Source organism: Rutidosis leptorrhynchoides, chromosome 1 (genome assembly GCF_046630445.1).
Source record: "Rutidosis leptorrhynchoides isolate AG116_Rl617_1_P2 chromosome 1, CSIRO_AGI_Rlap_v1, whole genome shotgun sequence".
NCBI lineage: Eukaryota > Viridiplantae > Streptophyta > Magnoliopsida > Asterales > Asteraceae > Rutidosis > Rutidosis leptorrhynchoides.
The window spans coordinates 118,831,587-118,903,675 of record NC_092333.1 but is presented as its reverse complement, the minus strand read 5'-3'; the positions used below and the strand labels follow the sequence as shown (position 1 = coordinate 118,903,675).

General features: G+C 33.6%; 3 protein-coding genes and 1 pseudogene across 3 annotated transcripts; 2 read left to right on the top strand and 2 right to left on the bottom strand.

The window, feature by feature from the left end:
• Positions 1–27,585: 27,585 nt before the first annotated feature.
• LOC139888605 (carotenoid cleavage dioxygenase 8 homolog B, chloroplastic-like) lies at positions 27,586–31,383 on the top strand. The gene is made up of 6 exons (XM_071871607.1): positions 27,586–27,873; positions 29,464–30,207; positions 30,381–30,574; positions 30,775–30,964; positions 31,049–31,151; positions 31,238–31,383. The coding sequence occupies exons 1-6, from the start codon at positions 27,586–27,588 to the stop codon at positions 31,381–31,383; spliced, it is 1,665 nt and encodes a 554-aa protein (XP_071727708.1).
• Positions 31,384–31,862: 479 nt separating this feature from the next.
• Positions 31,863–36,296, bottom strand: LOC139864565 (probable transcriptional regulatory protein At2g25830). The gene is made up of 7 exons (XM_071853149.1): positions 36,172–36,296; positions 35,832–35,998; positions 35,410–35,471; positions 34,772–34,928; positions 33,924–34,201; positions 32,474–32,594; positions 31,863–32,069 (listed from the first exon to the last, which is right to left on the bottom strand). The coding sequence occupies exons 1-7, from the start codon at positions 36,260–36,262 to the stop codon at positions 31,977–31,979; spliced, it is 969 nt and encodes a 322-aa protein (XP_071709250.1). The 5' UTR covers positions 36,263–36,296; the 3' UTR covers positions 31,863–31,976.
• A 1,575-nt stretch (positions 36,297–37,871) lies between these two features.
• LOC139888598 (uncharacterized) lies at positions 37,872–41,387 on the top strand (annotated as a pseudogene).
• Positions 41,388–60,246: 18,859 nt separating this feature from the next.
• Positions 60,247–66,552, bottom strand: LOC139864559 (nuclear pore complex protein NUP85). The gene is made up of 18 exons (XM_071853142.1): positions 66,095–66,552; positions 64,704–64,806; positions 64,481–64,591; positions 64,291–64,374; positions 64,109–64,180; positions 63,956–64,012; positions 63,761–63,880; positions 63,482–63,682; positions 63,269–63,379; positions 63,156–63,193; positions 62,893–63,049; positions 62,659–62,817; positions 62,432–62,578; positions 62,281–62,351; positions 62,093–62,180; positions 61,947–62,003; positions 61,639–61,856; positions 60,247–60,505 (listed from the first exon to the last, which is right to left on the bottom strand). The coding sequence occupies exons 1-17, from the start codon at positions 66,487–66,489 to the stop codon at positions 61,662–61,664; spliced, it is 2,166 nt and encodes a 721-aa protein (XP_071709243.1). The 5' UTR covers positions 66,490–66,552; the 3' UTR covers positions 60,247–60,505; positions 61,639–61,661.
• Between the last annotated feature and the right edge of the window lie 5,537 nt (positions 66,553–72,089).

Here is a 72,089-nt window from a genome sequence, read left to right as displayed (position 1 = left end):
TTTCATCAAACATTTATAAAAGCGCATGTATTCTCAGTCCCAAAAATATAAAGGGTAAAAAGACAAATGAAACTTACCATACTGTATTTCGTAGTAAAAATACATATAACGTCATTGAACAAGTGCAAGGTTGGCCTCGGATTCACGAACCTAAATTAATTATATATATTTATGTGTTGGTCAATATTTGTCTAACAAATTAGGTCAAGTCATAGTGTACCACAATCCTAATGCTCGAGACTAATATGCAAAAGTCAACAAAAGTAAATTTGACTCAAAATAATTTCCAAAAATCTATACATGATTAATATATAGTTTAAATATCGTCGTTTTATATTTTTAAATATTTTTAAAAGATTTATTAGAGTAAATAATATAATTTGTTTATTAATAAATAAAATTTTATATTAAATTTATATAATAAAAAATACTTTTATATATATTAAGTAATAAAATTTATAGGGTTCATTTAATATCATAAAGATAATATGATAGGTATTATTAAAGTAAGTTATTACACGTAGTAAAATATGTTTGTATCACATATTTATTTGATAAAATAATATCTATAATGATAGTAAGTAAAAGTTGTATTATTTTGTAATAATAATTATTATTATAAAAATATCAATATTTATAATTACTAAGATGACATTATGATAAAACGATAATTCTAATTATGATAACTTTAATATTTACGATAATTTTTAATATTATCTTTAAAATAATAATTCTATTTAAAATAATAATAATAATGATATTTTATAGTAACAATGACATTTATATTAAAATGATAATTTTTGTTAAAATGATAGTTTTAATACTAACGATACTTTTAATAATAATAGTAATGATAAAAATAATAAGAACGATAATTTTATCTAAATCAATATCTTATAATATTTTAATTTCATCATGATACTCTTACTCATTATTTCCTAATCGTTTTGTTTAATAGCTTTTAATCGTCTTTTATATCGTGTTCATAATAATGATAATAATAGTAATCAAAATAATTAGGTGTTACAAATATTTGTGTTAATTACACTAATATTAATAATGATAGTTACTATAACATTATTAACGATAATACTAATAATTATCTTAATGATAATATAGTAATAATAATAATAACAATAACAATAACTATTTTTAAATAATGATATATATATTAATAATGATATATATATATTAATAATGATAATAATAATAATAATAATAATACTAATAATAATAATTGGATAATAATAATAATACTAATTATAACTTTAACGATAATAACGATAGTAATAATAAAAAAACAATTTTTAATGATAAATCCCTTTTATTGATAAAGATAATAATAATGATAATAATAAGATAAAACTAGAACGACGATAATAATAATCATTTTTAATAAAAATATCGAAAATTCAATTGATTATAACTTCTAATCCGTTCATCGAAACCATTCGATATCTAAAGGAAAAGTTCTTAATTTTTCGCTAGCTTTCCAAGGACATGCATATCTTATACCTTAACTCAACCGCAAGTGTAACTAATTCAAGATTCAACCTAACCTGTCTAAGGGCAATATCAAAAGTACAAGCATGCATAATCCTAAATACTCGAGCACTAGTCAGGGATACACTATTAGTATGTAAAAGTTAAATTATGAGTACTCACGTATCAATATTGAGATTCAATATTGCAGGAAAGGTACGTAGACGCAACGGAAATGATAAACACTATATTGACCTCACGAGCATACCCATGAACCATACTCAATCACCTCCATAGCTATAAACCATAATTTCCTTAATCCTATCCTACTCGAAAAACAATTTCGAAATCACTCGGACAGCACTCCGTCGTAATATTTTATGTATACTAATAATATCTTGAAATAATACGGAGTAAATATATATATGTAAATCGATTGAGAGAGTTTAGAGAAAAATATTTTCAAGTTTCTATGAAATAATGAAACCTATTGAATTCTATTTATAATAGATTTTTGAATTATTAAAGTGAATTATTAAAGTATGAATTATTAAAGTGAATTATTAAAGTATGAATTATTAAAGTATGAATTATTAAAGTGAATTATTAAAGTTAAAGTAAAGTAAAAATAAAGTAAAGGTAAAGTTTAAGTATAGTAAAAGTATAAAACTATGTACGTATAATACGCGTATAAATATATATAATATTAATTTATATCGTTATATATATTTAATAAAATAAAATATAAATATCGTTATCTTTATCATACTAGTTAAGTAATGAGTTGTCAAAAGTGGTTCTAGATATTTATAAAAGTTATATACGTTTTAATAATAAAGTTCTTTTTAAACTGAAAACGTTTTTGTACGTTTGAAACTAAATAGATCAATCGAGTCTTTATGAGATTCAATCTTCCACTATCCTTTGTCTAGTTCTCAATGATTGACAATTTATTCTTATTTATAAATTACTTTACCATTTTCCGAATATTGTTAAAATGGAAAGATTTCTCTAATCAACGTGGGCCTTTCAACAGAGACTTGTAATCATAATTCAATATATCTGATAATTCAATCATTTGATCTTATCTTCTAATCCCATTGATAAACATTTTGAAACAGATACAATCATATAAAGTATTTAATCTAATATTTTGTTTACGTTTCAAGTTATAATATATATACACATATACATATATAATCATATTCGTTTAATGGTTCGTGAATCGTTGGAACTTGGTCGAGGTTGAATGAATGTATGAACATAGTTTAAAATTATTGAAATTTAACTTAACAAATATTGCTTATCGTGTCGAAAACATATAAAGATTAAAGTTTAAATTTGGTTGGAAATTTTCGGGTTGTCACAGTACCTACCCGTTAAAGAAATTTCGTCTCGAAATTTGAGTGAAAAGGTCGTGAATGATAATAAGTATGTTTTCATGATGCATACGGGCTGAAAATTAGAATTTTATCATCAGCGAATAATTTGGATAAACAATCCATTTATATGAAGAGTACAAATGAAGCTAACATAGAAGAGTGAAATGAGTAAGTGTAGATTCATCTTATCATTTGACGTAGATATGATTGATTCCCAGATTTCAAGGGATTTGAAGAAAATCTTCTTAATAAGATTTGACTCTCCGGTAATTAAGGGAATTAGGATCCGCTTTAAATGGAATCGTCCATTTTAATTGTTCTGTTGGAGATTTTCTTATAAATTCACCTCCTTCGTTTCCTCACAACTCACACCTTCTGTTGATGCATTTTATGCAAGTCCCTAGACATCTACCCACGTCCCTTGCAGGTACAACAGTTTACAGGCCACCATGATTGCTCGTTATTATCCTATCCGTGTTTGTATGTGGTTACAGGAACTGCAGGAACGAGATTTAGATGTTTGACTATGTTAGACTTAGTCAGACGTACAAGTGAAGCCTCACTAGTACGGCTGACAGGCTCATACGCACGGTTGATGTTGAGCTAAGTCACAATTACAACCTAAATGAGAAGACACGAGTGAGTGATCACCCTTGCGGCTGATGAAGACAACTCGTACGTGTGATGGATGAATCGTACGGGTGAGTCAACAGCAGGGGTATATAAAGTATTATGTTTTTCATTTTAGGTTAAGCCTCTCATTTATTACACACACTCAGATCTGGTGAGCTCCTCCTATTTACTCTCAGTCTAAATCACCCAGCTGGTGAATAATAGCTCTAGGTGTTGATCTAATCACACTTGATTTAGTTGTGGTTTGACTAAATTAATCAAAAAAAAAAAAAAACTTACCCTATTCACTAGAGGGTTTGATTCACTTATTCCGCCATTGTGTGAGTTAAATCTATTGATTTCTAAGTTCCTAGTCATGTTTCATCACCTCCTATTCTTTCCCCCTCAACTCATATTTTAAAGTATTCATCAATATGCTCCATCCAGTTCTGATTTTCGATATACTTCTAACTTTCATATCGATCATTCTTCTTTTTCATCTACCGCCGGAAGAATCTATTTTCTTCTACTATACTCTTGGGTTTATAGTGTTTCTAGTTCTCTCGTGTCTTTATATTGCTATATGCATCGATATATATGGTTTATAATTTCTGGTTTGTCGTTGGGCTTTATATGTTCCCTTATATTTCAAAGTCTCTGCTTCTGTCTTCTATAATCATTATCATTCACAGTTAATGCTCCCTTTTATTTGCTGCAATTTATACCCCAATTTCTATTTCGGAGTTTTGTCCTTTCGTTTCTTCTTCTTGCGATTAAGCACCGCTTGTAATGGTCCAGAATTCACAGATATGAATTTCGGAATGAACATTGTTAATGTTCTAGGAAGGAAATTGTGATGGCACGATCTTGACTTGTCAAATTACTAGAATACCTTGGAAAAGGCCGAATCATCAAGAAATATTTTCTTGATATTTTAGAGGTTAAATAGAATACAAGAGTCGTATAACATGGCACATGATGATGTTATGATCTGTGAATCATCACGTTCCATTTAGAAACTCAGCATGACTTATTGTAATATAATCACATTGATCAAGTGTCATTATATTATACTAATTCATGCTTCAGTTCCCAACACTACTTCAAAATATTCCTTTTTTAAACTTGAATGTTTCATAATTTAGAAACTAAAATAGTTTCTTTTATGATGTAATACAGATAGCGCGAAGAGGTAAATGATTTCAAATAAGAAAAATTAAGAAAATATCTTCAGAAATATGGAGGATATTTATAATGAAAGATATGATGATATTTTAGAATTTCTAATATTAGAGGATGATGAAGAATATTGTCCGCAGGGGTTTAGAGTCAGGAGCAAGGTATTCGTTAATGACTTCAGCAGGTACTGAATCATTTGGATCCTTTGAAGTCAGGTTTCGTCTTTGTAATTTGTCCACAGCCTCCTTTCTACTTTGCTCAATCCATTTTCCAGTTCCAAAACTTCTCTTTTTCTGCGCTTTGCCAGCACACTTCATCATTATCATCCAGCTTTTACCGTTTAAAGTCGTTTATAGTTTTTGCTGCTTCATCAGCATTTTTTTCCATTTTCGGAGAACCAATTCGTAGTTCGGAGTGTTTTTCAGAAACTTCACATTCAAATTAAGTCCAGAAGATAGACGTTATATATACACATATAACTGTTGGCGTAGACATGCTGCGAGATTTCAAAATACTGATTGCTAATTCCCAATGATTCGTATGGCAATTCTCATTACAAGATGCGAATGAGTAAATGATGGAGTTTCAATGAATAATTATAATGACTTTTTGGAGAGGCTAAAGTTAAAGGGTAATGAAGTTGTTGGTACATCTGCTAATAATGTGGTGGAATGTAAAAGGTTCCCTGGTAACGATGGTGTATATCTCAAGGTTATAATAAGGTTAGTCTGACTGAAAAGTCGAAGTTGACTTGCTGGAGCTGTGAAAAACTGGCTACTTTGAATAGGAGTCGCAAAGTTATTTTTGCTAATAAATGCCAAAGAATCTGACGCGGATACATTGTTTAAACTTTTACTTTGGTTTCAAGAGTTTTTCGGGTACATAATGTGGGTAACATGTGGTTGGATCATCATCTCGATTGCTCATCATTCGAATTGTCTTCAGAAATTTTCGAAGGGTTTGAACACAGATTGTAATCGTTAACATACATTTGATATTCTAACACAGTTTTGAAGTCAAAATATAGCTTGTGAAAGATGTAAGCATCTAAGAGTGATGATTTTGGTCATATCTCAAGTTGAATTTTGAGATTTCAAAATCAGAATATGTAATTAAATTTTGAATGAGTATGGTTGTTTTGATTTCTATAAAAGAATGTATATTGTTGTGAAAGTAGGGAGTATAATGGATGATTTGCTGAATCAGATTCGAAGAATGTAACATATTAATTGTGAATTTATATATCTCTCGGGTATTACCTACCCGTTAAAAAAAAATTCACAATTAATATTTTGTACAAAAGAATTTTATTACAGTCTTTATGAAAATATATATATGTATATTTTCTTCAGATGTAACATAGATTTAATGAGTTAATGTTAAATTAAACTTATTTGATTTACGGTTGAAACTAGAATTGAATATTCCCTAAAGGCTTTAAAAAGTACATAACTTTTACGCAGTATTTCTTTAATGATATTGAAATTATGAATCAATACTTCTTTATTTGTTGATGTATGATGTTCGGTTCTTGGAATTCTTGTGAATTTTGCAAAGTACGAATGATGTTATCTGAAAAGTTTCGGGTACATCGATGATGAAAGTGTAAAATCAAATATATACTTGATTTATTATGAATTGGAATTTGTTGAATTGCGACAGAGATTGTAGTTAACGCTGGTTAAGTTGCGGCCGAAGGACGTACATTATTGCATATTTGTAATATGAATTAACCGAGTAGTTAAGATTCACACATAATAGCTTAGCACGGAAATATTTATTTCAATATATATATATATATATATATATATATATATATATATATATATATATATATATATATATATATATATATATATTATATATATATATATACATATATAATATACATATAATTTCTTCGGAGGGAATGAGTTAATTCTTCATAACTCGTTGATACAATATACACGTTATTGATTCGTAATGATGTCCACAGTGATTCTTGAACTGACGGAGTTTGTGATGTTATCGGTGTTGTTGATTCGGATGTTGACTGTACTGACGATGCTGGTAACGCTGACGGTACTGTTGATGCTGTTGGTAAAGCAAGTTTAGCTTGTTAATCACACACCATTTTTGTCAGGGTTTCTACTCTTCCTTCTATCATTTTGGTTCGCTTAACTGATTTATGGTTAGGGCTAGATTAGATAATCTCTAAGACTTTAGAGATTACATAATCGCCGCGGAATGTTTCTCCAATGTAGTTATGAATTAATACTTCGTCAGTTATTGTTGTTGGTACTCCTTGGTATCTATGGTGCGTATGACGTTGATGCTCGTGGGACAGATTGTGAAGTTGAGGTTTACGACGCGGTTGTGGTTGGAGGTGGTAATGGTACTGTTGGCATTGATGATGGTGGTACTGGTTATGCTGCTGATGCTGCTGCTGGTGTTTGTAATCTCTGCACCATATTCTCTAAAGCCACTACCCGAGCGCGAAGCTCGTTGACTTCTTCTATTACACCGGGGTGATTGTCGGTTCGGACGAGTGGATAAATAAAATCTAAAATTTGATGTAATATATAATCGTGATGAGATACTCTGGAAATGAGCGAGAAAATGGTGTTTTGGACATGTTCGCCGGTAAGTGCTTCAGGTTCTTCGTCAAGAGGGCAATGTGGTGGATGGAAGGGATCACCTTCTTCTTGTCTCCAATGATTGAGGAGGCTACAAACTCATCCCCAATTCATCCAGAATAGGTGATGACTGATTGGTTGATCTATTCTGGTCACACTGCATTCGGAGCTTGAATGGGATTCCATTTCGGAATTTGAGTGACTTGAACTGATGACGAATTCCATTTCGTACGATTGAATAAAGGATTTTTTTTTCCCGATATGAAATGATTTTGGCTAACGGATGGTATTCTAATTACATAGAATATATATATATATATATATATATATATATATATATATATATATATATATATATATATATATATATATATATATATATATATATATATATATATATATATATATATATATATATAGATCAAAAGATTTCGTAGATTACGGAGGACTTTGCGGGATATGTCAGGCAAAGTTTAAAGTAACAGAAACGATAAGATATGATTTAGCAGATATGCTAAGATATGAATTTTTGTCTATACTGTAGTGACCCGAACTTTTCCATGTTTATATATATTAATTGAGATTGATGTTTACATGATTAAATGTTTCCAACATGTTAAGCAATCAAACTTGTTAAGACTTGATTAATTGAAATAGGTTTCATATAGACAATTGACCACCCAAGTTGACCGGTGATTCACGAACGTTAAAACTTGTAAAAAAACTATATGATGACATATATATGGTTATATATATAGTTAACATGATATTATGATAAGTAAACATATCATTAATTATATTAACAATGAACTACATATGTAAAAACAAGACTACTAACTTAATGATTTTGAAACGAGACATATATGTAACGTTTATCGTTGTAACGACATTTAATGTATATATATCATATTAAGAGATATTCGTACATCATAATATCATGATAATATAATAATTTAAAATCTCTTTTGATATTATAAACATTGGGTTAACAACATTTAACAAGATCGTTAACCTAAAGGTTTCAAAACAACACTTACATGTAACGACTAACGATGACTTAACGACTCAGTTAAAATGTATATACATGTAGTGTTTTAATATGTATTTATACACTTTTGAAAGACTTCAATACACTTATCAAAATACTTCTACTTAACAAAAATGCTTACAATTACATTCTCGTTCAGTTTCATCAACAATTCTACTCGTATGCACCCGTATTCGTACTCGTACAATACACAGCTTTTAGATGTATGTACTATTGGTATATACACTCCAATGATCAGCTCTTAGCAGCCCATGTGAGTCACCTAACACATGTGGGAACCATCATTTGGCAACTAGCATGAAATATCTCATAAGATTACAAAAATATGAGTAATCATTCATGACTTATTTACATGAAAACAAAATTACATATCCTTTATATCTAATCCATACACCAACGACCAAAAACACCTACAAACACTTTCATTCTTCAATTTTCTTCATCTAATTGAACTCTCTCAAGTTCTATCTTCAAGTTCTAAGTGTTCTTCATAAATTCCAAAAGTTCTAGTTTCATAAAATCAAGAATACTTTCAAGTTTGCTAGCTCACTTCCAATCTTGTAAGGTGATCATCCAACCTCAAGAAATCTTTGTTTCTTACAGTAGGTTATCATTCTAATACAAGGTAATATTCATATTCAAACTTTGGTTCAATTTCTATAACTATAACAATCTTATTGCAAGTGATGATCTTACTTGAACTTGTTTTCGTGTCATGATTTTGCTTCAAGAACTTTGAGCCATCCAAGGATCCATTGAAGCTAGATCCATTTTTCTCTTTTCCAGTAGGTTCATCCAAGGAACTTAAGGTAGTAATGATGTTCATAACATCATTCGATTCATACATATAAAGCTATCTTATTCGAAGGTTTAAACTTGTAATCACTAGAACATAGTTTAGTTAATTCTAAACTTGTTCGCAAATAAAAGTTAATCCTTCTAACTTGACTTTTAAAATCAACTAAACACATGTTCTATATCTATATGATATGCTAACTTAATGATTTAAAACCTGGAAACACGAAAAACACCGTAAAACCGGATTTACGCCGTCGTAGTAACACCGCGGGCTGTTTTGGGTTAGTTAATTAAAAACTATGATAAACTTTGATTTAAAAGTTGTTATTCTGAGAAAACGATTTTTATTATGAACATGAAACTATATCCAAAAATTATGGTTAAACTCAAAGTGGAAGTATGTTTTCTAAAATGGTCATCTAGACGTCGTTCTTTCGACTGAAATGACTACCTTTACAAAAACGACTTGTAACTTATTTTTCTGACTAGAAACCTATACTTTTTTTGTTTAGATTCATAAAATAGAGTTCAATATGAAACCATAGCAATTTGATTCACTCAAAACGGATTTAAAATGAAGAAGTTATGGGTAAAACAAGATTGGATAATTTTTCTCATTTTAGCTACGTGAAAATTGGTAACAAATCTATTCCAACCATAACTTAATCAACTTGTATTATATATTATGTAATCTTGAGATACCATAGACACGTATACAATGTTTCGACCTATCATGTCGACACATCTATATATATTTCGGAACAACCATAGACACTCTATATGTGAATGTTGGAGTTAGCTATACAGGGTTGAGGTTGATTCCAAAATATATATAGTTTGAGTTGTGATCAATACTGAGATACGTATACACTGGGTCGTGGATTGATTCAAGATAATATTTATCGATTTATTTCTGTACATCTAACTGTGGAGAACTAGTTGTAGGTTACTAACGAGGACAGCTGACTTAATAAACTTAAAACATCAAAATATATTAAAAGTGTTGTAAATATATTTTGAACATACTTTGATATATATGTATATATTGTTATAGGTTCGTGAATCAACCAGTGGCCAAGTCTTACTTCCCGACGAAGTAAAAATCTGTGAAAGTGAGTTATAGTCCCACTTTTAAAATCTAATATTTTTGGGATGAGAATACATGCAGGTTTTATAAATGATTTACAAAATAGACACAAGTACGTGAAACTACATTCTATGGTTGAATTATCGAAATCGAATATGCCCCTTTTTATTAAGTCTGGTAATCTAAGAATTAGGGAACAGACACCCTAATTGACGCGAATCCTAAAGATAGATCTATTGGGCCTAACAAACCCCATCCAAAGTACCGGATGCTTTAGTACTTCGAAATTTATATCATATCCGAAGGGTGTCCCGGAATGATGGGGATATTCTTATATATGCATCTTGTTATTGTCGGTTACCAGGTGTTCACCATATGAATGATTTTTATCTCTATGTATGGGATGTGTATTGAAATATGAAATCTTGTGGTCTATTGTTACGATTTGATATATATAGGTTAAACCTATAACTCACCAACATTTTGTTGACGTTTTAAGCATGTTTATTCTCAGGTGATTATTAAGAGCTTCCGCTGTCGCATACTTAAATAAGGACAAGATTTGGAGTCCATGCTTGTATGATATTGTGTAAAAACTGCATTCAAGAAACTTATTTTGTTGTAACATATTTGTATTGTAAACCATTATGTAATGGTCGTGTGTAAACAGGATATTTTAGATTATCATTATTTGATAATCTACGTAAAGCTTTTTAAACCTTTATTGATGAAAAAAAGGTTATGGTTTGTTTAAAAATGAATGCAGTCTTTGAAAAACGTCTCATATAGAGGTCAAAACCTCGCAACGAAATCAATTAATATGGAACGTTTTTAACCAATAAGAACGGGACATTTCAGTTGGTATCAGAGCGTTGGTCTTAGAGAACCAGAAAATTTGCATTAGTGTGTCTTATCGAGTTTGTTAGGATGCATTAGTGAGTCTGGACTTCGACCGTGTTTTCTTTAAAAATGATTGCTTAACATTTTTGTTGGAAACTATATATTTTTAACATATGAATATTATGTGATATATTAATCTCTTAACGTGTTTGATATTATGTGATAGATGTCTACCTCTAGAACAAGTCCCATTGACTCACCTAATAATAATGAAGAGTCAAATGTAAATTGGAATGATTTGTGGACTGATTCACAAGTTCCCGAAGAGGAACCGGAAGAAGAGTCGGAACCGGAAGAAGAATCGGAACCGGAAGAAGAATCGGAACCGGATGAAGAAATAGAACCGGTGGGGGAAATAATAAAACGGTTAAGATCCTCAACCAACCGACCAAAGTTAATTATGGTCAATGGTGTTTCCGCCAAGGAAGCAAAATATTGGGAGGATTACCAATTCTCCGATGAATCGGATTCCGACGAGAATTCCGATGATGTTATAGAAATTACCCCAACTGAATTTAAAAAGGCAAAAGAAAATAATAAGGGAAAGGGCATAAAAATAGAGAAATCTAATTCCAACCCCGATGAACTTTATATGTATCGTCAACCCCCGAAGTCCTTAAGTTGTAACAATGACCCGGGAACCTCTAAACCACCAGGTTTTTCTAAACCAATGTGGACAACGACGGCTCGTATTAGGGGAACATCATATATCCCTAGAAACTTGGCAAAACGAACCAAAACCGAAGAAGAAGAAACGAGCGAGTCGGAATAAGATAGTTGTATTCGTGTGGTGTAATATATGGAATATAGTGTTCTTATGTTTTATGATATATGTAAAAATTGCTTGTATTAATAAGTATTTTTTTTATGAATCTAACTCTTGTCTATTTTACAGTTTAAAAACACAAAATGGATAGACAACCCAATATTTTAAGAGACCTACCCGGAGACATGATTGATGAAATCTTGTCTAGAGTCGGCCAGAATTCTTCGGCACAACTATTTAAGGCGAGATCAGTTTGTAAGACATTCGAAGAACGTTCCAAGAATGTCTTGGTTTATAAGAGACTTTCGTTTGAAAGATGGGGGATATCACATTGGGAAACCCATAAGTTACGATGTGTTTACTTTGACGCATATATTGCGGGGAACCCAAATGCTATTTTACGCAACGGGTTAAGAAATTATTTTGACTCAATATATCCGAATATTGGACTTCGTGATTTAGAAAAAGCGGCTAACATGCAACATAAAGAAGCATGTTATGCTTACGGATTAGTAATGTTCGCTTCTCACCAAAGTGAGAACAAGAACATCGGGCTACAACTATTAAACAAAACGTTTCCACAAGTGACGGAGTCGGTAATTGGGGTAAGAAATGAGGTTTTTAGATTATTACGGGACTGTTGGACATTACGTAACCCTCGTCCCTTTGATGACGTTACAACACGCTGTCTTATCAACGGCCATAACGGTTATGTTGCACAAGACCAAGGATGGGAAGTAGTCCTAGTAAAACCAGAATGCATGACTTGTTTCTGGACGTATGAATTACGTGTCTTTATTGCCTTTGCTGAACGACTTGTGTACTAGCTAGAATTGTCTTCACAACTATCTTGTATCAAAGTTATTGTGTGCTATATTTCATGCTTTATGTAAAATAAGCGGTATTGTAAGTTTGTAAAATAATGTATAAAAGTTTGAACGCGAAATATTATTATAATCAGTTTTTCATATAGAATTGTAGTAGTTGAATTGTATATTAGCTACTAAGTATGAACTTAACGGGTAGGTACTACCCGAATTTAAACTTATAAAACGCTAATATGAAGAAAAAGCTTTTATAAATGAGTTCATATTATGCTACGAAATACTATTAACTACTCTTAATATTCTGTATGATTAACTTGTTCCATTTAACTATTTTGAAGGAAATGGCACCGACTACTCGACACACCGTGAATATGAATGAAGAGGAATTCCGTACTTTTCTAGCTTCAAACATAGCCGCAGTACAGGCTGCGCTACATACCAACAATAACCTTGGATCTAGCAGTACAGGAAATCGTGTAGGATGCACCTACAAAGAATTCACTGCCTGCAAACCTTTGGAATTTGATGGAACCGAAGGACCGATCGGATTGAAACGGTGGACCGAGAAGGTTGAATCGGTGTTTGCCATAAGTAAGTGTACTGAAGAGGACAAAGTGAAGTACGCTACGCATACCTTCACAGGTTCTGCGTTAACATGGTGGAATACCTATCTAGAGCAAGTGGGACAAGATGATGCGTACGCACTACCGTGGTCAGCATTCAAGCACTTGATGAACGAGAAGTACCGTCCCAGAACCGAGGTCAATAAGCTCAAGACAGAACTTAGAGGGTTACGAACCCAAGGATTTGATATTACCACGTACGAAAGACGATTCACAGAATTGTGCCTATTGTGTCCGGGAGCATTCGAAGATGAGGAAGAGAAGATCGACGCGTTTGTGAAAGGATTACCGGAAAGAATCCAAGAAGATATAAGTTCACACGAGCCCGCCTCCATACAACAGGCATGTAGAATGGCTCACAAACTAGTGAACCAGATTGAAGAAAGAATTAAAGAACAGACTGCTGAAGAGGCCAATGTGAAGCAAGTCAAAAGAAAGTGGGAGGAAAACGGTGATAAGAATCACCAATACAACAACAACAGCAATTACAACAATAATCGCAACAATTATCCCAACAATCGCAACTACAACAAACGGCCCAACAACAACAACAACAACAACAACAACAGCAACTACAACAATCATCCCAACAACAATAATAACCGCAACAACAACAACAATCAGAAGCAACTATGCCAAAGGTGTGAAAAGAATCACTCGGGGTTCTGCACCAAATTTTGCAACAAGTGTAAAAGAAATGGTCATAGCGCGGCGAAGTGTGAGGTCTACGGACCAGGGGTTAATAGAACGAAAGGAACAAATGGTGTCGGAACGAGTAATGGCGGAGCAAGTAGTGTCGGAGCAAGTTATGCCAATGTAGTTTGTTATAAATGTGGAAAACCAGGCCACATTATTAGAAATTGCCCGAACCAGGAGAACACGAATGGACAAGGCCGTGGAAGAGTTTTCAATATTAATGCGGTAGAGGCACAGGAAGACCCGGAGCTTGTTACGGGTACGTTTCTTATTGACAATAAATCTGCTTACGTTTTATTTGATTCGGGTGCGGATAGAAGCTATATGAGTAGAGATTTTTGTGCTAAATTAAGTTGTCCATTGACGCCTTTGGATAGTAAATTTTTACTCGAATTAGCAAATGGTAAATTAATTTCAGCAGATAATATATGTCGGAATCGAGAAATTAAACTGGTTAGCGAAACATTTAAGATTGATTTGATACCAGTAGAGTTAGGGAGTTTTGATGTGATAATCGGTATGGACTGGTTGAAAGAAGTGAAAGCGGAGATCGTTTGTTACAAAAATGCAATTCGCATTATACGAGAAAAAGGAAAACCCTTAATGGTGTACGGAGAAAAGGGCAACACGAAGCTACATCTTATTAGTAATTTGAAGGCACAAAAACTAATAAGAAAAGGTTGCTATGCTGTTCTAGCACACGTCGAGAAAGTACAAACTGAAGAAAAGAGCATCAATGATGTTCCCATTGCAAAAGAATTTCCCGATGTATTTCCGAAAGAATTACCGGGATTACCCCCACATCGATCCGTTGAATTTCAAATAGATCTTGTACCAGGAGCTGCACCAATAGCTCGTGCTCCTTACAGACTCGCACCCAGCGAGATGAAAGAACTGCAAAGCCAATTACAAGAACTTTTAGAGCGTGGTTTCATTCGACCAAGCACATCACCGTGGGGAGCTCCTGTTTTGTTTGTCAAGAAGAAAGATGGTACATTCAGGTTGTGTATCGACTACCGAGAGTTGAACAAACTTACCATCAAGAACCGCTACCCACTACCGAGAATCGACGACTTATTTGATCAACTACAAGGCTCGTCTGTTTATTCAAAGATTGACTTACGTTCCGGGTATCATCAAATGCGGGTGAAAGAAGATGATATTCCAAAGACTGCTTTCAGAACACGTTACGGTCATTACGAGTCTATGGTCATGCCGTTTGGTTTAACTAATGCACCAGCTGTGTTCATGGACCTTATGAACCGAGTGTGTGGACCATACCTTGACAAGTTTGTCATTGTTTTCATTGATGACATACTTATTTACTCAAAGAATGACCAAGAACACGGTGAACATTTGAGAAAGGTGTTAGAAGTATTGAGGAATGAAGAATTGTACGCTAAGTTTTCAAAGTGTGCATTTTGGTTGGAAGAAGTTCAATTCCTCGGTCACATAGTGAACAAAGAAGGTATTAAGGTGGATCCGGCAAAGATAGAAACTGTTGAAAAGTGGGAAACCCCGAAAACTCCGAAACACATACGCCAGTTTTTAGGACTAGCTGGTTACTACAGAAGGTTCATCCAAGACTTTTCCAGAATAGCAAAACCCTTGACTGCATTAACGCATAAAGGGAAGAAATTTGAATGGAATGATGAACAAGAGAAAGCGTTTCAGTTATTGAAGAAAAAGCTAACTACGGCACCTATATTGTCATTTCCTGAAGGGAATGATGATTTTATGATTTATTGTGACGCATCAAAGCAAGGTCTCGGTTGTGTATTAATGCAACGAACGAAGGTGATTGCTTATGCGTCTAGACAATTGAAGATTCACGAACAAAATTATACGACGCATGATTTGGAATTAGGCGCGGTTGTTTTTGCATTAAAGACTTGGAGGCACTACTTATATGGGGTCAAAAGTATTATATATACCGACCACAAAAGTCTTCAACACATATTTAATCAGAAACAACTGAATATGAGGCAGCGTAGGTGGATTGAATTATTGAATGATTACGATTTTGAGATTCGTTACCACCCGGGGAAGGCAAATGTGGTAGCCGATGCCTTGAGCAGGAAGGATAGAGAACCCATTCGAGTAAAATCTATGAATATAATGATTCATAATAACATTACTACTCAAATAAAGGAGGCGCAACAAGGAGTTTTAAAAGAGGGAAATTTAAAGGATGAAATACCCAAAGGATCGGAGAAGCATCTTAATATTCGGGAAGACGGAACCCGGTATAGGGCTGAAAGGATTTGGGTACCAAAATTTGGAGATATGAGAGAAATGGTACTTAGAGAAGCTCATAAAACCAGATACTCAATACATCCTGGAACGGGGAAGATGTACAAGGATCTCAAGAAACATTTTTGGTGGCCGGGTATGAAAGCCGATGTTGCTAAATACGTAGGAGAATGTTTGACGTGTTCTAAGGTCAAAACTGAGCATCAGAAACCATCAGGTCTACTTCAACAACCCGAAATCCCGGAATGGAAATGGGAAAACATTACCATGGATTTCATCACTAAATTGCCAAGGACTGCAAGTGGTTTTGATACTATTTGGGTAATAGTTGATCGTCTCACCAAATCAGCACACTTCCTACCAATAAGAGAAGATGACAAGATGGAGAAGTTAGCACGACTGTATTTGAAGGAAGTCGTCTCCAGACATGGAATACCAATCTCTATTATCTCTGATAGGGATGGCAGATTTATTTCAAGATTCTGGCAGACATTACAGCAAGCATTAGGAACTCGTCTAGACATGAGTACTGCCTATCATCCACAAACTGATGGGCAGAGCGAAAGGACGATACAAACGCTTGAAGACATGCTACGAGCATGTGTTATTGATTTCGGAAACAGTTGGGATCGACATCTACCGTTAGCAGAATTTTCCTACAACAACAGCTACCATTCAAGCATTGAGATGGCGCCGTTTGAAGCACTTTATGGTAGAAAGTGCAGGTCTCCGATTTGTTGGAGTGAGGTGGGGGATAGACAGATTACGGGTCCGGAGATTATACAAGAAACTACCGAGAAGATCATCCAAATTCAACAACGGTTGAAAACCGCCCAAAGTCGACAAAAGAGCTACGCTGACATTAAAAGAAAAGATATAGAATTTGAAATTGGAGAGATGGTCATGCTTAAAGTTTCACCTTGGAAAGGCGTTGTTCGATTTGGTAAACGAGGGAAATTAAATCCAAGGTATATTGGACCATTCAAGATTATTGATCGTGTCGGACCAGTAGCTTACCGACTTGAGTTACCTCAACAACTCGCGGCTGTACATAACACTTTCCACGTCTCGAATTTGAAGAAATGTTTTGCTAAAGAAGATCTCACTATTCCGTTAGATGAAATCCAAATCAACGAAAAACTCCAATTCATCGAAGAACCCGTCGAAATAATGGATCGTGAGGTTAAAAGACTTAAGCAAAACAAGATACCAATTGTTAAGGTTCGATGGAATGCTCGTAGAGGACCCGAGTTCACCTGGGAGCGTGAAGATCAGATGAAGAAGAAATACCCGCATCTATTTCCAGAAGATTCGTCAACACCTTCAACAGCTTAAAATTTCGGGACGAAATTTATTTAACGGGTAGGTACTGTAGTGACCCGAACTTTTCCATGTTTATATATATTAATTGAGATTGATGTTTACATGATTAAATGTTTCCAACATGTTAAGCAATCAAACTTGTTAAGACTTGATTAATTGAAATAGGTTTCATATAGACAATTGACCACCCAAGTTGACCGGTGATTCACGAACGTTAAAACTTGTAAAAAAACTATATGATGACATATATATGGTTATATATATAGTTAACATGATATTATGATAAGTAAACATATCATTAATTATATTAACAATGAACTACATATGTAAAAACAAGACTACTAACTTAATGATTTTGAAACGAGACATATATGTAACGTTTATCGTTGTAACGACATTTAATGTATATATATCATATTAAGAGATATTCGTACATCATAATATCATGATAATATAATAATTTAAAATCTCTTTTGATATTATAAACATTGGGTTAACAACATTTAACAAGATCGTTAACCTAAAGGTTTCAAAACAACACTTACATGTAACGACTAACGATGACTTAACGACTCAGTTAAAATGTATATACATGTAGTGTTTTAATATGTATTTATACACTTTTGAAAGACTTCAATACACTTATCAAAATACTTCTACTTAACAAAAATGCTTACAATTACATTCTCGTTCAGTTTCATCAACAATTCTACTCGTATGCACCCGTATTCGTACTCGTACAATACACAGCTTTTAGATGTATGTACTATTGGTATATACACTCCAATGATCAGCTCTTAGCAGCCCATGTGAGTCACCTAACACATGTGGGAACCATCATTTGGCAACTAGCATGAAATATCTCATAAGATTACAAAAATATGAGTAATCATTCATGACTTATTTACATGAAAACAAAATTACATATCCTTTATATCTAATCCATACACCAACGACCAAAAACACCTACAAACACTTTCATTCTTCAATTTTCTTCATCTAATTGAACTCTCTCAAGTTCTATCTTCAAGTTCTAAGTGTTCTTCATAAATTCCAAAAGTTCTAGTTTCATAAAATCAAGAATACTTTCAAGTTTGCTAGCTCACTTCCAATCTTGTAAGGTGATCATCCAACCTCAAGAAATCTTTGTTTCTTACAGTAGGTTATCATTCTAATACAAGGTAATATTCATATTCAAACTTTGGTTCAATTTCTATAACTATAACAATCTTATTGCAAGTGATGATCTTACTTGAACTTGTTTTCGTGTCATGATTTTGCTTCAAGAACTTTGAGCCATCCAAGGATCCATTGAAGCTAGATCCATTTTTCTCTTTTCCAGTAGGTTCATCCAAGGAACTTAAGGTAGTAATGATGTTCATAACATCATTCGATTCATACATATAAAGCTATCTTATTCGAAGGTTTAAACTTGTAATCACTAGAACATAGTTTAGTTAATTCTAAACTTGTTCGCAAATAAAAGTTAATCCTTCTAACTTGACTTTTAAAATCAACTAAACACATGTTCTATATCTATATGATATGCTAACTTAATGATTTAAAACCTGGAAACACGAAAAACACCGTAAAACCGGATTTACGCCGTCGTAGTAACACCGCGGGCTGTTTTGGGTTAGTTAATTAAAAACTATGATAAACTTTGATTTAAAAGTTGTTATTCTGAGAAAACGATTTTTATTATGAACATGAAACTATATCCAAAAATTATGGTTAAACTCAAAGTGGAAGTATGTTTTCTAAAATGGTCATCTAGACGTCGTTCTTTCGACTGAAATGACTACCTTTACAAAAACGACTTGTAACTTATTTTTCTGACTAGAAACCTATACTTTTTTTGTTTAGATTCATAAAATAGAGTTCAATATGAAACCATAGCAATTTGATTCACTCAAAACGGATTTAAAATGAAGAAGTTATGGGTAAAACAAGATTGGATAATTTTTCTCATTTTAGCTACGTGAAAATTGGTAACAAATCTATTCCAACCATAACTTAATCAACTTGTATTATATATTATGTAATCTTGAGATACCATAGACACGTATACAATGTTTCGACCTATCATGTCGACACATCTATATATATTTCGGAACAACCATAGACACTCTATATGTGAATGTTGGAGTTAGCTATACAGGGTTGAGGTTGATTCCAAAATATATATAGTCTGAGTTGTGATCAATACTGAGATACGTATACACTGGGTCGTGGATTGATTCAAGATAATATTTATCGATTTATTTCTGTACATCTAACTGTGGAGAACTAGTTGTAGGTTACTAACGAGGACAGCTGACTTAATAAACTTAAAACATCAAAATATATTAAAAGTGTTGTAAATATATTTTGAACATACTTTGATATATATGTATATATTGTTATAGGTTCGTGAATCAACCAGTGGCCAAGTCTTACTTCCCGACGAAGTAAAAATCTGTGAAAGTGAGTTATAGTCCCACTTTTAAAATCTAATATTTTTGGGATGAGAATACATGCAGGTTTTATAAATGATTTACAAAATAGACACAAGTACGTGAAACTACATTCTATGGTTGAATTATCGAAATCGAATATGCCCCTTTTTATTAAGTCTGGTAATCTAAGAATTAGGGAACAGACACCCTAATTGACGCGAATCCTAAAGATAGATCTATTGGGCCTAACAAACCCCATCCAAAGTACCGGATGCTTTAGTACTTCGAAATTTATATCATATCCGAAGGGTGTCCCGGAATGATGGGGATATTCTTATATATGCATCTTGTTATTGTCGGTTACCAGGTGTTCACCATATGAATGATTTTTATCTCTATGTATGGGATGTGTATTGAAATATGAAATCTTGTGGTCTATTGTTACGATTTGATATATATAGGTTAAACCTATAACTCACCAACATTTTGTTGACGTTTTAAGCATGTTTATTCTGAGGTGATTATTAAGAGCTTCCGCTGTCGCATACTTAAATAAGGACAAGATTTGGAGTCCATGCTTGTATGATATTGTGTAAAAACTGCATTCAAGAAACTTATTTTGTTGTAACATATTTGTATTGTAAACCATTATGTAATGGTCGTGTGTAAACAGGATATTTTAGATTATCATTATTTGATAATCTACGTAAAGCTTTTTAAACCTTTATTGATGAAAAAAAGGTTATGGTTTGTTTAAAAATGAATGCAGTCTTTGAAAAACGTCTCATATAGAGGTCAAAACCTCGCAACGAAATCAATTAATATGGAACGTTTTTAACCAATAAGAACGGGACATTTCATATACACTATTCATGCAATCAATGCAGCAAGGCGTGTCTTAGACTAAAAATGATAAGCAAGTAATTTCCTGAGGATGATAAGTAGTTAATTTTCGACACAAAATGATAAGCAAAACTTTTGACATGCAGACACGGTCGAAGTCCAGACTCACTAATGCATCCTATCGACTTATCAGTTAGACACACTAATGCAGACCTGGTTCGCTAAGACCACCGCTCTGATACCAACTGAAAGGACCCGTTCATATACATTATAAACGATTCACAATAGTTGATTACATTGCGAGGTATTTGACCTCTATATGATACATTTTACAAACATTGCATTCGTTTTTAAAAGACAAACTTTCTTTACATCGAAAATTGACAGGCATGCATACCATTTCATAATAACCACTATCCAACTATAAATTGATTTAATAATAATCTTTGATGAACTCAATGACTCGAATGCAACGTTCTTCGAAATATGCTATGAAAGACTCCAAGTAATATCTTTAAAATGAGCAAATGCACAGCCGAAGATTTCTTTAACACCTGAGAATAAACATGCTTTAAAGTGTCAACCAAAAGGTTGGTGAGTTCATTAGTTTATCATAATCATTTATTTCCATCATTTTAATAGACCACAAGAATTTCATTTCCAGTTCTCATAAATATACGTCCCATGCATAGAGACAAAAATAATCATTCATATGGTGAACACCTGGTAACTGACATTAACTAGATACATATAAGAATATCCCCTATCATTTCAGGATCCTCCTTCGGACATGATATAAATTTCGAAGTACTAAAGCATCCGGTACTTTGGATGGGGTTTGTTAGACCCAATAGATCTATCTTTAGGATTCGCGTCAATTAGGGTGTCTGTTCCCTAATTCTTAGATTACCAGACTTTAATAAAAAGGGGCATATTCAATTTCGATAATTCAACCATAGAATGTAGTTTCAATTACTTGTGTCTATTTCGTCAAACATTTATAAAAGCGCATGTATTCTCAGTCCCAAAAATATAAAGGGTAAAAAGACAAATGAAACTCACCATACTGTATTTCGTAGTAAAAATACATATAACGTCACTGAACAAGTGCAAGATTGGTCTCGGATTCACGAACCTAAATTAATTATATATATTTATGTGTTGGTCAATATTTGTCTAACAAATTAGGTCAAGTCATAGTGTACCACAATCCTAATGCTCGAGACTAATATGCAAAAGTCAACAAAAGTAAATTTGACTCAAAATAATTTCCAAAAATCTATACATGATTAATATATAGTTTAAATATCGTCGTTTTATATTTTTAAATATTTTTAAAAGATTTATTAGAGTAAATAATATAATTTATTTATTAATAAATAAAATTTTATATTAAATTTATATAATAAAAAATACTTTTATATATATTAAGTAATAAAATTTATAGGGTTCATTTAATATCATAAAGATAATATGATAGGTATTATTAAAGTAAGTTATTACACGTAGTAAAATATGTTTGTATCACATATTTATTTGATAAAATAATATCTATAATGATAGTAAGTAAAAGTTGTATTATTTTGTAATAATAATTATTATTATAAAAATATCAATATTTATAATTACTAAGATGACATTATGATAAAACGATAATTCTAATTATGATAACTTTAATATTTATAATAATTTTTAATATTATCTTTAAAATAATAATTCTATTTAAAATAATAATAATAATGATATTTTATAGTAACAATGACATTTCTATTAAAATGATAATTTTTGTTAAAATGATAGTTTTAATACTAACGATACTTTTAATAATAATAGTAATGATAAAAATAATAAGAACGATAATTTTATCTAAATCAATATCTTATAATATTTTAATTTCATCATGATACTCTTACTCATTATTTCCTAATCGTTTCGTTTAATAGCTTTTAATCGTCTTTTATATCGTGTTCATAATAATGATAATAATAGTAATCAAAATAATTAGGTGTTACAAATATTTGTGTTAATTACACTAATATTAATAATGATAGTTACTATAACATTATTAACGATAATACTAATAATTATCTTAATGATAATATAGTAATAATAATAATAACAATAACAATAACTATTTTTAAATAATGATATATATATTAATAATGATATATATATATTAATAATGATAATAATAATAATAATAATAATACTAATAATAATAATTGGATAATAATAATAATACTAATTATAACTTTAAAGATAATAACGATAGTAATAATAAAAAAACAATTTTTAATGATAAATCCCTTTTATTGATAAAGATAATAATAATGATAATAATAAGATAAAACTAGAACGACGATAAAAACGACGATAATAATAATCATTTTTAATAAAAATATCGAAAATTCAATTGATTATAACTTCTAATCCGTTCATCGAAACCATTCGATATCTAAAGGAAAAGTTCTTAATTTTTCGCTAGCTTTCCAAGGACATGCATATCTTATACCTTAACTCAACCGCAAGTGTAACTAATTCAAGATTCAACCTAACCTGTCTAAGGGCAATATCAAAAGTACAAGCATGCATAATCCTAAATACTCGAGCACTAGTCAGGGATACACTATTAGTATGTAAAAGTTAAATTATGAGTACTCACGTATCAATATTGAGATTCAATATTGCAGGAAAGGTACGTAGACGCAACGGAAATGATAAACACTATATTGACCTCACGAGCATACCCATGAACCATACTCAATCACCTCCATAGCTATAAACCATAATTTCCTTAATCCTATCCTACTCGAAAAACAATTTCGAAATCACTCGGACAGCACTCCGTCGTAATATTTTATGTATACTAATAATATCTTGAAATAATACGGAGTAAATATATATATATGTAAATCGATTGAGAGAGTTTAGAGAAAAATATTTTCAAGTTTCTATGAAATAATGAAACCTATTGAATTCTATTTATAATAGATTTTGAATTATTAAAGTGAATTATTAAAGTATGAATTATTAAAGTGAATTATTAAAGTATGAATTATTAAAGTGAATTATTAAAGTATGAATTATTAAAGTAAATTATTAAAGTATGAATTATTAAAGTGAATTATTAAAGTTAAAGTAAAATAAAAATAAAGTAAAGGTAAAGTTTAAGTATAGTAAAAGTATAAAACTATGTACGTATAATACGCGTATAAATATATATAATATTAATTTAAATCGTTATATATATTTAATAAAATAAAATATAAATATCGTTATCTTTATCATACTAGTTAAGTAATGAGTTGTCAAAAGTGGTTCTAGATATTTATAAAAGTTATATACGTTTTAATAATAAAGTTCTTTTTAAACTGAAAACGTTTTTGTACGTTTAAAACTAAATAGATCAATCGAGTCTTTATGAGATTCAATCTTCCACTATCCTTTGTTTAGTTCTCAATGATTGACAATTTATTCTTATTTATAAATTACTTTACCATTTTCCGAATATTGTTAAAATGGAAAGATTTCTCTAATCAACGTGGGCCTTTCAACAGAGACTTGTAATCATAATTCAATATATCTGATAATTCAATCATTTGATCTTATCTTCTAATCCCATTGATAAACATTTTGAAACAGATACAATCATATAAAGTATTTAATCTAATATTTTGTTTACGTTTCAAGTTATAATATATATACACATATACATATATAATCATATTCGTTTAATGGTTCGTGAATCGTTGGAACTTGGTCGAGGTTGAATGAATGTATGAAAATAGTTTAAAATTCTTGAAATTTAACTTAACAAATATTGCTTATCGTGTCGAAAACATATAAAGATTAAAGTTTAAATTTGGTTGGAAATTTTCGGGTTGTCACATCACCTAACCGAAAAATACTAAAGATCGTTAACTCTAAGGTCATCCTAAAGTTCGAGGTCAATGAAGTCGTAAATAAAGTTTAAAATCATCAATGTTTTTTTATATAAAGTTGAAGAACCAGCGACGATATTTTATCTTTATTATATATACGAGGAATATATATAGGTAACCCTATTAAGGTTTACACTCAAACTCATATAAAGAAAAATGTTGTTTTGAAAGCAATAAAAGAATATTAAAAATTCTCAGCCATAGACATAGAAGTTTTCAAATCTTGTTACACAAGGTATTAGATCAGTTTTTTGATTTTAATGTTTATGACCGTCAATTTCTTAATTAAAAGTCAGAAAAACTACCGTTTTATGGTATTTAATACAGTTAAAATATTAAAAATCATGTTTATCAAAACTTTTTCTATCTGGGCTCTTCTAATGCCATAGAATTCGGACTAGGATATATAAATTATAAATTTTTCAAAACATAATTATAAGGACTTAGTCACTTATGTTTTATAAATAACTTAACTACTGTAACTATAATAATTTACTACAAGTAATTAAGGGATAACAATGTATCAGATATAGATCACGATGGATATCCACATCAATCAATTTAGTTTTATTTCATTCATCCATATTCAATGGATTAAGTGGGCGGGTTAATGATATTCAACAGACGATTTTGATTTATTACACATGTTTTTATTGTAATTTGTCGGCGAGTGTGACTTTAGCTGAGCAAAATACCTTACAATATAAGTAAATATATAACGCAAACAAATTATTTTAAAGTCAAAGTTGAAAAAAAAAAACTTCAAAAGTCAAATTAGGAATATTAATTTAAGACGGATGGACTATATGTTTAACTAATCTAGATGTGTAACGTATAATATTATGTTATAACTCTTATTTTTGTAAATAACTTTAAAATATGTAGGTTATAGGTATATGTATATTAATATGTAGATGTATCTATTTATCTATACATTATAGAAAGCACGTGCAAATATGCTGACGTTTCACCTCCTGATTATATTTCGCTATATGTCACTTCAATAATTTTTGTCAGTTGTTTCTTTATTATATATATATATATATATATATATATATATATATATATATATATATATATATATATATATATATATATATATATATATATATATATACTGTATCAATCTTACATATGAACTTTATATAAATTACATATAATATAATAATCTTACATGTGGAAGTTTATATATAATAAATAAAATATATGAAAATAATCTATCTATCTATATCTATATGTAATGATATACTCCGTAACGAATTTAGATGAAGTTATAGATTCTTTAGATTTTAAATATGGGGTAGACCACATTTTATTTCTTAGGAGTTTTAGCCTGACACATGTCAAGTTAAGAATGATTCGATTAATTAATTTTAATTTTTATATCATTATTAATACTTAATAATTATAATTATTATATTATCATTATATATGATTTAAATACACGAAATAATAATATTAATTAATTAATATTAATATTAATATTAATATTAAAGTAAAATATATTCACCACGTACATTTATGATTTTACATATACAAATATCCTTGTGTTTATAAGAACTCAATAACAAACGGTATAGAAAACAAAAACATATTGTAAATTTCATTTATCATAATGAGTTATTTCAATTATCTACTATTTCATGTTATTTTTTCTAAGAGCGACTATAATTCTTAACTACCGTGTAACGACGGGCTCATACACTAGAGACCCTTCTTATTAAAAAAAATAATCGAAAGGTTTTTTTTCATTGTAATTAGTAAATGCATTTTTCATAGTGAAGTATTTCATTTATGTACTATTTCATGATTTATTTTCTAAGAGCGACTTCATTTTTATTATAATTTTTAACTACCGTGTAAGGGAACACTCATATATTAGAGACCATTCTAATTGAAAAATACGAGTAATTGAAATGTTTTTTCATTGTAATATTATTATACAGCTAATCAGTATCAACGCTAACGTTATCGAAAATTAATTTATAATACTGTCGTGCAACGCAAGAGCTCATAAAACTAGTATACATATATTTTATTACGTCTATATGTATGTATAGATTTATTTCGAGTGATAATGCATATATCTATGAATGATAAGTTGTTAGTTATGTTCGATCCACAAAATATTTGGATTATTTAAGACTACGTTTAGCATTTTCCATAAAAGAAGATAATCTTCATCAACTAACTTAATGTGCTACTACTTCTTTTATAAATTGATTATTAAATGCAAAATTGTCATTAGGAAAAACTAATTTAATTTCATGTCTTTTAAGCTCTTCTTATGTTACATTTTTTTTATTTTATGACCCTTATTAAATTTGTCTTTAATGTGTAAACAGTTTGTACAATTTAAGAACCGTCACTTTAAGGACAGCGTATAATTGTTGTGTCAAATAATTTGATAAAGTGAAACTTTTAGGGCACTGTTATGATACTACTACTACTACTACTATTATTATTATTATTATTATTATTATTATTATTATTATTATTATTATTATTATTATTATTATTATTATTATTATTATTATTATTATAATTATTAATTATTATATTATTATTATTATTATTATTATTATTATTATTATTATTATTATTATTATTATTATTATTATTATTATTATTAAATTTGTTGAAATTACTATAGGCCGGTGTTTGCTTTGAAACCCTATATAAACTCCAACATGTCCGACTCTTTTGTACACCAATTAAGCCAGTATCAAATCACAACTTCTCTCTAGCTTCTCCAAACCTCTTCAACAATTAATGGCTTCTATAAGTTCTATCTCCATCACTAATACTTTTCCATTTAGCAAGGCTGTATTTGCTGACACTAGGGTTTCACCCATCTTTGGGAGCCATATGGTTTCTAGAAAGAAAACTGAAACCATGATTGTGAACGTAGCAACCAATAAATTGCCGGGTATATCTCCACTTGAAAAAGAAGTGTCAGATGATGATGATGATCACAAGAAGCTTGTGGCTTGGACTAGCGTTCGTCAAGAACGATGGGAAGGCGAACTCGTAGTCGAAGGAGAAATACCCAAATGGCTGGTATTAATGAAGCAACATATCGATCTTTTATCTTTTGTTTAAAAGTATAACGATCTAATGCTTTATTAATTTGGTCTTCAAATGTAGTAAACTTTAATTAAGGATCGGATATCAAATATATTGAACTGAAATCGGGGTCGTATTACAGTGGCGAGTTTACCTTGAGCCATGGGGTCCTTTGACCCCACTATTTTATAACTTTTTTATAAATTATTATTAAAATTAAAAAAAATATTAAGACACTACTAAATAGATAGGACCTAATATCTTTTAGAATCAATGATTTTTTTTAAGTAAATGTTATATTTTGAAAACGATTATAAAGTATCACTCAAACTGTATTAGACCTCATTGAGTTTCAAGCATAGATTCGTCACTGGTCAAACAAACTAATAAGTCCACACTTGAGTATAAAAGATTAAAAAAAATGATTCGATATTATAGATGTATATGTGTATATGGATATCAGTACTTTCAATTGTAGACTATAATCGATAATATAGTGCATAACTGCATATATTGTATTGTAAAGTGTAGGGGTTATTATGTAAAATGAAATTATGATATAATCTATGGAATACACATAACGCATGCTAATCATAGGATTTTTCGATTTAACAAGAACAAAGATTTTAGTTATTAGTTTTTCTGATAATTAAAACGAGTAATGATATAGAGAAACTTAATATTGCGTTAATATATAAAGTTATTAACGTTAACTCGTTTAAAAATTAACGTTATTGTTCAAATAACCATAATAATAATAATAATAATAATAATAATAATAATAATAATAATAATAATAATAATAATAATAATAATAATAATAATAATAATAATAATAATAATAATAATAATAATAATAATAATAATAATAATAATAATAATAATAATAATAATAATAATAATAATAATAATAATAATAATAATAGTAGTAGTAGTAGTAATAATAATAATAATAATAATAATAATAATAATAATAATAATAATAATAATAATAATAATAATAATAATAATATATCTAATTTAATCTAAGCTCTTCTAATCGAACTATCTAATCTATCTATGTAACAATTCTAATTCTAACTTTTAATCTTCCTATCTAATCTAACTTCATATATTAAAAGAAAATGGTAATTAGATAAGCTTATTTTATTATACTCCATTGTTAGATGATTATTTAAAATCATAATCTTATCTTATTACTGATTGCTCTCTTTTCTGTTTTTAAACTACCGATTCAGTTTCAACCATTATTTTAAATTTCAACTATTGATATTGATTAATATTCCAATCAAAACATTATTTGTTTTAATTAGGGCAAGATTATCTCTTCTAAATAGCTATTTTTCCCCTTCTAATTAATTATATTTGTCACTAAAGATTAATATTAATTACTATTAATAATTAATAAATTAATTATTAATTATTGGTCTAAATCCACATTTCCCGGGCTATAAACTACTAGTATTAATATTAATTAATAATTAAAAATAAGCATTTTGTACATTTTGTGGAACAAAAAGAAGTCGTGACACTCTTGCCTTGATTAGTAAATTGTCTTCATGCACCTTAATTTTTTTCATGCAGAACGGAACGTACTTAAGAAACGGACCAGGTTTATGGAACGTTGGAGATTACAAGTTCCGTCACCTTTTTGACGGTTACGCGACCCTCGTTGGCCTGCACTTCAACAACGGCCAACTCAAAATGGGTCACAGGCAAATTGAATCAGAAGCCTATAAAGCAGCTAAAAATAGCAACAAACTTTGCTACCGTGAATTTTCAGAAGTCCCTAAACATGACAATTTTCTAGCCTATATCGGTGACATAGCCAATCTATTTTCGGGTGCATCTTTGACTGATAATGCTAACACGGGTGTGGTGAAACTAGCCGATGGTCGTGTTGTTTGTTTGACTGAAACAATTAAAGGGTCGATTGTGGTCAACCCTGATAATTTGGATACCTTAGAGAAATTTGAGTACAGTGACTCGTGGGGTGGGCTGATTCATTCAGCCCACCCCATAGTTACTGATAATGAATTTTTAACTTTATTGCCTGATTTAATTAACCCCGGCTATATGGTAGTAAGGATGGAACCGGAGACGAATGAGAGAAAGGTGATTGGTAGGGTTGATTGTCGTGGTGGGCCGTCCCCCGGGTGGGTCCACTCGTTTCCGATGACGGAACATTATGTGATTGTGCCTGAGATGCCATTGAGATATTGTGCACAGAATTTGTTGAAGGCTGAACCCACACCACTTTACAAGTTTAGATGGTATCCTGAATCAAAAGGGTTTATGCATGTTATGTGCAAAGCTAGTGGCAAAATCGTAAGTTCTAGTGAAGACTCAAAATCAGAGTTGATCACAAAAGAATGATACTAGTACATTAGTACCTTTAATCTCATGTCTTTTGATAATCAATAAAAATAATTGTTAAAAGATTTAGAAACAAATTATTACTTTAAATTAGTTTTCACATGTTTCATTTGATTTTTTCATAGGTGGCAAGCGTCGAAGTTCCTTTGTTTGTGACATTCCACTTCATAAACGCATACGAAGAGACAGATGAAGAAGGGAGAATTACCGGAGTGATCGCCGACTGTTGTGAGCATTATGCTGATACCACCATTCTTGAAAATCTCCGCCTCCAAAACCTCCGTTCGTGGTCTGGAGAAGACGTCCTACCGGATGCTAGGTATGTACCCAACTATCGATTATTATTATGTTAGTCAATTTTTGTCAGTGGGGCCATCAGCCTAGCAGTATCGAAGTGTCCCTCTGATCATGAGGTTACGGGTTCAAATACAGAGGTGTACAATATGTATATGTTTGTGGAAAAAATGCGTGCAGAGTGTGTGATTTTTTTTCTAAAAAAAATCGATTTTGCATTTGTAGGGTTGGGAGATTTAGGATACCGATGGATGGAAGCGAAAAAGGAGAGTTGTTTGCAGCACTAAATCCAGATGAACATGGAAGAGGGATGGATATGTGTAGCATTAATCCAAGCTTTTTAGGGAAACCTTATAGATATGCTTACGCTTGTGGTGCTCAACGCCCTTGTAACTTCCCAAACACCATAACCAAGGTACTACTTTTCATGCTCAATGTGCATGTTTTAACTACTGAACTTGTAACTTAATGTGAATGGTATATGTATATGTATATATAGATATACTTGGTGGATGGAAAGGCCAAAAACTGGTACGATGAAGGTGCGGTCCCTTCAGAATCGTTCTTCGTGGCTCGACCAGGTGCAACAGAGGAAGATGATGGTATGTTTTTGGTTATATCAATATGTTTCCATAAATAAAAACACCGGTTTCGATCTACATGAATATTGATGGTTTTATACATACAGGAGTTGTGATATCTATGGTAAGTGATAAAAACGGAGAAGGATACGCGTTGATCTTAGACGGGTCAACATTTATAGAAATCGCAAGAGCGAAATTTACATACGGGCTACCGTATGGACTTCATGGATGCTGGGTTCCAAAGAGTTAGGACATAAAGATTCATAACAGCATTAGAATTATATGTAAGGATTGCTATGGAAAATCTTATGTATTGGGTCATCTGTGTGTCTGTATTTAGTGATGATCTGTTACTTGTTTAATATAAATATAAATATAAATTACAGTATAAGTTATAAATTAGTATAAATTATAAAAACTAGACTTTGAATGAGAATGAATGCTGGTGATGAAAGTTTGTAACTAAATATGTTTTTACATATTTTTTAAAACATAGTTTTGTAAAATTAAGATTTCATTGTAATTCCATATGCATCTAATGATTTTGATAAATAAGGAACACACATTTAGGCATATGGTTAAATCTTATTTTTGTAAGTTTATAGGTTTGTTCTTGAGTCTTGACAGTTTGTTCGTGTTACAAACGACTACAACAATATTTTCAGGCATGATTCGGTCGTTGAACCCTGTAAACATATAACAAATCGATTTAAGAGAAGCATTTAAACATGAACAAAATGTAGATCGGTTAGTTTATTCAGAACTCGAGGTTAAAGTTGATACAAAATTGTACTACAAATGAAGTATGATGAGTGTCTGAACTGCAAAATATATCTTAGTTAATCATTTCTGATCGGTATAAACAGCATCAACGTCATCAAGATCAAGTAAAGTTGACATAAGTTCCTTGTTTAACTCTCTAGCCTCATCATCAGCCTGTAATTTCATAGTACAAAAAGAATATTATAAATTCATTCTGTTAGAAACTGTTACATACAGATATATGATCAAAACAGTTATTTGCGCTTTAACACTTAGCAACAGATAAATTTACCTATATGCTCTACGTAAGCAAGATTCCAATCGTAAAAGGACAAATGCAATTAAGTAGTAATACAATTGTATTGTGGAAGAAATAAACAAATATATAGCTACTAAAAGTAAATATTTCAACTTTAAAGCATAAAGTTGGTTTTATACCTTAAGTCGGAACTAAACAGTATATAATTATACGGTCAAAAAACGTATCGTGATCGCTCTTTATAATTTAAAAAGCGAGAATTTGCATGTGAGAATAATCCGACGTATTATTAATTTATTCGAGTATATTAGATGCATACCTCAATTGGGGTCATTGGGAGTAGTTCAGAGCCGTTATCAGGTTCAAAACTAATTCCTTCCTCGCGTAACTTCGATAATATTTCAGCATAATTCTCCGTTGTGCTTACAATCTTATAGTATCTACAAAAATGAAATGGCATCAAAATTATGTTGAAAAAACATAATCCAAAAACTCTTCCAAGAAAAATGACAGGCATAAAGACATAAGAGATATAATATTGCAGTCACAAAGTTGTCATTTTTTTATTGCACACAAGAAAAATGCTTAGATCGCCGTTTTCAATATTGACAAAAATAAAGGAATCTTGTAATATTTAAAAATCAGTCTTGACAACGTTAACCTGAGCAAATAAATTATTTGAACTTGGAATCATTACGAAAACAGAAAATTATACTCCCTCTGTCCCAAATCTATTGTCCCCAGATAATAAACACACAGTTTAAGAAAAAGTAACTGTCACATGTACTTTTCTGGTCACTTTGCAATTTTACCCTTTACTTTTTACCTATCTTTTTGTCTTACATGTATAAAGCAGGGGCATAAAAGAACTTTATCACATTATTCTTTACCATTTTTGGAAGTGAACAATTAATTTGGGACATCCCAAAAAGAAATACTGGACTATAGAATTGGGACGCAGGTAGTATAACTTAATGGGCCACAATAGGAAATAATACTAATAAAGAACCGGAGATCACATCATACATCAACCAAAAATAATAATATACGGAGTATCTTTTTAAGAAACGGGAATGTGGGACCATTTACTTCTGACTAAATAAATTCGGTAAATGTTTGTGGTACAAGTCCTACCAGTCATGTATCAAACAGGTAAATTCAAAAATTCGAGTTATAATTGCATGTGATGGATGATAAGGCATAAAGCGTCCTAAATCTTTTCGATAGGTTTGTACTTGTGCAATGAGTTTGTATTCGGGTCTAGTTTCAACAGATGTGTCAAATAGATCATAGGATTTATCAAATACACGTCTGAGTCTAAGTCAAATTGTATCAATTTTAGATCTATTCGATCTATTTTAATATAATTCTTGTTTTTCGCCAAAGAAAAATAAAGCGTCCTAAATCATTTTACTCAAAAAAGTATATGACCATACACTATTGTTATCATACTCCTTCCGTCCCAAAATAACCGTCCTAGTATGACTTTTGAAGTCATTATCTTTCAACTTTGACTTTAAATATTTTTGTTTGTGTTATATAATATATGTTGAAAATTATACGAATGAAAACACTTTTAATAACTACTCCATTCACATAAATTTCAACGGATATTATACATAACAAACAAGAATATTTAAAGTCAAAGTTATGAAAGAATGACTTTAAAAAGTCAAATGGGGCAGTTATTTTGGGACAACCCATTGCAGCCCAAAACCATTTCGACCCATACCACATCTAAATTAGTGAAAAGCCGAATAGATAGATACCTTTCAGCCTTTTCTTCATCGGTGTCATCTTCATCCATGTAAGGTTCGATGACATCATCGGCACCAGCATCCAAAGCAATTGTCAGAAGCTGGTCCTTATCAGCATCTGCAGCTTTAACATTCACAACTCGAGCCCGTTTAAACTTAAACAAAATAGATCCAGGATCGGCCATCTTTCCACCACAATCCCTCACCACTTGTCTTACAAGCGCCACTGACCTATTTATTTTATCCGTTGAAACCTCAACTATTATACCAACTCCGCCATAACCGTATACCTGCCATTATTGAATATACACCAACTTATAGATGATATAATCATTACTGGCAAATTCAATCATACATAAAATTGAAATGTGTGTGCTAGGTTGTAAAAGTTGCAAGTCGGAGACGAGTCGGTCAGGACCTTGGAGAGACGAGTCGGTCGAGTTGGGGACGAATCGGGCGTTAATCAACGTTGACTTTTAATAATAAATGAATTAAACATATATATATATATATATATATATATATATATATATACACACACACACACACACACACACATATAACACATAAATATTTCAAACATAGATATATGGCACAAAATCTAATTTTTAAAAAACATAAAACTCTTAACCTAACTTTCACTAACTTTTACCGACTCAGACCTGACTCGGCCCGACCCGGCCGATTCAGCCCGACTTTGACCCAGCTTTTTAGCACTGACTGACTTTTAAGGCGTTTTTTGGCGAGTTGGGACGGGCTAGTCTCCAAAATGATGCGTCGGCAGAAGCGGCCGACTTTTACAAGTGTGTGTGTGTGTGTGTGTGTGTGTGTGTGTGTGTGTAAAGTGATGTCATTAATACCTCGTATACTTTCTCAATGTAGTCTTCTTGGCCCTTATCAGAAGCTCTTTTAATGTTCCTTTCCAAAATGTCTTTTGGTACATCAAGCTCCTTAGCTTTTTCAAGAATGGCTGCAAGAGCTGTATTTGATACTGGACTTGGACCACCTTTCTTCACACTAATAGTATTATTATATTTTAGTGAGATAACTTTGTGACTAATAAAACTTTTTCTTCATATTTAAAACTATGAAAGTGAAGATATAATCATGAAGACTAGGTATAGACTTCATATATTCAGTCACCAACTAAATGGTCATATTCAATGACCAATGTTGATTACATATTGATATTGGTTCTGTATCTGAGGGTGTCCCAGCAGACTAGGTGCGATTAAAACCAAACCCTGTTAAAATTTTCTAGTTTCTATATGTTGCTTAATACTTAACAATTAACATGTGTCGTAACATCCATCCATGTGTTGTGAAACCGTATAGCAAAGCAGAAAGTTCAGAGTCTAATTGAAAAGATACACATAAACAAGATGATATCTGAAAACAGCTTTCGTATGTACCTAAAGGGTCATGCACAAGATAAATTATATGTTTCAAGATCCACAGGAATACATAGCTAGTTAGCTACCGAATTTTAGAAACTTACGCTGAGACAACTTCCTTTCCGACTTTCGCATAGAGCTTCATTTTCTTTGCATCTTGAGCACCCTACAATTAGGCCTAATAAGAAATGATTAAGAAATAAAAAAACCTTACTCAAACTAACACTAGTGTTAAACTTTCATGCCCTATCAAATTATCCTCTTCCGTAAAAAATAACTACTTGATATCATCCCCGGATTCTAAAGTTAGACGATGAGTACCGGTTCTAAATGAAGTTCTACATTCAAACGTATAAAGTTCTACATTCAAAATTCAACTAGTAATCTATAATCACAAATATAGCAAACTTTTAATCCTAGTATTCACTATAACCACAAATTATACCCAATATTACTAACAAAATTTATCATCAAAATACTATCAAATAAAATTTCTGGAGTAAAAGGTTATTATAAATGACCTTACCTTTCTGCCTGCAATTTTGGCAGACCTCCTTCCCATACAAAGCGGACCACGAGTCCAAATATTTCTAACAGAATTCAAAGATTTGAACTCAACTGGAGTAACCAATTTTGCACAAGATGAGTAATTTGATGAAGAAGATATTAAATCATTGTTTAACCTGACAACCCCTAAACACACAAAAAACGAAAAAAATTATTTTAGCAATGAACAATGATTGTATAGTTAATACTTACAAAAGTTGAAATCTTTAATAGTAATATCAAAAACCCAGTTGAAATATTGTCGAAATATGATTAAATAAAGTAAAGTTAGATTTTAAAAGATTGGAAAGGGGTTTAACCTTGAATGGGGAATGAACTGGAGGATTTGATGGTAACACCAGTTGAGAACCTGTGTAAAATCGCACCAAAAACCCTAGTCGATGAGCTCATGGTGAGTCAATGTGCTGCACTGTAATCCGGCTAATTTTTGGGACTGAAAGATTATTAAGGTTTTGAAGATGTTCAACATATTACCCTATGGCTTGTGGTCAATTGTAAAGAAATTACATTTTTGACCATGAACTAAGACTGCTTTTAACCCGGTGTCACAAAGCAAAAGAGCCTGTGATTTGACCGATCTGACATCATATGACACTCCTAACACGGCGTTAGGGTTGACGCTAGTGTGATGTCCCACATGCAAGTGACGGGAATATAACGTGTCCGGGCCATGTGTCGTTCTATAATTGGTAAATGATATTGATCATTTGTTCAAACGGTATTATTATCGTTTCAAAATATATTTTTTATAAATTTAAAATTTCAACTTATCTACAAATATCAAATTATCTCAATTTATTTTTCAAACAACTAAAATACATACATTCTCCATACACATCAATTTTATAAAAAACTGAAAATCTTATGTAATAACTCGACTTTTTCCGTTAAATACTTAACATCCATTTGTTAAATTCAATGATTTTTCCAAGCCAAATCTTTTTTTTTCTATATTAAAGAACATACTACTTTTGATATGTGCTAATTTATCACTAGAAAATTTTTAAAATTAGTAATAATAAAGTTAATAATTGAAACTAATAACTTATGAAAGATATATAAATACTTTATTTAAAAATAAAATGATAAATAAAAATATATAATAAATAATTAAATTGAATTTCGACATCACTAGATTCGTATATATTTCTAGTCACTATTTAGATCCTAGTTGTAAGAAATTTTTATACTACTTTTTAATATTTTTTTAAAACACTACGGTTAGTGATACCAGAAAAAATATCTTTTCAGGCAATGAAACGTATGAATACTTATTTTAAATGTTATTTTATATAATAATTGAGTTTTAAGATCATTTTAATTAAGTAAGATATTCTTAAATTAAACTCGAGGAAAATTAATTTAAACACTCATATTTTCAGTAAAAGACATATATTATTTAATTTAAAGATATAATAATAAGTATTATATGAAACACACCAACTAGGTATGACGTCAAGAATTTAAAAAGTTTCAAATATATAAATAATTTTTAACCAATCATTGAATTATATTAAGATAAAATACATTGGGTTTTAGCTAACGGATAAAAAATTAATTATAACCCGTGACTATACAGTTATACCCGTGTTTACCTAATTATTACACCCGTGATATATCTATACCCGTGACTACACACTAATACCCGTGTGTACCTAACTTAAACCCGTGACTTACCTAATCCCTTTCTCACATAAAGCAAGAGCTTATTTGCCACGTGTCAGCCGTAGTTCACTTTCACCCTCTTAATCCACGTGTAATTCTCTCATTAAATCAGAATTATTTGGCTTAATTACAATAAAATAACGCGTGTCCCAATCAAAAAGCCCATTAACCTAATTTAATTATAAATCATACGGAATAAATCACGGTACACTTTCTCTCTCTCTCTTTCAAATTTCTCACAACCTACACAATTACACCGGCGATTATCGTCTCCGGCGTTCATAATCGCCGTTGCCGCTACAACAGAATTATTCCCTACAATTTTACGAACCGAATGGTACAATTTTTATATAATATCTCCGGTATAATTAAACTCGCTGGTACGTCAGTTTCTTCGAATCCCCGGAAATCATCTGGTGGCTGGAATACACATGAAGACGACGTGTGTTTGCATCAATTTAGGGTTTGGAACGATTTAGGGTTTACGGTGTTTCAATCAGAGGTTTGTATATTATTTTTTTGTGTGATTTGTATTTTTTTTTGTATTTGTATTTTTGACGGCGTGTATTTTTTTTTTGTGATTTGTATTTTTGACGCGATTTAGGGTTTGTATTTTTCTTTTCTGATTTGTATTTTTTTTTTGTCAGATTACATGTGTAGCGAATCAAATGCAGTTCAATCAATCGAGTTGTTCAATCGAATTATTATTCAATTTTGTTAACAGATTTCGCTTTCGGTTGAATACAGGCTTTTGTTGGAGATCTTGACGAAAAAAGGTGCTAAAACAGAGGGTTCCTTAGGTTTGTTTTTGTTTATTTTATTTTCAACATTTCGAAATGTTTTTATTCAAGTGGATATTATAAAGAAGTTACGGAATGTTGTTATTGTTATAATGCTGATATTGGTCAAGGTTATAAAGGCAAATTGGGTTTGGGTCAATGTTGCAGCTATAGTTGGTTAGTGGGTCTTCTTTGTAGTTGGGTTACTGAGTTTTTGAGATGCAGAGGTATCCCTTGATTTTTTATTGAAGAATATACTGTTATTGATAGAATAGTGGGGCTCAAAGGTGCACCGGAATAGGTATCCATGCATTGCGAGTGCTTTATCTCAAATGGGTCGCATCTAAGATTATTTTCTAAAAAGAGAACCGAGTGAAAGTTCCCAAACTAAATTAGTCATTGTCATTGAATTGCTTTGTAAGCATAATTAACACTTAAGTTTTTTATATAACAAATTGTAACTGGACAAAAGAAAGTTTATGGTTTAACCATCATGAGCTGGCCCAAATTTAACCATACTAAAAAACCTATTTCAATGGATAACTGTTTTGTATCACCTGTCTAAGTTACTACATTTGTCTACATGTTAAACTCAATAACCAATCAATGTATATCACAAATCATATACAAATTATTTTCAAATGTTAATTCCATTTTCGTTTCATATGATTATTAGATTTTGAATCTGGCGAAAAACAAAATTCGAGATAGAAAATTGGGTACACTCGATTATTGCAACATTTGCCGAATGTGGACTTTGCTCTCTTGGAGTAGCTCGCCAGGTAACAAATAACATCTTTTTAGATTATAAGTTTTTTTATTCCTTTCATATGTGTTCTTTATTTAATGTTTTTTTCTTGGTGCAACGCTTTTATTTTACGTACAGGAAGTACCTGCTAATAGCAAAGATAATCCCGGTTCTCCGTGGGAATTTGTAGGCCTTCTTCCCTTTTTTATCCACCTCGTCATGATAGTGCAAAGACGATTAGAAGGGCTTTAGACCTTGGAGTGAGTGTTAAGATGATCACAGGTATGTAAATGGGTCAAAACATGACTGACTATCCACGTAGACCTACTCATATGTAAATGGGTCAAGATTCCCACCTTTGTTACTATCTCGAGTATAACTCTGACATGCAAAATTTTAGGTGATCAACTGGCCATTGCTAAGAAGACAGGAAGACGCCTTGGGATGGGTGTCAATATGTACCCATCATCATCTTTGCTTAGCAATCATAAGGATCAGCTGGTTGCAGTCCTTTCCGTTGATGAACTCACTAAGAAATTCGACGGGTTTGCTGGTGTTTTTTCCAGGTATCCGTTATCTCAAATGGGTCGCATCTAAGATTATTTTCTAAAAAGAGAACCGAGTGAAAGTTCCCAAACTAAATTAGTCATTGTCATTGAATTTCTTTGTAAGCATAATTAACACTTAAGTTTTTTATATAACAAATTGTAACTGGACAAAAGAAAGTTTATGGTTTAACCATCATGAGCTGGCCCAAATTTAATCATACTAAAAAACCTATTTCAATGGATAACTGTTTTGTATCACCTGTCTAAGTTACTACATTTGTCTACATGTTAAACTCAATAACCAATCAATGTATATCACAAATCATATACAAATTATTTTCAAATGTTAATTCCATTTTCTTTCATATGATTATTAGATTTTGAATCTGGCGAAAAACAGAATCCGAGATAGAAAATTGGGTACACTCGATTATTGCAACATTTGCCGAATGTGGACTTTGCTCTCTTGGAGTAGCTCGCCAGGTAACAAATAACATCTTTTTAGATTATAAGTTTTTTTATTCCTTTCATATGTGTTCTTTATTTAATGTTTTTTTCTTGGTGCAACGCTTTTATTTTACGTACAGGAAGTACCTGCTAATAGCAAAGATAATCCCGGTTCTCCGTGGGAATTTGTAGGCCTTCTTCCCTTTTTTATCCACCTCGTCATGATAGTGCAAAGACGATTAGAAGGGCTTTAGACCTTGGAGTGAGTGTTAAGATGATCACAGGTATGTAAATGGGTCAAAACATTACTGACTATCCACGTAGACCTACTCATATGTAAATGGGTCAAGATTCCCACCTTTGTTACTATCTCGAGTATAACTCTGACATGCAAAATTTCAGGTGATCAACTGGCCATTGCTAAGAAGACAGGAAGACGCCTTGGGATGGGTGTCAATATGTACCCATCATCATCTTTGCTTAGCAATCATAAGGATCAGCTGGTTGCAGTCCTTTTCGTTGATGAACTCACTAAGAAAGTCGACGGGTTTGCTGGTGTTTTTCCAGGTATCCGTTATAGTTTGGTTGCTAGATTGGTGGTTGGGTATAGGGTCATACGGTTCAGATTGACGGGTCAATGTTGATGATGGGCTCAAAGGGTCAGACTTGGTTTAGGGTGGCAAACAAATACTTTTTTTGCCCAAATTAACCCATTCATGAGTACACTGTCCGAAATTACCACCAACGATTATCAAATGTATTAATACTTATGCTATTTCTATTTTCTTGATTTATTTACAGATCATAAGTATGAGATTGTCAAGATTATGCCAAGTAAAAAACACATTTGTATCAGTATGTTTATTTTTCCATTTTTACTTTACCACTACTATTAATAACTCATTCATGTATTATAATGCTACTGATTCAGAGCATTTACCAAACTCTTTTTTTTAACATTTGTTTAGTTTCAGTACGTATAATACTAAAGTGTTGCGACATAAACATGTTATCAGCATCAAACGTACAAATATTAACAATTACAAAAACTATCTTTTAGAGCTATCGTGCAACGCACGGGCTCTTAATAATTAATGTTGTGACAACAGTTTCTTTTCCAGATGTCCCACCGAATGCAGTGCAGGTTTCTTATCTGTTCACTTTCATGCCAATGTATGAATATAAAGTACTGTGCAATGATAAATGGAACAGTTTCATATAGGATAGTAAACGAGTTGATCTTACGAGAGACATGGTCGATGATGAACGGGACCAGAGTGCAGAGTGCTGAATGTTGTGATATAATTGACCCATTAAGATCATGCTAAGATGTTTATCTCAGTCTTATTAAGTTCAAAATCCCGTGGTTAGTTATTGTTTTTAAATTTGTTTCTACTTATTTGTTCTCTTCCAGTTTTCCTAAATGGGGTTCCTTAGATTGAACAAACTTACTTTATATGAGTCCCTTCTTGTATTTAGATCCTAAAGTTTGACTCTAGCCAGCTCATATATGTGCATACAAAATGAAGCCGAGTTCGTGTGGACGGATTCAACACAGGTAACTTATACTTAAATCATTGCACACATTACAAAAAAAAAAAAAAAAATATTAACAGATATCATCACAGACTACATAGGTTGTATTCACAGCGTTAGCAATATAAGACCAACATGAGGCAAAAACAAAAGAGTTATTGAGCTAATCAAATTCAGGTATGTAATCAGACTATATCCTAACCATTATTTTTTCTATATATGTTGTGCGTTTGATTACTAATTATTCGTTAAAAAATTAGTGGTAACATCATATCTATGGCACTATGGGCACCCATGCTTATGACTTTGAAATGGCTACATACAACTCACTTGAAAAGGTACTTTCAACCAGGTATGTTTTTGATTTTGTTCGAGTGATTCTTAATTCAATTTTATGTCAAATAAATATTATTCGATTTTCATATTATTCATACATTGATTGATGATGATAATTGATATTTGATTACTTTCTCTAATAAGGATTATACATATGATCTTCTACCATCATTTTTCTTCATTATCAAAACATGTATCATTTTAACTTTTACTTATTTTTTCAAGCTTCCATACTTTTGTCATGATCCGCATTTGTAAACTAAGTTTATTTTTTTTACCATCAAACTCTATCAAAATAAAACATATCCTAAGCCGATTAATCCATCTTTTAGTGGGTCGAAATAGCCACCTCTTCATTTCTTACTTCATTAAAAGGAACCAGGCCGATTTTTTTTACCAGCATTGTGTATAAACTTTATTGATCTGAAGCTTACTAATAGTCAATGCATAGTACTATAGTAGATATTATCGTGCAGGCTCTTAAGGGTGGGGCTGTTGACACCAATTTTGGTGGTGTGCCTCAACATACCTCTAGAGGTAATGCTTTGCTTTTGGGAAATAAGTATCTTTCTCATTTCTTTGTCTTAGTACTTGGTCAAACAATAAATTTGTAGAAAGTGGCTGAAAAAAGTGGCTGTGGTGGTAAGAGTTTTGAGTAGCTCGAGTTTTGGTCAGGTACATTATTTTAGTCCGATCAAGTATTATGCCTATTGTAGCTGTAACGACCCTGGTTTTACCAACGTTATTTATTAATAATTACTATTATTAATACGCTTGATTAAACGAATGTATGTTATTACATTTACATGTTGCTTTAATTGCCCGTACTTGAACTTTAAATGCCCGAAACGTCTTTGTGACACCCGGAACTTGCACGAATAATATTTTAAGATATTATTTACATTCATGATTAATTTTATTAATCATTTTAATTAACTAAAGCTATTAGTTAGTTACTTGGGCTTAAGTTGGACTTTTAGTGGACTTACATGTTACTTGCATACAACTTGGGCTTTATACATGTACATGGACTTATGAGAGCCCACCCTACTTATTAGTTGGACTTAATTAGCCCATTAAGACTTGCAAGTATCAAACTTAAGTGTAACTAGTTAGTTACATCCATTTAGAATCTTGTTAACACTTGATCCCCATGTAAACACCTCTTTTACCCAACTTTTGTCATCTTTACATGCTAGTAACCACAAGACTCCTCCCACCCTCCATTTTTCTGCAGAAAAAACGTGGCCTTAGAGCCATTTGATGGGAGTTTTGGTTTTCAAATTTCACTACTTACTTCATTCACATTTACTCTTTCATTTTACACACACATTACTTGCATACTTTTCTCTCTTTTCTCTCTCATTCTTCTCTAAAGATTGTAAGTATTATGAACAACTTTTCTTCTCTTTTCTTTGTCCCAAAACTGAATTTAAACATCACATAATCATCATCATCTTTTGTTGTTTGTTACTTAATCTTGTTGTAGTTTAATTACTTGTAGATTATTAAGTTGTTTACTTACTTACTTACTTACTTGTTATTCTTTACTAGTTACAAGATCAAACTTTCTAGTTTTGATTCTTCATAATATCTTGTATTTATCAAGAACATCCAAGAACATAATCTATCTAGTTATGTTCTACATATTTTGTTTCAAAAGATTTAAAGTTTATAATCTTTAATTTTTGTTACTTGTGTTCTTGTTTGATGTATGTTACTAGAATACCACCTTCATGGTTGGTTTAGGCTTATCATTCATTTTCTTTATTTTCTTATTGTTAGTTGCTTACTACACATTTGAACAAGGACATGAAACCAACAAGAGCTTACACTTTGGTGCAAGTATCATGGATCCAACACTTGGTTGTGATCTTTCTTAGTGTTCATGAACTTGTTCATAAACTTACATGTAACCTTGGTTCATCAAACACTTACAACACTTGCACTTGAGTTATGATGGACAAACCTTGGTCAAAATGATGTTAACACATCAACGAGTTGTACACTTGAAGCTATACGCATCAAGGATGAGAACCGTGATGAACATCAAGCACCGAGACAACCGGAACCCTTGAAAACCCACTGTTCTGTCCAAAAGTTTCTGACCTACTGCTTCTGGAACAGACTAGCAGACCTGGGCTGTTCTAACCTTGATTTTTAGATAGAACTTTTCGAGTAGATAACTTTTCATATAGGACTCGTCTTAATCCGAGTTACGGTTTAGGATTTATGGCCCTCCGATCATTACCATGTCCTTTAACGTTGTGCAGAAATTTCTGACCTACTCGCACTTAGACCGTCGCCACGGTCAAACCAAGACGAGTTTGCTTCTGTAAATTTTACCACACTTAAGGGACTCATAGACGGAGCCATGACCACTGGTCTCACCTTAATTCAGTAAGGGTAGAGGCCGTGGTGACTGACCGAAGTCAGCCTTTGTTTTAAACGACTTTCATAAACGAGTCTTACTTGTTACCTTTTGTTTAATGATGATTGATGATGACCCTTATGACCTTAATTACGTACTTGTAAACCTTTTGAGACGACTTATTGACTTAGTGCTATTTGACTTAGGTTGAGGACGTTTGGACCGTTACTTGCACACCACTTTCCGACTACTACCTTACCATTACTACTAATCATTGTGAGTTATAGCATTCCCTTTTTACTTTAACTTATTTTGGGAACTGAGAATACATGCGGATTTTATGTTTTACATACTAGGCACGAGTACTTAAACTTTATATATGTGTGGGTTATATAACGGCAGAAACATTCCCTTTAGCTCGGTAACGTTTAATCATTGGTTTTTGAACCGTGAACGCGAATCTTAGATATGGATCCATAGGGTTTGACATCCCCACTCGGGCTAGTAGCGCTAGCATTTAACGAGTGTTTAATACTTCGAGGTTATACGCACTTGCCAAGTGCACTTTAAGGGGGTACATTAAACGTTAAGTTAGTTACCGGGTGCCCACGGTTAAGCATATACTTTTACATACTTTTGAAACGCTCGTTGTAGCACTGAAATCTCGTGGCCTACTTACATTACTGTTATACTTAAACTATAGCTCACCAACCTTTGTGTTGACCTTTTTAAGCATGTATTTCTCAGGTGCTTGAAGTCGCTTCCGCTATCTTACTAGTCGTGCTGTAGAACCCGCTGCCTAGAGTTGTTATCGCATGACTACTTATGTTGCATTCAAACTTTTTACTTATGAATTTATGATATGTAACGACCATTATGGTCACGTACACTTATTTAATGCTTCTACTTAGTGAAGCATACTTTGATTTGTAAAACAATTGACGTATGTTATGACGTCACTTTTATTAATGAATGCAAACTCTGTTTTGAAAACGCATATAGTACTTAACCTTGTAATGATCCTGTTGTTGATGGTCCGTGCATGATGATTTAGTACGGGGCGTCACATTTGGTATCAGAGCATTGGTTGTAGGGAATTAGGATGCATTAGTGAGTCTAAGACCGACCCGAGTAGGATTCACTAATAGGGCTAATCTACAACTTGTTAGTTTACTTGTTTCCGCTGAACTTACTGCATGCTGCTGCTTACTGTTACTGCTATATGCCGTATGCTACTACGTGATTTCACTACTGCATGCTATTACTTGCTTTCGATTGCATGCTAGTTTCGTACGACTACTGATATTGCCATGCTACTTATTGTTATACATGATTTAAACTGTTGGCCTATTATTTGCTTGCTTTATGACATACTGACATGGAAAATTTATTTTTCCTTGTCCAGATGTCGGACGTTCCACCTACTGACATCCCGAGCGGATCAGGCCCCGTTGTTCCTCCCACTGCTGCACCTGTTGCTGCTGCTGCTGCTGCTGACATTCCGGCCCCGACACCCACTGGCGACCCCGGCGCCTCTAGTTCTGGAGCTAGCTCTAGTGTGCCTATCCCGGCGTCTTCTTCCAGACCCCTGAGGCAACTGGCTCGCATTGGTGGCATAGATATCCCCGCGGAGTTTGGGGAAGGTCCCTTCCGTAATCACTGGGGCACACCTTGCCGACGCACTGCCGACGGCCGCTTAGCCGTGATCACGCCAGGCCGACACCGACAGATGTTGGCCGCTTTCGGATATGTTGAGCCACCCGCACCACCACCGCATGATTCAGACGACGGTTCTTCCACCGATGCTTCTTCAGACGACACCTCATCTGACGACTCCAGTGATGAGGAGGATCCCGCTGACCGACCGATTCAGGCACCTTCTACCCCGCCGAAGAAGCGGTATCGCTTCGCTGGCATAATTCCTGGTCGTACTGTCACTGACGCTTATGGTCGGCGTCGTAGGATCACTGCTCGTAAACGGCTGGTGCCGTACCCCGCCGACCCACTGATATTACCATCTCCACCCAGAGCCGGACCATCCACTTCAGCACCACCGGCTCCACCTGCACCGCCAGCACCACCTGCCCCACCATCTTCCTCTAATGAGGAAATGAGGCGGGAGATTGAGATTCTCCAGACTCGAGTTACTGAGCTCGAGGAGCAGATGGCTCATGTTTTGGACATCTTGTACCCACCATCGCCGTAGGACTTTGTACTAGATTCTGTATTGTAATCTCTTTTGTAATTTCATATTTCACTTATGTAATGTACGAACTTATTGTAATGTATGAACTTATTATCATTAATGAATGGAATTTGTGTTGTTACTTTGTGCGCAAGTGTTCTATTTACATTATCATATCATGGTTTTGTGGTACTTATATATGCTTGCATTACTTAATCAACATGTGTTGTGCTGCTTTCATGTTGGTTGTTATATACTATATTATTATTATTTGCATAATGGATTTTGACTTGAGTCAAAATGTTTGTATAGAACATCATGGCCAACGGGAGATCTATCCCCACCGCGGCACAAATTGAGGAAATGATTAACGAGCGAGTCGCTGCTGCACTAGCCGAAAGACCACCCCAAGTTCCACCACCACCGCCTGTCAATCCACCTGTCGTCCGAGATGGGTGTACTTACAAGGAATTTCAAAACTGCAAGCCACACTACTTCAGTGGCACTGAGGGACCCGTCGGTCTCACCAGATGGTTCGAAAAGTTGGAATCGGTATTCAGGGTTAGCAATTGTTCTGAGGCTAACAAAACGAAATTTGCATCTTGCACGCTGTCTGATGGCGCGCTCACATGGTGGAATACCATGGCTCAAGCGAAAGGAATTGATGAGGCGTATGCTACGCCTTGGGAAGAATTTAAATGTGCTATGATCGAGGAATACTGTCCGAGAACCGAGATTCAAAAGATGGAAATCGAATTTATGCAATTGAAAACCGTAGGGAACGACCTTAACAGCTACAACCGTAGCTTTTTGGAATTGGCTCTTATGTGTCCAACCATGGTCACCCCCGAATTTAAGCGTTTGGAGAAATACTTCTCGGGACTTCCTAAGTCCATCAAGGGTAATGTTACCTCATCCAAACCACCAAGTGTTCCCGAAGCAATGCGCATGGCGCATACTCTCTTGAATCAAATCATCCTTGACGAGCCGGAGAAGGCTAAGTTTGAAACTGTTAGTGGTGAAAAGAGGAAATGGGACAACAACCACAACAACAACAGGGGTAGGAACTATGATCAAAACCCGGCAAAACGACATGAAGGGTTCAGGCAAAACAACAACATGCACAACAACAACACCAACCCCAACAACAACAACCGCACCAATCCGAACTACAAAGGAACCTTACCACAATGCAATAGGTGCTACAAGCACCACACTGGGTATTGCAATGTTATCTGTGAGAAGTGCCAACGATCTGGACATGTTGGCAAGGATTGCAAGGTTACCACTTTGAACGTGAAGCCAAACCACAACAACAATGGGCCTAAGAAGTGTTATGAATGTGGAAAGACGGGCCATTTCAGAAACGAGTGTCCTAACAAGCGTAAGGATGGCGGACCACCGCGTGCTAGAGCCTTCAACGTTAATGCAAGGGACGCTCGCGACAACCCCGACTTGGTGACAGGTATATTCAAGATCAACAATCTTTTAGCTTCTGTCCTATTTGATACTGGTGCCGATAGGAGCTATGTGTGTAGACATTTTTGTGATAAGTTAGATTGGTCATTAGTTCCTTTGAAGGAAAGTATGCTTGTCGAGGTCGCCAATGGAAAACTTGAAAAGGTTGACCATATTAGTCGTGGAGCTATTATCAACATAGCTGGTGCAGATTTCGAAATTGATTTGATACCTATCAAACTGGGAAGTTTTGACGTGATCGTCGGTATGGATTGGTTGAGCAAGATAAAGGCCGATGTTATCTGTGGAGATAAAGCACTTCGCATACCACAAGGAGATGGCGAACCACTGGTTATCTATGGAGAGAGATGTACCTCGAAGTTGAACCTCATTAGTTGTGTGAAAGCGCAAAAGATTATGAGGAAGGGACGCTTTGCTGTCCTAGCACATGTGAGAGCGGTAGAAACTGAGATGAAGAACGTGAACGACGTTCGAATTGTGAACGAATTTTCTGATGTCTTCCCAGAGGAATTGCCTGGATTACCGCCGCAGAGAGCAGTAGAGTTTCAGATTGACTTAGTGCCAGGAGCTGCACCTGTAGCTCGCGCACCTTATAGACTCGCACCTTCCGAGATGCAAGAATTACAGAGTCAACTACAAGAGCTGTTAGATCGAGGGTTTATCCAACCAAGCTTTTCGCCTTGGGGCGCACCTGTGTTGTTTGTAAAGAAGAAGGATGGATCCTTCCGTATGTGTATCGACTACCGTGAACTCAACAAATTGACTATCAAGAATCGATATCCTCTTCCACGAATTGATGATCTTTTTGATCAACTACAAGGATCGAGCGTTTATTCAAAGATCGATTTGCGATCCGGATATCACCAGCTGAGGGTGAAGGAAAGTGACGTGATGAAAACTGCATTCAGGACCCGTTATGGTCATTATGAGTTCCTCGTGATGCCATTCGGTTTAACAAATGCACCTGCCGTGTTCATGGACCTCATGAATCGTGTCTGCAAGCCTTACTTGGACAAGTTTGTTATCGTCTTCATAGATGATATCCTCATCTATTCTAAGAGCGAAGAAGAACATGAGCAACACCTTCGGCTTGTGCTTGAACTCTTAAGACAAGAGCAACTTTACGCCAAATTCTCCAAGTGCGAATTTTGGTTGAAGGAAGTACAGTTTTTGGGTCATGTTGTGAGCGACCAGGGTATCAAAGTTGATCCCGCCAAGATTGAAGCCATCAGCAAGTGGGAGACCCCCACTACTCCAACGCACATTCGCCAATTTCTAGGTCTCGCCGGTTATTATCGAAGGTTTATCGAAGGATTTTCTCTGATTGCGCGTCCTTTGACCGCACTGACTCACAAGGGCAAGAAGTTCATTTGGGAACCCACACAAGAATCAGCATTCCAAACTTTGAAGAAGAAGTTAACCTCCGCACCTATCCTATCACTTCCTGAAGGCAGTGACGACTTTGTTGTTTATTGTGATGCATCGAAGAGTGGTTTTGGTTGTGTACTGATGCAACGATCAAAGGTTATTGCCTATGCCTCCCGCCAATTGAAGATTCACGAGCGGAACTACACTACACATGATCTTGAACTTGGAGCCGTTGTCTTTGCACTCAAATTGTGGAGACATTATTTGTATGGAACTAAGAGCACTATCTTCACCGATCACAAGAGTCTCCAGCACATCTTCGATCAGAAGCAATTGAATATGAGGCAGCGTCGATGGATCGAGACGCTCAACGACTACGATTGTGAACTCCGTTATCACCCTGGCAAGGCCAATGTTGTAGCTGACGCTTTAAGCCGAAAGGAGAGGACGGCACCTCTTCGTGTTAGGGCTCTGAACATCACCATCCATTCGAACCTCAACAGCCAGATCAGAGTAGCCCAAGTTGAGGCTCTCAAGGAGGAGAACATATCTCACGAGCATTTGAACATACTTGTCTCTCGATTCGAGGTTAGAGAGTCTGGACTCCGATGTTATGCCGGAAGAATTTGGGTACCTTACTATGGAGATCTACGAAGCCTGATACTTGATGAAGCACACAAATCGAGATATTCGATTCACCCCGGTGCAGGTAAGATGTACCACGACCTTAAAGAACAGTATTGGTGGCCAAATCTTAAGAAGGACGTTGCGACTTATGTTGGTAAGTGTTTGACTTGCTCGAAGGTTAAAGCCGAGCATCAGAGACCTTCTGGGTTACTTCAACAGCCGGAAATCCCACAATGGAAGTGGGAAAGGATCACAATGGATTTCATTACTAAGCTGCCGAAGACGGTGGGCGGATGCGATACTATTTGGGTTATTGTTGACCGCCTCACCAAATCTGCACACTTCCTAGCGATGAAGGAAACTGATACAATGGAAAGACTTGCTCAGCTGTACATCAAAGAGGTTGTATCTCGTCATGGTGTACCTTTATCAATCATCTCCGATCGCGATCCCCGTTTTGCTTCCAGATTTTGGCGTTCTTTGCAAGAAGCCATGGGAACTCGTCTTGACATGAGTACTGCTTATCATCCTCAGACTGACGGGCAAAGTGAACGAACGATTCAGACCTTGGAGGACATGCTGCGTGCATGTGTCATTGATTTTGGAAAGGCCTGGGAAAGGCATTTGCCACTCGCCGAATTCTCGTACAATAACAGTTATCACTCAAGCATTAATGCTGCACCTTTTGAAGCATTGTATGGTCGTAAGTGCCGATCTCCTATTTGTTGGGCCGAAGTAGGTGAGAAGCAAATCACCGGACCCGAGGTAGTCCACGAAACCACGGAGAAGATTGCTCAGATCCAAGCTAGACTTAAGACTGCCCGTGATCGCCAAAAGAGCTATGCCGATCTTAAACGGAAAGACTTTGAATTTAATGTTGGTGATCGTGTAATGTTGAAGGTTGCACCTTGGAAAGGTGTGATCCGTTTTGGAAAACGTGGAAAGTTGAACCCACGATACATTGGTCCATTCGAGATCTTGGAACGTGTTGGACCAGTTGCATACCGTTTGGATCTACCAGCACAATTGAGCTCAGTTCATCCTACCTTCCATGTGTCAAACTTGAAGAAGTGTCTTGCTGCACCCGAACTCATCATACCTTTGGAAGAACTTACTATTGATGACAAACTCCACTTTGTGGAGGAACCTGTTGAGATTATGGATCGTGAGATCAAAACTTTGAAACGCAACAAGATTCCGATCGTTCGAGTACGATGGAATGCCAAACGAGGACCTGAGTTTACTTGGGAGCGAGAGGATCAAATGATGCGAAAGTATCCTCACCTTTTCCCGACTCCTCCATCTACCTCAGCTTAAATTTCGGGACGAAATTTTCTTTAACAGGTGGGTAATGTAACGACCCTGGTTTTACCAACGTTATTTATTAATAATTACTATTATTAATACGCTTGATTAAACGAATGTATGTTATTACATTTACATGTTGCTTTAATTGCCCGTACTTGAACTTTAAATGCCCGAAACGTCTTTGTGACACCCGGAACTTGCACGAATAATATTTTAAGATATTATTTACATTCATGATTAATTTTATTAATCATTTTAATTAACTAAAGCTATTAGTTAGTTACTTGGGCTTAAGTTGGACTTTTAGTGGACTTACATGTTACTTGCATACAACTTGGGCTTTATACATGTACATGGACTTATGAGAGCCCACCCTACTTATTAGTTGGACTTAATTAGCCCATTAAGACTTGCAAGTATCAAACTTAAGTGTAACTAGTTAGTTACATCCATTTAGAATCTTGTTAACACTTGATCCCCATGTAAACACCTCTTTTACCCAACTTTTGTCATCTTTACATGCTAGTAACCACAAGACTCCTCCCACCCTCCATTTTTCTGCAGAAAAAACGTGGCCTTAGAGCCATTTGATGGGAGTTTTGGTTTTCAAATTTCACTACTTACTTCATTCACATTTACTCTTTCATTTTACACACACATTACTTGCATACTTTTCTCTCTTTTCTCTCTCATTCTTCTCTAAAGATTGTAAGTATTATGAACAACTTTTCTTCTCTTTTCTTTGTCCCAAAACTGAATTTAAACATCACATAATCATCATCATCTTTTGTTGTTTGTTACTTAATCTTGTTGTAGTTTAATTACTTGTAGATTATTAAGTTGTTTACTTACTTACTTACTTGTTATTCTTTACTAGTTACAAGATCAAACTTTCTAGTTTTGATTCTTCATAATATCTTGTATTTATCAAGAACATCCAAGAACATAATCTATCTAGTTATGTTCTACATATTTTGTTTCAAAAGATTTAAAGTTTATAATCTTTAATTTTTGTTACTTGTGTTCTTGTTTGATGTATGTTACTAGAATACCACCTTCATGGTTGGTTTAGGCTTATCATTCATTTTCTTTATTTTCTTATTGTTAGTTGCTTACTACACATTTGAACAAGGACATGAAACCAACAAGAGCTTACACTTTGGTGCAAGTATCATGGATCCAACACTTGGTTGTGATCTTTCTTAGTGTTCATGAACTTGTTCATAAACTTACATGTAACCTTGGTTCATCAAACACTTACAACACTTGCACTTGAGTTATGATGGACAAACCTTGGTCAAAATGATGTTAACACATCAACGAGTTGTACACTTGAAGCTATACGCATCAAGGATGAGAACCGTGATGAACATCAAGCACCGAGACAACCGGAACCCTTGAAAACCCACTGTTCTGTCCAAAAGTTTCTGACCTACTGCTTCTGGAACAGACCAGCAGACCTGGGCTGTTCTAACCTTGATTTTTAGATAGAACTTTTCGAGTAGATAACTTTTCATATAGGACTCGTCTTAATCCGAGTTACGGTTTAGGATTTATGGCCCTCCGATCATTACCATGTCCTTTAACGTTGTGCAGAAATTTCTGACCTACTCGCACTTAGACCGTCGCCACGGTCAAACCAAGACGAGTTTGCTTCTGTAAATTTTACCACACTTAAGGGACTCATAGACGGAGCCATGACCACTGGTCTCACCTTAATTCAGTAAGGGTAGAGGCCGTGGTGACTGACCGAAGTCAGCCTTTGTTTTAAACGACTTTCATAAACGAGTCTTACTTGTTACCTTTTGTTTAATGATGATTGATGATGACCCTTATGACCTTAATTACGTACTTGTAAACCTTTTGAGACGACTTATTGACTTAGTGCTATTTGACTTAGGTTGAGGACGTTTGGACCGTTACTTGCACACCACTTTCCGACTACTACCTTACCATTACTACTAATCATTGTGAGTTATAGCATTCCCTTTTTACTTTAACTTATTTTGGGAACTGAGAATACATGCGGATTTTATGTTTTACATACTAGGCACGAGTACTTAAACTTTATATATGTGTGGGTTATATAACGGCAGAAACATTCCCTTTAGCTCGGTAACGTTTAATCATTGGTTTTTGAACCGTGAACGCGAATCTTAGATATGGATCCATAGGGTTTGACATCCCCACTCGGGCTAGTAGCGCTAGCATTTAACGAGTGTTTAATACTTCGAGGTTATACGCACTTGCCAAGTGCACTTTAAGGGGGTACATTAAACGTTAAGTTAGTTACCGGGTGCCCACGGTTAAGCATATACTTTTACATACTTTTGAAACGCTCGTTGTAGCACTGAAATCTCGTGGCCTACTTACATTACTGTTATACTTAAACTATAGCTCACCAACCTTTGTGTTGACCTTTTTAAGCATGTATTTCTCAGGTGCTTGAAGTCGCTTCCGCTATCTTACTAGTCGTGCTGTAGAACCCGCTGCCTAGAGTTGTTATCGCATGACTACTTATGTTGCATTCAAACTTTTTACTTATGAATTTATGATATGTAACGACCATTATGGTCACGTACACTTATTTAATGCTTCTACTTAGTGAAGCATACTTTGATTTGTAAAACAATTGACGTATGTTATGACGTCACTTTTATTAATGAATGCAAACTCTGTTTTGAAAACGCATATAGTACTTAACCTTGTAATGATCCTGTTGTTGATGGTCCGTGCATGATGATTTAGTACGGGGCGTCACAGTAGCTCTTCTTGATTTTTGTAAGCTCAAAGATTCAATCTTTTTGTTGAAAATTAAACTTAAACTCCAGTTTGATTGAATTATAATCTTGATCTTGATTTTTTGCAGTGTTCTCCATACTCAGATTACACGTTTGTTTGTAAGTGATCTTGATGATTTTTCATAGTTTAACACAGTTTCATTTGTGAACAAATCTTATTTTAACGTGCTTTACTTGATCAAAATTTCAATTGCAGGTTCGTGATTCTTGATTGGATTCTTTATACAGCTACATTAATATTATGTGGCATATTTCTTGCACTACACAAGTATGTAACTTTCTAATTACATAAAGTATATCTTAAGGTAGCAATTAGGATCCATTTAAAAGCTAACTATCACTGTTATTTATGGTTGTAGCATTGTAGGATACACTTGTTGTAGCAATGGACGAATGGGTTGTAAACCCAACGGATAATACAACTTTAGACGATATTCTTCCATGTAACAGTTGATATCTTTATACAAAACATATGAATCCTAAAGAACTACCCTTCAATTCTATCGATTCATAATATAAATGCTACATCTAAACAATATAAGAATATGTGATACTCTTTATCATACCGTTAATTCATATAACATATACGTTTTCAGTTTGTTTGATTAATAGTCGCCGTGCAACGCACGGGCTCTTAAAAGCTAGTCTAATTATATCTGATATAAAATCATTTCATCAAACACACACGTACTTCTTCTTCTTCTTCCTTCCTCAAGAACATCCACATTTTTCTTCACTTCCAACCTCAAATTCTCCTTCAATATTTACTTGATCACAAAATCGTTTATATATTCGGATTCCTCTCGAAGAGCTCTACACATCTATACCAACAATTTCTTGATTAAGGTAAGTTTTAAAAACTCCAATTTTCTATTTTTCATGTTTTTGTTACATATTAGGTAAGATATAGTGTCTAGTGCTCAAGTCCTTAAATGTTTACAAATGAATTTGTGTTTAATTGATCATTTGAGTAGTTTTAATGAAATCACGTTTTTGATTAATATGCTACTGATATGAAGATGATATTTTTAGTTTATGAAATGTTTATATATGAAATCCTTGTGAAAAATTAATAAGTTTGCTCGAAAGAATCATCGAATTTCGTTAAGAATTGCTCTCGTTATGTTTATTTTAAGTTTTGACTTGTTTATGTTTAAATCCGAATTTTCTGGGTAAAATCGTTTATGATTTGGAATTTTATTTGCTTACCATCTGTTAGAAAATTAAAAATCACTCAAGTTAGGCTAGGATATCATGTGAAACGGATACGTATTGCTCATGTTATGATTTATTGATTTCGGTTTAAAAATTCGTAATTGAAACTGAGAATCTGGAAAAGTATGCTATATATTCAGGTCTTGAGAGGTACATAATTGTATTCCTTGCGAAAAAAACATTTGGTTTTCATTTAGATATTGTCAAATTCCGATAAACGAGTCAAAATCTATCGTCAAATCAAAGTTACAATTTTATATTACTTAAAACCGAACAGAGCAATTGTCTCGGGATGCGTTCGACCTGATCTCAGATTTCTGGGTTCACGATTGCGTGCGTATCGAAAAATTAATAAGTTTAGACTCCAGAAACGCGTCATTTGGATACTTTTTGGATTTGATATGATTTTTCAAAGTTTATACATGTTATGTAAAAGTGCTGAAACGTTTCAGCATTACAGCCTGGTATGTTTTCAGTCACTGCGATCATTCTGTTTAGAGTTAGAGGTTGTGCTTCGGATATGTTATAGTCAACTAAATTACGGAGATTTTGGCGTGTATTTCAAGTCAAACGGACCTGCACTTATTTTTATAAAAATTCCAGAAGTTGACTGCATTGTTTAAACTAAATATTATGTGCAGTTGACTTTGTTTGACCAAATGGGTTTAACGGGTCAAAATGGGTAACGGTCAGTGTAGACAAGTCCCATACATCGATTTAAGTAAGTTTGAAAGTTGTAGTATTTTAAAAATAAGTATTGACATGTTTTGGTCAAAGTGGGTGTTTATGACCCATTTGGGTCATACGCGCCTACTTTGACCAATATGCAAAATTTTGAGGATCAAAAGTATGTAATACATCTAAAATATCATTCTTAACTTGTGACATGATTTTTACATGCTCAAGTATTATGGTTTGGAATTTGAGTTGTTAATGGAAAAATGTTATTATTTTAGTGAAAGTGTCAAAATGACTCTCGGGCTCAATTTGTAGGCTAGTAAATTGTAAATGATTAACTTATGGTGAAAAATATTATTTGAGTCAGAAAGTAGATATGAGAAGCTTCAAAATGATATAAGATATGTATGATTTTGTCGAGTCTAAACTGGATTAAAACGAGCATGAAAACGGGATGTTGAGGGTGACTTTTAGTTTTGGTAAAGTGTCAAAAATGACTCTTGGGTCTACTTTGCGGACTCGTAAGTTGAAATCAGTTAAGTTTGGATAAAAACTATTAATTAGTATTGAAAGTATTTACGACAAGCTTTAAAAAGATATATTATATGTATGATTTTGTTGAGTCTAAACAGGTTTAAAACAAGCGAGAAAAAGGGACAATCGTTACTGATTTTGAACACTTGACAACATTTTATCAGCATTTTATGTTCCGGGAGACTGTTTTCGTGAGGTCATAACTTTAAAACCGTAACTTCGTTTTTGTCAAATAAACTGTCTATACAAAGGTGTGATGACATACTTTCCAATGGTCACGACCTAAGGTATGATATCGAATTTGGTGAGACCCGGAATCAGCTACAAAATACCTAAAAATACATATATGTAAATAATATTATTTTTTTCTAAGTAAAAATGGATAATTTAAGTTTGACCTATGTTTGACTATGTGACCAACTTGTGTAATATTATGAGATTATTGACTTGTGTTAACCATGTTGACTGTGTTTGACTTGCGTTTGACTTACACTTGACTTACTTTGACTTGTGTTGACTTTTGTTGACTTTTGCTAAATTTTGCTAAATTTATGAGTCGGACTTGAGCAATAAGACTATACGAACCCTATGGACCGACCTAGCTTATTAGACACTTATTGACCAACATATGTTCTCTAGATTTAGGTCTACGGTTACTTGCATTCCGATATTCGGTCACATCTCTGTGATTTATTTCTGAAGTTGTCAGGTTAGTTTCATTTGCTCCCTTTTTAATTGCTTTGCAATCTATATTTTTGGGCTGAGAATACATGCACTTTATTTTAAACGCAATGGATACAAGTACATACTAAATTCTACACCGAGTTTGAACCGAAAATCCCTTAGTTTTGGTAACTAGTAACTGCCGGTTATAAGAACTGGTGGGCGCGAGTAGTTATATATGGATCCATAGGGCTTGACATCCCCGTCTGTTCCAGGTATAGAAACCCTAGCCTGAACTATAAAATAGACGTATACTAATTGAGTTTAATACACGTTGGTTTGCGTGTATTGTACATGTTGGTTGCATGTATGTTAAAACAGGGGTACTTATTATATATACGTTAAGTTTAATTACCAAGGTGCTCAATTTCGTAGAATATTTTGATAAACGTTTTGGATGAAACAACCGAAATCTTGTGGTCCACCTTTATATACAAATTATGCGCAATATTAAAACTATGAACTCACCAACCTTTTGGTTGACACTTTTAAGCATTTTTATTCTCAGGTATTAAAGTGCTTCCGCTGTCTGCTTGCTATTTGCTCAAGGTGCTGCATGGAGTCTTTCATGCCATATTTTCAAAAAGACATTGCATTCAAAAATTATTGTTATAATCTATTAATAAATAATTTGACGATTTAGTCATTTTGTATAAGTTGACATATATATTTGGGAAATGTCTACATTTTTGGTAAACTTTCTATGTATAGAAAGTATGTCATTAAAAATGAATGCAATGTTTATCAAAACGTATCATAAAGAGGGCAAAACCTCGCTGTGGGACCGTATATAACGTGCCGCGTCAATAGCGATTTTGGCGGGTTCGTTACATCTTAATAATATTTTTTAGTCCGACGAAGAAGACGAGAACCCGAGCCTAAGCATACCCAAGACCTCGAATATACATTCCGCGCGAGCGTGAGGTTGTCGTGCAACAAGTATGGGATGATTATTTTAGTGGGACGCAAAAATATACGCCTCCACAATTTAAAAGATGTTTTCGTATGCGGTGTCATTTATTACTCTGAATTGCTCAAGGTATAGCGGATTTCTCTAGTAATGATATTCCCAAGCACTTTAGATATTTTGCAGAACGTTTTGATGTTAATGGTTGACAAGCTTTTACTACTTTACAAAAGTGTACTTCGGCTCTACGCCAAATGGCGTATACAACAGCCGTAGATATGTTCGATTAATACTTACAAATGAGTGAGGCATCCTCAATACTATGTCTAGACCTCTTTTGTAAAGCTATAATCACCTTATATCGCACTGGGTATTTGAGAGCTTTTAATGCACATGATATTGCACGATTATATAGTGCACACGAAGAGAATCATGGTTTCAAGGGTATGTTTAGGAGTATTGATTGTATGCATTGGGAGTAGAAGAATTGTCTAGTCGCATTAAAAGGTCAAACACAAGGGGTTCACAAGAAACCGACGATTATGCTTAAGCAGTTGCTTCATATGATTTGTCTTGGCATGCATTTTTTGGGAAGGCGGATTATAACAATGATATAAACATTTTGAATCAATCCCCTCTATTTGATAAGGTAAAGAAATGTATTGCACCACCAGCAGCATTTGAGGTAAATGGACATCAGTACACCAAAGGTTATGACTTTGCCGATATATTCTGATAGGGTGACTCTTGTCGAAGGGTGGTCATGTCTCACAGATGAGCCAAGGGCTTTAGCTCAATCTCGAACCTAAAAAAGTAAGGCCCAAAAATTCGACGAATACCCAAAAGTTTCAAAAATATATGAAATTAATCATAAAAGCCGGCCAAAAATCAAGTCTTACTGAAAAATTCTTTTACATATTCTATATATAATCATTTGAAAAAAATTGTAAAACACTGTTCACATTTTGTCAGAGACCTATGGGGTATTTTTTTTGGAAAAAATAAAATAGCGGGAAAGTTAACTAATACCCAATGTTGTCCCAAAAAGTGTTTATTTGGCAGGGACACCTTAACCCTGTGTTGCCTTTGGCAACCCACCAAGCCCACCCCGAAAGAGCCCTGTGCCGGAAAATTACCTCCCCCTAATACCCCAATATGTGCCAGCACCCGGATTCGAGCCTGCGCCGGTTGTTGTCCCAACACTACACACATGGGGCCCAAGGATCATAAGCATCGGGTACCACTGAAGCACTGCTTCGTTGGTACTAATACCCAATGTTGTCCCAAAAAAGTGTTTATTTGGCAGGGACACCTTAACCCTGTGTTGCCTTTGGCAACCCACCAAGCCCACCCCGAAAGAGCCCTGTGCCGGAAAATTACCTCCCCCTAATACCCCAATATGTGCCAGCACCCGGATTCGAGCCTGCGCCGGTTGTTGTCCCAACACTACACACATGGGGCCCAAGGATCATAAGCATCGGGTACCACTGAAGCACTGCGTCGTTGGTACTAAAACCCAATGTTGTCAATAGCTGTTGGGGTATTTTTTTTTGGAAAAAATAAAATAGCAGGAAAGTTAACTAATACCCAATGTTACCAATAGCTGCAGCATACATCAAGAGAATTGCAAGTTTGATATAAATTTTGTACATCTATTTTTTAATGTTTTACAAATGTTAACATCATCTAAGAATATAAGATTATCTGCTTCAGTTAGGTACTTATGTCAACTTCATTTTGAACCATACTAAACAAGTTAACATCATCAAGAAATTAGATTAGATCTTTACCATTTTATCTACGAATTAAGAGAACCTTCCACATCTTCCGAACAGAATTCAATGATGTGCTTAGAATGAGTCGCCCTATATTAGTTTTTTATTATTGCAGCTATTTTAAATAGGCTATCAACAAAACACAAATTTACAATGCAATTTTAACTATATTCATTCATGCAAGAAGTTTGTGTTCTTGTAGCGTATCAATGGTCAATATAGGCCAATTGCATCTCTCTCAAAGACCTTGGCAATTAGCAGTGTGTCAGTACAATCAACATCAACATTCAACGTATTTATAAAAGGAAGAAGAAAAAAAAAAGGCACTTAATAAACCGGGCGGTGAAAATGGATGTTAGTCAAGACATGGTATATCTAAATGATATGATAATTGTTATAATTTTGGAACAAAATATATTGCAGCAAGGGCAACTCATGACAATATTCTACAACCCGAGCTTCATGACATTACATAAACAGCATTCATGTCAAACATAGCTCCATAGATAGATACAAATATATTATATATTACCGCTGTTACAACGAAATGTAAATCACCATCAGAACCATATATGTGTCTACAGCTCTCTTAAAAATCACTACCTGTTAACAAAGAATAAATCAATAGTAATGAGAAACTGGGGCAGGATCAATGGGGAAGTAACCAATCGGGGGGAAGCGGGGCGAAGAAATTTTTTTTTTTTTTCTCGTTTTTTTTGGAATTTTTTTTTTCCGGCATCAAGATCACACGAAAATATGAACATTTAGAAGAGACACTTCGTGATGAATGTTATTATTTAGGCGGGAAAACGATCGACAAAAATAACATTCAAGATAATATTGTTCGTGAAGAATATGAACGTTTTTTTTCTTCATGTTTTGTGAAGTAAAATTTAGCCCGATTTAGAGTTTAGGGTTTAGGGTTTAGGGTTTGGTGTTTTGGGTTTATTCCATAAACCCAAAACACCAAACCCTAAACCCTAAACCCTAAACTCTAAACTCTAAACCGTTCGTGTTAAAAACTCGATCTAAATCCTAAATCTAAACCCTAAATCTATACCCTAAACCCTAAATTTCTAAACCCTAATATCTAAACCCTAATATCTAAACCCCAATAGCTAAAACCTCAAAATACGCTCGAAAAACACGATAATTGTTATATATTACTTCTTCGAGCGTTTTCCCGCCAAAATAAAAACATTTATCACAAAGTGTCTCTACTAAATGTTCATATTTTCATCTCGTCTATAATGTTCGTGAACAAAGTTTTTTCAAAAAACGAAAAAAAAAAAAAAAAAGTTTTTGCTTCCCCCGCTTCCCCCGAATGGTTACTTCCCTCTTGATCCTACCACATGAGAAACTAGAGTCGAGAAAACAGATTCATGTTTCCATCTATTTTTGTTTTTTTTTTGTTCTAAACAATACGACACTTCAGAAAATCAGAGTACATATACCACCTTATGAACAAATGTAGTAAATAAAACAGCATGTGTCAACACCCTTTTTAAAAACTATGCAGACACAATCTTGTATCATATTTTTATGAATACTTCATGCTGAAGACGAGAAATTTCTATACTAAATAGCATTAGCAAGAAACAAGAAAATATGATTAGAAAATAAAAAAATAAAAAATATATCATAGCATAGCAATTATAATTTATAATCATTAATCATAACAAGAGTTCAAAAGAGCACGTTGGAGAACAGATCACAATTTAGGAGGGTAAACGTACCAATAGACACTGTAAAATACAGATCATTCCTCAAGGATAGCACGCCCTAAGTTAGTCGCAAGAGCCAACCTAACTGAACTTAAGGCCTGTGGTGGTAGGCCCACCTCAACAAAATCAGGGCGTAATTTTGCCACCGACAACTCTTGCAATTTATTCAATAGCAAGTTAGTCTGAGATACAGTCAGCAGTGGACGCTCCTGCCAGTTGAGCAACTTCAACTACACATAATAAACTAATTAAAATTCTGTTCATATTAATTAAAAAAAAAAAGCAAAATATGCACAAGAGAACAATGATAAATAGCTCACCGAATCATACAGAAGAGGCAGCCAAAACCGTTGAGGTGTAGAAGGATTTTTCATAAGCTAAGTGTCACAAGAATAAAAAATAAAACACGATTAACTATTTTGATAGCTAATTGATGAGTCAACTAATCATAAAATAGTATACATACCAAAATAAGAGCTTCACCAGCTTTTCGAGTAGCATCGGTCAAAACGCCATCTTGGACCTGCTGCAGAGATCTCTTGAAGTCCCGATATCTATACAGTCACAATTATATATTATAAAACAAAACGAGAATTAAGGTGACAAAAGGCAAAAACTTTTTAATTATTCGTTGATTAAGATAATAAAACGTACTTGTGAAGGAACTCAAGACCCCCTGCAATTCTAGATTCAGAGCCCAATAATTCTATTAAGCCTTCCCATTGCTGCAGATGCAATATCCATGATCAGCCATTCATCTTTTTTAGACAATATACAAACTGAAACACATATACACAGTCCGTACCTCAAAACTCTCATCAGAGATTGACTTTCCGACAAAGTCAAACAACTGTTGGGCTATTCGATTGAGGCGAACCTCATCCCGAGCTTGTTGTAGCCAAAAGACTCCTGCACCTTTCCTACCATGTTTCCAGTGATGCACTCCCGCAATCTGATTTCAGTAGCATGTATTAAATATTAAAGGTACATATATTCCAGAATATAAGAAAATGGAAAATTGCTTCAAATTACCTTCATAGCATTTGAGCTCACGCTATCAAGATCATACATACGACAAATCTCAATGTTTTTAAGGAGAACTTGACTATGATATACAGGTTGCTTGTACAACAAGATTTCCAACAACCCAACTCCATGTTTTCCACAAGATATTAAATATATCGGAGCGATCTGCAAATTAAGATAATCAAAATCATAAAGAAGTAACTAACATGAATAGATAGTTTAAAATTAACATGCATTTACCTGCCAAGTTAAGGCATGAGAAGACAAAACTTGAGCATAAACCAGTCGATGTGATTCCTCTATGTTGATTCCCCCTAAATTATCACGCTCTTCTTTTAAAAGTATGTCTGCTTCAATACTTCCTGCCATTAACAACTCTGTAGCATGCGCAATCATCCTACGGCCAACAAGAACAAAATAAACAATGAATAAGACGAAGACAAGATTAAAAATGAAATAGATATAGATATATATGTATATATGTATATGTATATGTATCATACCAAGGACCAAATGATCTTGAGCATTCAGCCAATACAACCTGAAAAGAACAGAACTATGAGGAGTTACACTTATAATAACTCGGTAAAAAAATGTTTTTTAAGTCACCCATTACCTCTGTATTTTCTCCAAGAATCCCGATTAAAAGTCTCATCAGCTTATGAGAACTAGACGTAGGTTTTAATTGGATGCATTTTTGAGCTAGGACATGCATGCTTTCTAAACCCTGCAAACAAAAGAAGAAATATATTGACGTCATAAATTACCGATATATATTATGGGCTACTTAAGTCATAAAAACTGACGACGGAAAAAGAATAAGAGTTACCGAAATAAAGGGTCTGATATATAGGATGTGAGCAATATATAGCTCTACCCAATGACAAGTGGCACTAGACAGACTACTGGTCGTTCCCAGCAATATTTGAAGCAAACTCTTTAGGTTTTCTTTAGTATGATGATGACCACATTGAAGCCAGAATGCACTGCAGTCCAATTTGGTGATTTGTGATCGCCACTTCTCCCATGCCTAATATGTATTAACATTTCTTTAATACACGTCTATTAAGAATGTTACTTTAAAGTGTTAGTAAGATTAACTTCTTACCCTCATAAAATCAGACTTGTTGTAATAGCATTCACCTAACCTTCCATTTGGTAGATCCTCACGCAAACGTGGCATTTTAGATACTAAAACTGCAACTGCTTCTACAAGTCCGTTTTCAGTCTGCAACATAATGACATTTGTAAACAATACACTGAGCTGCATGTACCTCTAAAAAAATTGTATCTGGATACAAACCTCACGAGTCCCTAGCTGATTAAGCTGATAAGATCCATGTAAACGCAATAGTTTTACCTACAATCGCCATTAGAAATATTATAAATGTTATAGTGCTTAATATAACATTGATACTATTAACTTATTATATCATTTTCAAGAGTGTGTACTCACCACAACATCTAGCCAACCAACAGCTAGTGCAGAGGAAATTGCTTGCCAATATGCAGGCTCATTTTCAACTGCCTGAGAATGAGATTTAGATTTCAGAACACATGTATGTTACTTATTTATAACAATTACACCACAATAAACCATAAACTACATGTAAAACATATATACTATCAATTTTGAACCTGTATATTAACAAGCTCGGCTTGAAACTCCGCCAGCTTTAAATGGACACTTGGGACTTGTCCAGAGAAAAGACTATCATTATCCTATGAGAAAATATTCATCAATGAATGAATTGTACCTTGAGGAAACTAAGATAAGTGTCAAAATAGTAAAAACTACATTTAGTAAATAAGAATTGAGTACGCTTACAGATAACCAATCGACAAGTTTTTCAGGAATCCAAGGCTCAGATTGCTTGTCTGCATAAAATATTTCCAGCAGCTCCCATGCAGCTTTCAAAGAGCTTGGTTCCTCTCTAGTCTATTGAGTCGTTAATATAGATATAACTACTTGATCAATTCATACGGTCCAAGTAAAGAAAACATAATAACCCAGAATGCAGCAAAACAATAATCTATATATGATAGAATACCTGCAAAAAAGTCTTTGGATCTTCAATTAACGAGGTAGGTTTCGATTCCTTGTTTCCTAGGAGAGACTTTATTTCCTTGCTATACTCTAGAACATACTTTGACCTGAATATATGTATGGTAGCAACACTCTATAAGAGCTGACTTCCAGACATTTACAATCAGGATAAAAAAATCTAAAATTTCATTAAGGATTGACCTAAAACTTCATGTTATGCAACTATAAACTCCCAAACATGAACATATACAAGTCTTATTACACTTAATAATCCAACTATTTACCTTCAACATGGAAAGTATAGGCTATCATATCAATACTATCTATCTAATTATTACATGCAAACAATAACGCTGTGACAACATAACTGTTTCCGATAGTCATTTACATTGATAATCAACAATGTTTCATTATTAGCATTTGTAACACCCTAGGCAAATCCCACATCGCCCACGAACATGAGTGATCATGGGATTATAAGGTAATACTCACGCTTAAATGACACAACGCGTTTTGGGATCACAGGCTGAGTAGAAGTGCGAGTACGTTGTGGTTAAACGTGCTCGGGCGAGAGCACTACCAGGATGGGTGACCTCCTGGGAAAGTGCTTCTCATGTGTGGTCGCCAAGAAAAAGCCGTACGCCTGCGGGCAAAGCGGACAATATTGTGGTCATGTTAAGCTGGGGTGTTACAGAATGGTATCAGAGCCACTCATGTGCCGTTGGGGGTGGTGGGGCAAACCTCATCGAGGACGATGAGTCCCTAAGAGGGGGTGAATGTAACACCCTAGGCAAATCCCACATCGCCCACGAACATGAGTGATCATGGGATTATAAGGTAATACTCACGCTTAAATGACACAACGCGTTTTGGGATCACAGGCTGAGTAGAAGTGCGAGTACGTTGTGGTTAAACGTGCTCGGGCGAGAGCACTACCAGGATGGGTGACCTCCTGGGAAAGTGCTTCTCATGTGTGGTCGCCAAGAAAAAGCCGTGCGCCTGCGGGCAAAGCGGACAATATTGTGGTCATGTTAAGCTGGGGTGTTACAGCATTCTACTTCCCTGATCCTCTACCTTTGATAACTCACATCATTACTTACAACTCTAACACAAACACATAATTATATATTTTTTTGGGTAAGCGAGGAAACCCTCCTATGAACGAGCACATTGGCTCCCAATAGAAGGTAAAACCTCGGGTAATCAAGACCCCCCGAGCGCGAGACCTGGTACCAGGTGAATTGCGCATTATGTGCACCCTCTAGTCACACTCCCTTTTTAAACAATTTGGCATCGCCATTGAACTCGGGTGATGTGCTTCATTGGGCAACTCGGAACACATAATTATATATAAGGAAAGGATCAACTAAAAACCTATCAAATTCACAAAATTACCACTCGCCGTCATACGGATCCAAATGCCGTAACTCCGACAACGCAGCAATTGCATTCTTCTTATTCTGCAAATGCGCAAACGGCGCCACCGATCCATACACTATCCTCCGCCAACGTACATCGTCATTATTTTCACTATCAACATCTTCACTGCTTACTTTCACCTCAATCACTTTACCGCCAATTGCAGGTTCACTGGTATCAGTGATTGTTTCAGGTGACCGGAAAACGGAAACACGTAAGGAGTTACCGCGAGACCATGAGAAGGAGATGCGAGGAGTTATTGGAGGATTAAGACCGTGATGGAGAGTGTAGAGTGTTGATGTGGTGAGTTCCTGTGTGTGTGGAACAACGGCATCGGAAGATTCGCCGGAAACTGCAAGAAGGCCGGGCATCTTGCCGGAGATGATTTAGGGTTTTGCGGTTTAGGGCTTTCAACTTTCCAAGGGTTTTGAACGAAGGCGCGTGCTGTAAGTTAAAGAGATGTACTGAGCTAACCTGCGCTGTGATATTTTTGTTCTTTTACGGAGTAGTTTATTTTTAGAAATTCAAACGACAACGCTTTGAACTACTTATAACGCGCGTGCTCAAGTCAGATTTTCACCCAAAACGCCGATAACACAACGATAACGCGGCATGCTTGACTCAGAATATGGTTGGTGTGCTTTATTTATACCCATTTCTGGCTTACGATTACAAGTACATGGTAAAGACTCTTTACAGTGTGAATCGCCGATTAACTGTTTTCCTTCTAGACAACATCCGTACAGAATCGGATCACTCTATAGAAATCTTAGGGTGTCTTAGGTCAATCTTTGAATCCAAACTATGAGTTGGTCCGTCTATCATTCCGTTGCTATACTTTTGAAACTTAAAGAATGAGTATTATGTGAGAGAGAAAATGTATTCTCTGACACAAATTTAAGTGTCATAAAAGTTATAGCCCGTGTGCCCTATTTATAGGCGTCTGGAGCCTCCGAATTGTTCGTATAAACGTGTCATGCTGCCATTGGTTACTTTATATGAAAAATGTGTAACCGAATTTTCACATTATATTGACACATTATGTATGATGTTCATGTGCAGTATACTTTAATATTTAGAGTTGCATTAAAAGTGGCTTCAATGGCTTACGTTAAACATTGAGTGATTAAATTATCTTTAAGTGATGATTCTTGTCGGATGACGATAAACTAATAATGCCTTTAGCTTAGTTTTTTTTAGCTTCTAAGCATATTTTCCAGTCGACTAATGCTTATTTCATCCTCCTATATGCATGTGCAAACCATATAATGCATAAATGCATTATGCTCTTTTAGTACATAGCGTGCAACCCCTCCAATATACTACATATGTCCCGCTACAAGTGTCAATTATTTACTTTTTAAAGTTTTTTTTTATCAATTTGACTGTAAATATTTGTATTCATGTTATATTATATTTGATAAAAATTATAAAAGTTATATAAATGAAAACACATCTTAAACTCAATTCATTTATATAATTTTTATCAAGTATTTATATCATACACATAAAAATATTTATTGTCAAGGTTCAAAAAAAAAAAATTTGAAAAGTAAATAGTAGACAATTATGGTAGGACGAAGGGAGTATATTTTATTATTAATAACTAATACTTTTTTAAAAATTTGTATCCCTTATTTCATCCGACTTTCATTCATATTTTGACACAACATTCAACACGTCATTCAACATGACACCCTTCTACTCCCATTTTTATTCAACATATCTGTCATGCCATCGCCAACTACCCCACCTCATCCCACACGCACTCCAAAAAACTCCGTCACCCCTAACAAGTGGTCTTAAGGATAAATTTTGTATATAAACCATTAGGCATGTCATGGATAAAACTATACATGACTATTATACAGCTTAACGACACCTTTTATGTTTTATAAACACTTTTTAAATAGTGGGAAATTTGATTTGATAGTTGCTCAAAAATAAATAAATTTTATTTTATATATCATGAATACTCAACTAATATTAAGAAAAACGTTGATGATGTTTCGTTCATAATAAGATCATTAATATATACAAGTTACATGCCGGAAGATTTGCAAAAATTAGATACACGTGAAATATCTAACGAGAGTATAAGAGCACACAGTATCGACAAGCAGTTTCAGCGTCACTTCCAAACTGACACAGAGAATTGACCACCAACGACGCCCCTTCAGTGTCAGTTTCAGTGTCTCCATTTCAAAGTTATATGCTTGATGTTGGTCAGTTAGTTGAGAGTAGGTCCCAAATTCAAATATTGATTCGTTGGACATGGGTTTTACATTTTCTTAATCAAATAATAATTAATAATAAAAAGACTACTTTTTCTCTCGGGAAGACACTGTGAAAACTGACACTGAACCACTCATCAACATTTTCATCAATGTTAGCTTTTCAGTGCCAGTTCAATTAGCGCTAAGTCATTAGAAAAACACTGAATACTGACCATCATAACACTCATTGCTCTAATAATTGGACTATATTTAATTCAGATTCATACTCATATTATTGTGCCAATCTTATATAATTGAAATCATACGATAGCAAAATTGAAAGTTTGATAAATACAATATCACAAAACTTGCAAGGTAGCACTTATAAAAACCTCACTAGCATGATCATCTCAATAATTTAAAGGTATTAGACAAAAATAAAAATGAGTCCACATATACATTAAAATTGTTTTTACTACGCATAAAAAGATAATACTCAAATTTATCTATTTATTTACTTACATTGTATTTAACTATTAAAAACAAGTTATTTTAACTTTAATTGACAATTTTTTATTTAATTTAATTAAATATATTGAGAAAAATATTTACATGTTCAAAACTTTGAGCTCTTCTAAATTTTTAGACTATAGAAGGTTATTCATATTGCCTATGTTCGTAGACACCTCTGAGTCACTAGTTATATGTATCAATTTGATAGTTTCCCTCTCACCTATGTGTAATGACCCGGAAATTTTCGACTAATTTTAAACCAAAATCTCAATACGATCTAATGTTTTTAACGCGACAAGAAAAGTCTGTTAGGTTGAGTCTCAAAAATTTTGAACTGTTTTCATACATGCATTTACCATTTGACAAGTACCCGACGATTCACGAACAATTAATTGTAAATAGATATGTGTGTAGTTATATACACATGGTAATTGGAATTATTGTTTGTAATATTATATTCTGTAATATATATATATATATATATATATATATATATATATATATATATATAATTAATAAATATTAAAGATTTAATATATTATATAATTGGTAAATAGTAATAAATTGTAATATATTTAGTTACGAATATAATATAATTATGATTACTTTTATTATTATTAATATTAATATTAATATTTGTATTATTAATATATATATATATATATATATATATATATATATATATATATATATATATATATATATATATATATGAAATTGGATACAAGTAACTTATTATTACTAGAATCATTATTATTATATATTATCAGTATTATTATTATAAAAATAATACAATTTATTAATATTATCTTTAATGATATCATTATAAACATTATGATAACTATTAATATCATTATTCTAAATATTATTTTTATGATAATAATTATTAACAGTATTATTATCTTATTATTTTTAATAATATTTCAGTATTATTATTATTTATTATTATTAATATTAATAGAATTATTATTATTAATATCTTTATATTTATTCAATATCAATAATATTGAATTATAACAACAGAATCCATTGCACGTATCAATCATACTATATCACAATTTGTTTTCTGTCTGCAAACGATTCCAATTAGGTTCAATAACAAACGAATTCAGTTAAATATGACAATCAAATTTGCTACCAATAGAGATTGAATCACAGATACACAACAAAATCTGATAGAATCAAAATCAGATATAATAATTCAGTAAGATACAAATTGTTAGATATTGAGATCAAATGTAGTACGAATCTGTTAGCCATCACTTTCTACTTTCTATTTTTTTTTATCCCGTCCTCTTCTTGATTGATTCCTTCTGTCGACCCTCCAATTCAACCACATATACAATTTAGTTAGAGATCAACTTCAGCTTTATATTTTTTTATCTGCTTTATTCCTTCTTCTACTGCTCGTGATTGATTCATGTATGCTAATTGAAAAAAGTCGATTCCATCTTCATTATAAACCAAAATCAATTCTACGTCATTCGTACAATCTGTTAGAAATAAATATCAATAAGTGTACGAATTTGTTACAGGTCACTATCTGTTTTGTTATTCCTTCCTGACTTCTCCTTCCACTGGAATACCATGTCGACACCTTCTTCAATATAAAACAAATTGATTGTACCTTTGAGTTCTATTTTCGATTACTCAAATGCACAATATATATATATATATATATATATATATATATATATATATATATATATATATATATATATATATATATATTCGCTACCGCAAATGTAAAAAGAAAACAAAAATATTAAGATACATATATATAGGCACATATTACTTACATATATATAAAAACCCACCTCGGGTATCACCTAGCACACCACTTCACTTCACCACCTTTGAATCATCGATTGCTTCTTTCTCTCGGCCAAAACCCTCACCATTTTGTCGAAACCCACTTCATCCTTATAAACCCGTCACCATTTCACTACCTACAAAACCCACTACCAACACATGAAACCGTTTTCATATCTATCATTTCCTTCTGGCGACATAAACCACTTTGGGTTTCGATTATGCTTATTGATCACCACACACCACAACCCCTCTCTCTCTTGATTGAAACCATGAAACCAACACCTTCTACAACCTATTTCCAAGGCTGCCTTCTTTATATTTTTACTATATTTTTTTTTCAAAACAAATCAACAAAACACCGATGGCAATATGTATAGGAATATGGGACGAGCAAGTTAATGCGATGAAATAAGGTGGACAATGATGAATCCTATTATATATTCTCTTTCTGTTTCTTTTCTTATTTGTTGAACCCCACTCTCCACCGAAAGAAAACCACTTGCCCCACTTAAAAAGACAAATTGATTGGAGATATATGTAGTGTGTAATTATCTAATGATGATGGCGATTGATTAATTGAATAGGATACTTACGCATGTTTTTTTTTTTATTTGTTGCGGTTTCTATGTCTTCAAAGTACCAAACCCAAAGCTCACATGCACTAGATCACGATTTGCTGTATTCCTTTATTTATTAGTAGGGCCAAACCCTAAAGATCCACTAGTGATTCATAAAGGTATATTATATATACTACTATTATTAATACTTTATATTAAATTGATGATATGCGATTGTAATGAAAGACGATACAAGATTAATAATGAGTGATGACTCGGTTTGCAATACAAGAGGTGACGGTTATTGAATGATGATGAAGATAATGATTTACAGCTTTTGTGCTGATCAACTGTTTTTTGCTTCAAACGTAACCGAAACACAACTCAAACAAATACTGCTACTCGTCTGTTTGCAGCTCAAACCCCACACAAAACCATCTCAAACTGTCGCTACTGCATTTGTTTTTGTTTTCTTCTACAGCTCGACAAACCCCTCAAAAGCAACAACTTGCAAACGACGTTTTACCACTACGTATTTTTTTCTCTTTAATGGCCGAAAGGGATTAAAGCAAGTAGAACCCACTTACAAAGCTACAAACCATTTTCTGTTTCATGCATAAACTGAATCCATTTCATTCCTAATTGGGCTTTAAAAGGGCTGTAGGAAACAATACATACGTGCATCTATACTACCAATCGTGCTTGACATACGTGGTACTCAGGCTTGTCTTACGTTAATAAAGCATAGGGTAACGATTAGGATCATGACATTAGTAAAGATAATAGACGATTTATATAATGATGAACTGAAGTTACCTTGTTTGTTGTTGCAACCACAAAATTTCATTGATAAATATTTTGAAACCATCG

Excerpts from the sequence above, each read along its gene's own strand:
- LOC139888605 (XM_071871607.1), top strand. The coding sequence starts at position 27,586 with ATGGCTTCTATAAGTTCTATCTCCATCACTAATACTTTTCCATTTAGC. Across the intron at positions 27,874-29,463 it reads GAGAAATACCCAAATGGCTG|AACGGAACGTACTTAAGAAA; the intron begins GTATTAATGAAG and ends TTTTTCATGCAG. Across the intron at positions 30,965-31,048 it reads TCCCAAACACCATAACCAAG|ATATACTTGGTGGATGGAAA; the intron begins GTACTACTTTTC and ends ATGTATATATAG.
- LOC139864565 (XM_071853149.1), bottom strand. The coding sequence starts at position 36,262 with ATGAGCTCATCGACTAGGGTTTTTGGTGCGATTTTACACAGGTTCTCA. Across the intron at positions 35,999-36,171 it reads CAGTTCATTCCCCATTCAAG|GGGTTGTCAGGTTAAACAAT; the intron begins GTTAAACCCCTT and ends TTGTGTGTTTAG. Across the intron at positions 32,595-33,923 it reads GATGAAGAAAAGGCTGAAAG|ATACTATAAGATTGTAAGCA; the intron begins GTATCTATCTAT and ends TCATTTTTGTAG.
- LOC139864559 (XM_071853142.1), bottom strand. The coding sequence starts at position 66,489 with ATGCCCGGCCTTCTTGCAGTTTCCGGCGAATCTTCCGATGCCGTTGTT. Across the intron at positions 63,050-63,155 it reads TCAAGATCATTTGGTCCTTG|GATGATTGCGCATGCTACAG; the intron begins GTATGATACATA and ends TGTTGGCCGTAG. Across the intron at positions 61,857-61,946 it reads TGCCTCTTCTGTATGATTCG|TTGAAGTTGCTCAACTGGCA; the intron begins GTGAGCTATTTA and ends TATTATGTGTAG.